Source organism: Zeugodacus cucurbitae, chromosome 2 (genome assembly GCF_028554725.1).
Source record: "Zeugodacus cucurbitae isolate PBARC_wt_2022May chromosome 2, idZeuCucr1.2, whole genome shotgun sequence".
Taxonomy (NCBI): domain Eukaryota; kingdom Metazoa; phylum Arthropoda; class Insecta; order Diptera; family Tephritidae; genus Zeugodacus; species Zeugodacus cucurbitae.
The window spans coordinates 76073097-76145185 of NC_071667.1; the positions used below are offsets into that span (position 1 = coordinate 76073097).

Here is a 72089-nt window from a genome sequence, read left to right on the forward strand (position 1 = left end):
TTTTTGAGGCATTTCTATGGAATCAAAAAATATATTTTTTATTTATTTTAAAGATAAATAATATCTCCATATGTTATAGTTATAGTTACATACAATCGAACACTTTAGTGAATGCTGAACTCTACTTATGACCAGGGATGACCTACGACTTTGAAGAATGGAAAAATAAAAAGGTTTCTTAGGTTCATTTATCACTTTAATCAAATATTCCTGTGGCGCAATTTTCACCACGATCCACCACTATTTCCACCCCAAACAAGTTGAATAACACATTTTGTTTTTTGACACATGTCAATTGCATTTTATTTCAATTCTCGAAATGTTACAATTCCTTTGCAATAAATAAATAAATAATTATTTTTAAATATTATTATTCGTTTTTTTTTTGTTTTTTCTTTTAATAAATAAATAAATTATGGTATAAATAATTGTTTGTTCGGCAATAAATAAATAAATAAATATATATATATATGTATATAAATAAGTTAAGTAAGCAACAATTCGTTGTACGCTTCTTATGTTTTTTTTGTTTTGTTTGAGTTTGTTTTGAGTACACACATTTAATTTCCCATTGAGTTATTGTAAACAGTATACAGAAATATTTGGCAACTCTGCTCACATAAAACTATGTTGGAACAGCTTGTGTTTGCTACTATGCATTTTCTGAAAAGCTTATAGCTAAAGCTTAAATATTGGTCACGGCGACCATTGTTGGTCAATAAATAAATAAATAAATAATTAATTAAATAAATTAAATATTTAAGTAAATAAATAAATTATTTAATAAATAAATAAATTAGCACATTAGTTTATTGCATAAATTAAATAGGCACAAATTGACGTTTAATGTCTTAGGTGAATTATTACAAAACACTGGTTCATCACTTAATGCTAAAATAAATAAATAAATAATTAAATATTTTTTTCCAACTTTCTTCTTCTTCTTCTTCTTCTTTCAAATGGCATTTGTTTAAGTGAAAATTGTTTAAATAAAACACTTTTGTTAGCAAGTGCTTTTTTTCTTTATATAAAATCAATAAATAAATAAATATTTTATTTAATAAATAAATAATTTATACACCCTTGTGAAAATTTTCTTTCACTACATTTTAAGCAATAAATAAATAAATAAATAATTGTGTATAAAAAATATTTTTTTTTGTTTTTTCTTTTTTTTTTCTTTGCACAAATGGCAAACATTTTGCTGCATTTGTCAATAAATATGTATATAAATAAATAAATAAATAAATAAATAGTGATACGCTGCTTTGTCTTCGTCATTTCGAAATTGCATTTAACCCTAAAGCTACCATAAATAACCCACACCCGAAAAAACATATCCATTTACAATGCAAATCACTTAACAAACTACATTCGCATAACTTCAACATTAATAAATAACTCGCTTTGCGTATAAATATATAAATATTTTAATAAATCAATATTTAACAGCGCCATGAAATGAGCTAAGCAGAAAATCTGGATGTTCATCGAAAATTTTTTCTCTATTTTTCTATATTTTTTTATAATATTTTAGGGCTACGTTAAAGTTGTTTAGTAAAAAATTTTCAAGGCAGCATTTCTATTTCGATTCTGTATATACTAAATTGGAAATCGCTTTATCTACGCTTTTCTGCAAAGCACATTTTCAAGGCGGTTGTCTAACTTTCATTACTTTCAACATCTTTTCAATATGCTCTCAATATCGTTTCATTTTCTTAAAGCTAAATTCTTTTGTTCATAGAACTTAAAATGATATATCATAGATATATGGCTTTCCAGTGTTGCCAAGTTTCATTTTCCGTACGGTTTTGTCAGCGCAACTAGTGTTGGGAATGCATAAAGTGCTGTTGAACTTGTGGAACACTTTTCAGTATGCATAAATACTAAAGTGTGCGACAAATTTTACACTTTAAAACATTCTATAAAGTGTGCAGAGTTGCTACTTTGCATAATAAATATCAAATATGCCACAAAACCGTTATAACGTTGTTAAAATTCATACCAACAATACTAACTGTATTGTCGTAGTTCATTTATTGGTCACTGGACATTTCAGAGATTCAAGAATTATCAACAGCATAGCTGAGCAATGCTGTTGCCGCCAAAAAAACAACAACTTTCTTGATTGTTGTAAATTTTACAGGCACTTTTTCTTTCGTTTATAAATAAATAAATATTTCAATAAATAAATAATTTAATAAATAAATAAATTATTTAAATAATTTAATAAATAAATAAATTATTGAACTCCTTAGCATCCATCCACGAATAAATATGTGTTTTTCGCTTAATAATTTAAATAAATAAATAAATAAATATTTTGTATATATGTATATGCAATAAATAAATAAATAAATAAATAGCAATAAATTATTTGTTTTTTTTTTCTGTCATTTAGACCGCTATTTTGTTGACACACCTAACTTTCATTATATATTACTCAAATGTCATTTCAAACTTTGACGTATAACTTTCCACCAACTCCCTCTTCCACTTACAATTGATACGGATGACAGAACTGATAGACCAAACGCTGCGAACGCTCCGTCTTCTTCATGATACCCTTCTTGTAGTATTGCCTTATCGAACGCGATAATTTGTCATAATTCATTGCGGGACGATTCTTGCGTCCACCCCATAGTTTCGCGACACGCACCGAATCTTCGATTTTGAATATGCCACGATTGCGATCGATCCAACGTATGGCTGTGCCGTGTGCGTGCGGTTCGGCCAGAAGTTCCTTGAGGAACTGCCACAAATGTATGTGTGAGCCACCGCTGCGACCGGTGCGTTTGGTGTCTGCTGATTTTGTGGTTGTCGTGGTTGTTGTTGTGCCGGCAACAGCTAGGGCACTGGTGGTGGGCAGCATATCTTCGTCATCTGAAAGTGAAAGAATTCGATAATTAATTTGCTCTACTAGCGAGTCAAGTTTTGAATTTGAAGCTTACCATCGCTTTCTGCCGCATTGCTGTTGAAATGATAGCGCCACACCTCTAGCTGTGCGTACAAGTCGGAACCGCTCTGAAATGAAGGAAAATAATTTTTTAAAGATAAAATTTAGCATTTAACTATTACTACTAAACACCTAACTATTAAATCTATGCATTATCTTTAAATAATCAATTTTCCAGTAAAGCCATAATGAGCCCAAATGTCCAAAATATCAAAACCCATTAACGGTGTCAGCCAATAAAACAACAACAATGCTGCGCAGCCGCTGGCGACCAAGTTTCGATAAACGCGCTGTTATATATTTCCAGCATACATACAAATAAATACACACACACACTCAAACGCTCATATGCATTTCATTTTGTATCGTAATTCGGCCTTGTCGCGTCGACGAAAGTCAACAGCTCTCATTTGCATTTACGCTTAGTTTAATGCCAAAGTCAGTCGAAAAAACTTAGTCATTTAATGTTTATGCGGTGCCATCATTACGGTTTCTGTTTCTGTTTTTATCTTGTCTTTTCTAAGAATTATGTAAGCGCCCAGCAACTGTAGGTACATATGTACAAGTATGCAGGTGTGAGTGTGTGTGTGAAAAGAGAGCTGTTGCGGTTACACAATTCGATAACTGGTATTAGCGGCGATTTTTTTGGAAGTTTAACTAATTTTTAAGCATTTTTGTTTTGATTGCAACTATTATATAGATACATATTTACATATATAATGCGTTGCATGTATACATATGCATATGAGGCTGACCTTTGACCAAACTATCTTTCTTTGTTATCTTAACAGTGTGCTCTTTCTCTATATCGGAGGCTTAGTTTTTGGAAATTTTTTTTTTTGTTAACACATTTCTCCACAATTTGTTATTTAATTTGATTAATAGTGCAGAGATAATGATTATATGATTTTAACACTAATTTATTTATATATTTTACATATGTAAATAATAATTAATGACTTTGTTGTTGTTTGTATTATGTTTTCGTATAGCTTGTTTGATTTGTAAATATGTATTTAAAAAATATTTTATTTTATAAATTTTTAAAGCAAAATATAGGTTACGTTCAATAGCAGTGTCCCACCAGAGGAAACACATTTAAACTATTAAGGATAGCCCTATGTGATGCCAAAAATAGCAACTAAGAAACTGTCTTCTAGGGTTTTTATTTCTCTAGAGAGTATCGTTTTTCCTTCCGCTTTTTCCAATATTTTCTTAGAAGAAATCAAGTCAAATATTTTAACCGTTCAGATTTTATTCAAAAACCCAAATGCTTGCTGTGAAAGGTTCTATAGATCATACCTATGAGTCTTTGTAATCTGAGTAAGCTAGATTTTATATTCGATCAAAAACTTCAAGCTCGGCAGTACTCTTTAAATATATGTATCTAAAAAAGGTTTTAATGCTCTATAATTATACAACAATTTACATGACTCTTTGAAAAATACCTTTGCTCTCAATCCATTATGAGATTAGGAAAAATATAGTGTTTCCACAAGAATCGGGTTTATAAAACCGAAACTGATACATATCCAATGAGAACTGATCGTTCTGTAAAAACTATTTGAAAAAGTTGTATGCCGTTACAACAACAATAATAGTGTTTCAAGAAATTTATACATTTTTTGAAGTGGGTTCGCATCTTTGGATAAGTGTTCCCATCATATCAACGAGGTCGGGTTTATAAATTATTATGAAATCGAAACTGATACATATCCAATGAGAACTGATCGTTCTGTAAAAACTATTTGAAAAAGTTGTATGCCGTTACAACAACAATAATAGTGTTTCAAGAAATTTATACATTTTTTGAAGTGGATTCGCATCTTTGGATAAGTATTCCCATCATATCAACGAGGTCGGGTTTATAAATTATTATGAAATCGAAACTGATCCAGATCCAAACAACACTAACCACTTGGCAAAAATTATTTGAAAAAGTTGTAAGCCATTTCGAGAAAAAATATGGTGTTTCTAGAATTTAATACAGGCTTTTAAGTCGGTTTGTAACTTTGGAAAAGTGGTACCATAACTACCCATAACATGAAGTCGAGATAGATCAGAAGAATATCAAAGTAAAGGTGTTCGCTAATACTATTGGATCCCAATATCAGTTTTGAAAACAATGACTTCATAACTAAGATTTTTATAGGCTGTAGAATAGATTTGAGACAAATAGGAAGAGATTGTTATAGTTTTCTGCAAAAATTTTTCTTGTGATCTTCTCTTTCTACTTGAATGTTAGTCAAAAATGCAGATTTTAAAGTTTTTAAATAGAAGTGACTTTATGCTCTCTAACTTAGACGAAAAAATTTGCTATTTTGGTCAACTGGGTTGGGTTTGTGAGCTTGTTGATCTTGAAGACGAACTGAGTGAGATCTACAATTTCAATAATTTCATATAGTTTTTCTAGATCTAAAATCTCAAGTAAATTTAATGAAATTATTTATGAAGTCAAAAATGCTGAAAGTACCTTTCCTCTCACTAAAACATCTTTCCCGAACGCCTATAAACCTAATTAAAAAGAAGCAGCGCAATAATTGCAGCTTGTTATCGATATTTTCATGATTCCCTCATTTAGATCAATCAACGCTGATTTAACTGTTAACAAAATCAAAATACCAAACAAAAACAAAAAAATGCAACCACTCTAACAGTAACAACAACTACAAACACACAAACAACAGAAAACAACAAAAAGAAAAACAAAAAAATAAAGCCGAAATGCAACACACAATGCCGGCGCGATGCCAGTCAGCGGAGATTGCATTGATGGAATATTTTCATTTACAATTGACACGCTAACCAACAGCAAGCAAGCAGTACCAAAAAGTGCAACAGCAACAAGCAGACACAATGCGAGCGCGTGACGAGTAACAAAATCTCCGAAAAACAAAAAAACATTAATTTTGTGTTATTTATAGACAGTGGGCATAAGAGTGGGCCAGCAGTGATCAGACCCCCGACGCCACCGCGCCGAATCAGCAGTTGTGGTGAATGTTTTCGCCGAGGGGTGGAGAGCGGGTGTTGGTGGAGCGATTGAGAGTGGCCCAACAACGTGGTTTTGGCTACAAAGCGCCGAAAGACACGCAATCTACAATATTGTTGTACAACAAAACCATACAAATAACAACAACATATACGGTATATATAACTACAACAACCGACCGTAATGACAAAATCGGCTCACTTTCACCTTGCAATGTCGTTGCTGGTCGTTGGCTCAGTTACTTTATTTCCACATCGTCAGGCGAGCTGTATTGTTGTTGCTGTTGTTGGTTTTACTGTTTATAGTGTTGTTGTCCATTGCTGCATTGTTATTGTTGCTGTGACGCTTCCAACTTGCCACTCGACAACTCGTTCGTCTCTCTTACCAATCAACACAATTTATGTTCTTGTTGTTGTTGTTGTCTCGATATTTGTTGCTCTTTCACATTATGCACATCGCATAAGCTTTGGCTAAATTATCACAATTCGGCGCATAATAATTTTCCAGCTGGTCGCGACGAACGAACGGCCTTTCTGTCCCCCGCCATTCCGCCGTCATTGCAAGCCGTCGCCACCGCGAGTCATAGTAGCACCGTAGCTGAGGTGATGGCTGAGCGGGGCCGCCGTCTCCATGATAGCGGCGACAGCTACAATTTCACTAAACAACCTTCACACTCGCATTCTTTTTCACCTTCGTCCATGACCACGGTTACTGATTTTTTCCATTTCGCTTTTTCATTTCATCGATTGCATTTCTTCAGCGCCGTACGTTCGTCCGTCCCGCGCCGTCTGCTTGCGATTGTGTCTGGCGGCTTTGACGTGATCACGGTCAATCTGTCGCCGTCACCGACGCTACAGACGCTCTTCCTCCGCTTTGCACTTAGCAAAAGCTTGTGTCGTCGATATGAAGTCGTTCTGGTTACGATTTTTGTTTTGATTGCTGCCAAGCGTGTCATTGTTGGTATTGTTGTTGCAATTGCCGGTTTTGTTGTGAGTTTTGACTTTTTGCGTTTTTTGTGTTTTGCGGAATTTTTTTCGCGTTTCCGATTTTGTTGATTTGACTTGTATGGCTGTGTGTTTGGCTAACAGTGTTGCCGGTCTGCGTGAAAAGGCACTAGTACGAAGTTAACTGATATAAGGACTTCGATAGCTTTTTGGATTTACTCTTAATTTGGACATCTTGGTTTTTGAGAGTTCGACTAGAAACGCTTTTGAGGTCATTTAGTGAGGACAGTTCTTGGGCAAGTGATTTTAATGGAAGAAGAATATATTTAGCAGTTGTTCCATGTTCCAAAAGCATGGTACCAAAACCTCAAGTTAGGATAAGTTAGGTTAAAGGGCAGATCTCGCATGCAGAAAATCTCACTTGGATAAGAGCGCTATCCATTGTGGTACCGAAAACAACTCCTAAAGGATCTGAAAGACCCTCAAGATTTGACAAAGCATTTAGAAACTATTACTTAAGATTCTTTGCGATTTTTCATTTTAGAAGTACCCTGATATTTGAGAAATGCTATTGAGAACCTTTACAATGTTTGAGAACCTCAGAAAACTTTGAGATCTTCCGGTTTTATGTACATTGGAGGTCTGTGGAACCCAATCTCAAAACCAAAGTTACAAAGGTTTTTCGGAGAACATTATGAAGATTAGTAGCGAAGCTTTTAAAACCTCATCTACCCTGGGAACATTTGACGTTTTCAAGTTTCACTCATAAAAGTTGGATTAGTTTAGGTTAGACTAAGACTAGCGAGGTTGCCTCGGCTCTTAAAATAATTTCGTGATTAATATTATCCGCATTTTACTAATTCTTTTCGAACTTATATACGAAAATGTTCGGAGTAACATAACCGTTGGTAATACTGTCCGCCACTTTGCGCAAGTGCAATACGTTTTAATATTAATTTTATTGTTTTTATTGCACTTGTTTTCCATATCAGCTTGGTGCTAGTCATTTACTTTCGTTTGCATACCCGTTTATAGAACAAAAACAACAAGAAACAACAGTAAAAATTCAACTACTACAACAAAGCTCACTTAATGTGCTTCTCTCACTCTGTCTCTCTATCTTTCACACTCTAGCTCGCGCTCCCTCTGCCGCTTTGATCGCCGCATTCCAACATTTCGACTCGTTTACTGTTGATACTTTTTCCACTCTATGTAGTCTTCCTCCTTTCTTGCTGATCTGCCATTTGGTGAGTCCAAAAATAAATTTAACACATTTTTGTTGTTGTTGCTGTTGTTATGACTTTTAACTAGTCACTCGATCACTTGGCGCACCGCTCACTTGCGTTAAAAGCTTACTAATCGTTGGTAAGTTTGTAGTTGTTGTTGTTGGCGTCTGCAGCACCTTACCGTTGCGCTGTCATTGTTGTTGTTTTAGTTTAATTATGGCTTTTAGGCGCGAGCGCTGCTTCTTCACTGCTTGTGTGTGTGTGTGTGTGTTTGTCTGTCCGGCGTTTATGAAAATGACGTCAACGCAGTTACGAAACATGTTTCTTCAATTCTCTCGCCTCCTCTTCGCTCGGGGTTTGTTGTTGCCAACACTATTTGTTATTTGTTTAATTTTAAACTGTCCATTTTTGTGCAAAATTAAATTTTTGGCCCCTTGATTTTGTAACCCATTCGTATTTGTTATATGAGTAGTATTTGGAATTTTTCGTGCGACCACTTCGGCAAGTCTTTCTTTCATTATTTTTATACATTTTTTTCTCAACTCTTTTGTTGCTGTTTGTGGGTCTCTTGGTGATAAGTAGTCGTCTTTCCTCTGCGTCTTTTGTCCACCGCACTAAGCATCATTGAATGTGTCTTCAACTGCCCGCCCGCCCGACTTGTGGTCCAACTCGCTGTAACTGTATTTTTGGGGCAAATGCATATTAAAGTTTACGGCATTTACGGTATCGCACACATGCGAGCGGTTATAATGGAAAAGCTACCTTGCATCTTTCTTTATTTTCTTGTGCTCTACTTAACACAAGGGACAGCTTAGTGAGCCAGTTGCGATTGCGCAATCAAAATTTGCTTTGAGTACAATGTGTGTTATCGAAAGTTATTATTGGCCCTAATAGCTTCATTTGCATTTATCGATAAATAAATAAAATATTTTTGTATTTATCGATAGATCGACTTTTCGTAATTTCTTTTTTCGTATTTAGTAGTTAATCGATAATGTTTTCGGTTTTAACTCACCTCTGGCACTCGTCGCTTGAATTCTTCCTCGCTGAGCAATATCAGTGCTGCACCAGTTTCCGGGAATTTCGCCTCCAAATCTTCGATTTCTGGCAATTTGAACTGTGCTACTGTGGAACGTAGCCAAGAGTGTGCTTGAGTTACCGACCAATCGCAGGGATCTGAAATGAAACCAGAACAGTTAGACACGATTCTTCCATAAAAGAGAGAGCACAAAATAGAGGCAGGCAGCTTTCGAGTAAACAGATCTTCAAAACTTTCGGAAAAGGACGAGATCTCATGATCTCCTCATTTTTCTATGATGATCTAATAAATATAAATCGACCTTATTAGGACCACATTATGTAAAGCCCAATAAATATAATCCAAATTGTTTGCTCATGGAATTATAGTTCACCTGGATATTTCGTTAAATTTATGGTTGATAGTTCTTAAGGACTTTTTCGTAAATTTCATATTTATAAAACTTTCTAATAATCTTAAAAAGCTTCGTGAATAAATATCGGGATATAAAGTCCATTGTTGACTGATGCAAAGGACCATTTCTTTATGAGATTTGATATTATCCCGACATATCTTGTAGACAACTAAACTTAAACTTCTGACTTACCTTGTGATATCTGCAGTTTGGCGCAGGTCTCCACGGCCAAGCTCTTCGTATCCTCGAGAGCCATTGAGATCACTTGTTCGATATTGTCACCAACTTCATGCATACTACAACCCATGGGGAAATGGTTTTCTTCAAAGAACTCACGTAGCATTTGTTGATCTTGACTTTTTTGCTGTTGTTGTTGTTGTTGCTGCTGCTGATGTTGTTGTACTGGCATCGCTGCAGCCGGCTTCAAATGACATTCGCTGTTGCTGTTATTGTAATCGGTATAAGCTGTGCTAGAGAATTCCTTCTTATCGAGCAACATATTCAGATCGATCAATGTCTCCACATCAGCATCGAGCGGTTCCGACTTGATATCGGGCCACGATGAATGCGGCGACGGTGCTTCACAATTGGATTCGGGCGGCGATGGTGGCAGGATATGCAACTCTTGTTTAATATTGCAGGCATCTAGCGAGGGATATGGCGATGTGGTGTGTAGAGATGAACGCGACGAGCTCAACGAGGAGCTCAGCGACTCGAAACAACCGGCAAATTGTGTTTGCGGAAAACCGTATTCCGATTGTGCGGGACTCGATTGCGGAGAGGGATAAATATGCGGATACGGTGGTGGTGGTATCAATTGATTGGCTGATTTCAGCATCGGTGACGCTTGTGGCTCACGCTTGAACTCCTCCGGCAGGGAGATAGTGGAACCGAACGACCAAGCTTGCTCGACTTTAATCTGTGGTGGCGTTAATAAGTTATGGAACGGCACGGAAGCTGGGGATAATGTTGTTGGTGTTGTGGGTTGTGTATTGCAACCAAATTGATAAACAATAGTGGGTATATTCCCGTTTGTTTGTTGAGCACAATCCTGAGGTAGTAGTGATAGATCGAAGTTATCGGCATAGGCGGCGAAAGGATCGTTGTAGGTGGACGCGCACGGCGCAGAGGACGTGGACGCGGATGAGTTGGATGGCGGTTCGAGAAATGCGTTGGCGGAAACTGCTGGTTCCACTTTGAGTGAAAGCGAGAGTTGAGCGGATGATTGCATCGGCGTTGTTGTGTGTGTACCAGTAGTTGGTGACAGCTGTAGATGGGGCACTGTGTTGGGTGGCGCCAAGCAATTGCTTTGAGTTAACTGCAATGAGGCGAGCGGAAGAAAGAATTTATTGTAGAAGATCGCTTAGCAAAAGCACAGTTAATGTATTTTTCTAAATTTAAGCTTATAAAATCTTAATCGTTCACTATAAAGTGCCATTCAAATTTCAATCAAGCACACTCACTTTTATTAAAACGCTATTTTTTCGTTTTGATTTTGAAAGCAAATCTATTTTTATCACAATATATCTAGCCACTTTAATTGAGTTGTATGAGCAAAATGTGCGCGATAACCACAGCCTTGACTTCCGCGTACGTTTCCATCGAAATCAGATCAATCATACAGTTTGGCCATTGGCGGAGCGAATGCCGCTGAGCATACCGTCAACAAAGCGCGTCATTCTAAAACTAGTCGCTACAGCTTCTAAGACAGCGCTAAATATTTCTGCGCCAAACTCCAAAGCGTACGCTTTACCTCACTGTTTAGCTGCCATTTTCCAAAACGCTTAGCAATGCAAATCGCGCCGTTAGCGTGTTGGCTGGTATGACGCCACAACGATCGGGTGCGATCTGTGTGCACGCGGCGACTCAGAGAAAATTCCCAAACGAAAATGCATTTGTGCAAGCTGTGGGCTTTCACACATTTTGATTTGCTCAAAAACACCCCCATCAAAGCGATAAAACCCTCAGAGGCGCTCGTGTGTTGGTTCGTGTGTGCATCGTTCCATCGTGAGTACTCGCATGCACTGAGCAGTTCTGTGCACTAAAGGGTGCAATGTGAGCGCAAATGCAAGCGCCGAAAGCTCGCAGTGTCAACTGAAGTCGAATTGCATTGCTAAGCGCTCAAAATGTGCTGCAATGAAGCTTGTATTTTTAGAATTTCCGCGCAACAGCAGAGCAAGGCGTAAGCAATAAAGCTTGGCGCTGCAAAAATTGCATTTCATGCTAGAACTAGTTTGTATCTTCTAGTCTGGCTTTCAAACTATTGACGCCGCTCAATGTTCTGTGCGCTTTGTTCTTAAGAGTTTCGTGGAAAAGCGCTCAATCACTGAGCAGCATAAGCTTGAACTGAAAGCTAGAAATCAAAACTAAGCGCTCACTATTGTTGTTATGGTTATTTTATTAATTCTATTTTGATTTAAGGAGCGGTGTGTGTGTTTACGTTTTATTCTATATTTTTTCATATCTATTTATAATATAATTGATTTTGTGTATTTTTTTTTGCGTTGCTAATGCGCGCCCTGAGAAGCATATCCAATGCGCCGCACAGTGGGCGGAGTTCACACAAATTAAAAAAAAAAAACATTTACAGGCTGAGTATCGAATTCAATTAAATAATAGTAATTCAATAATTAACATAATTACAATTTACGTATTTAAATAATGGTCATCAAGAAAATTATCATTACGTTTAATTTCTGGTTTACAATTTCTGTAAAGGTAATAACGAAATTTAGATGAAGATTACTTAATTATAAATTTGGTAATGGTAATCATGAAAATTACGATTATAATTACTTCATTCTGATTAAATAACTATTGATTTATATTTTCAATAATCATAATCATAAATACTGCGATTAAGATTATGCAATTACAATTTCAGTAATGATAAAAGTGAAAATTACCATTATGATTACAGAAATGTAATTAAAACTCAAAAGTTTATAATTTCAGTAATGATAATCTTGACAGTTACGATTACGAATTATTGCTGGTTTACAATTTCAGTAATGGCAATCAATATTAAGACTACTAAATTAAAATTTCATTAAAATTACCATTATGATTACATACATGTAATTAAATAATTTTTGGTTTATATTCTCATTAATGATAATCGTGAGAATTACGATTACCTTTCTTTCCTGGTTTATAATTTCAGTAATGGTAATCAAAATTAATTACAATTTCAATAAAATTACCATTATGATTACATAAATGTAATTAAATAATATATGGTAGATAATCATGAGAATTACGATTACGTTTCATTTCTGGTTTATAATATAGTAATGGTAATCATAAATAGTACGATTACAATTGCATACATGTACTTAAATATTTAATGGTTCATATTTTCACTAATGAAAATAACGTTTAGATTACTTAATTACAATTTTAATTATGATAATCCTGAATAGTACGATTACCATTACATTACAGTAATGTATAATTAATTATGATAATTTCAATCTAGATTACATAATTACCACAATTCAGTAATGGTTATCATGAATTACATTACATAATTGTAATTAAGTTCTTTTTGGTTCTCAGTATAATTACCCAACACTGGTAATCCAGAGGCTAACGTTTTATAAATTTGTTCAACATTTTATAACCGTAACACACATACTCTACGCTATTAACACTACACTAGTGTTGTTGTTGTCGTTAGTGTTTGTTTAGCAGTTGCCAGCGGCCGATTTTTTAAAACTGATTCGGGGTTTTCCAACGCCAAGCCAGTTTGAGTTCGAGTTGACTAGGCGTGAGCAGCAAAAGCAAGCGAGCGAAGTTCTAAGTGTACATGAGAATGGACACAGTTACTCATATACATATATACATATATATACAGATATGTATGTAAGTAGCTACATGCAAACATGTATGTGGCATGCGAGTTAACGCCGACGGCGCTGGCAATTTTATACGAACATTGTTTGAAATTTATATGCGCGAATTCACTTCATATGCTATACATGCGATATATGTGTTCGTTTGTGTTGTTGTTGTTGTGCTGTGTATTAAAATGCAGACATAAATATGTAAATGCCGACAACTAGTCACGAAGTTATTACATTTTTTATTGTGGAAAAAATTGAAAATAAATAAAAATAAATTCGAAATCGAATTGAAACGCTTTAGAATTAGCAATGCAACAACAACAACTGCGCGAATATAGAATAACCCAAACGCTGGAAAATGTAAGCGCTGGGATTTTACAACAACACGTCAGACGCTGTTGGCTGCTGACTGCTGGCAGCTGGTAATTGGAGTAATGATTGTGGGCAGATAAGTTGGTTGGTTATGCCGTGAACTGTGGCCATACGTTGTTGTTTTTTGCCAACACATTCGTGTTGTTAAACAAATACCAACAACAACAACAACAAAATGTGTTACTACAACAACCAATAGTGGCAGTATGTGTCAATTGTGCGGGAAAATTAATTGATTTGAATTTCTAAAAATAACTTTGCGACACGACCGTCTCAGCAGCAGCAGCAGAGACTTACAGTCCCGCTTCATTCGTTCGTTCGTCCGTCCGTTCGTCCGCCTGTGCGTTTGCGCCTGTCAGTCGTCGCATAAATATTGTACACAATGAGAGGTATTGTGTGCGATCGCTTAAGAAAAAAATTCCTATTCGATTTATGACGTTTTCGAGTTGCGAATTGAGAATTTATTAGCTGCAACATTGACAGGTGTCGAGGCGCAAAAGCACCAGCAGCGGCCGTAGCAGAATGACAGTAGAGAAATATAGAAATTGCAAAACAACAATCACCAATGATTTGCTGTTTGCCTATTTACATAATGGTTGAGTTAAAGCTCACAACTGTTTATAACTTGATTGCCAGCCACAATTGTCGCTTGCCTCAATTCGTTACGTTAACTTTGCTTTAGACTAGCAGCAGAGATTTAGAACACGAAATATAAAGTGTTACTTTGCCCTGTCCCGTTGTGTGAACGCTTGGAAAACGTGCAGCGTTCTTCGGTTTTTCTGTTTCACACCAATAACAATCGCAGCGTTTGTTCGTCGCCAGCGTAATGGCAAAGCAGGAAGTTCTGTGGAATTTCCATAGTGATCTAATTTAGTGCGCAATATGGCGCAAACAGGACAAGGCGGGAGGTATGTTAAAAGCATAGTTTTAGCTACGTCAAATGGGTAGCGATAGAAAATGTAAACATTGTAAATTAATTTATGCTTGCTACAAGTGGTATGACATTGAAGCTTAATGGTTGTTTTATATTGTTATTTAATTGATTGAGGAAGCAAGTGTTTACGAATAGTTGATACAAAAAGCCATCTATATTTAGTCTTTGTAGTATTGTAAACAGATTTTTAGTGTAGTGTAGGCTTACCACTGAAACTGAGTCTTTAATTGAGTTCATTAACAAGTGTTAAGTATATTTGTAGGCATCTAATTTAATTTATTCAATGGCTGAATGGAGCAAATAACAAATAAGCATTGATAAACTATCAATATACTTATAGGCGTGTCACACTTTTTTTTAATAGAGTCAATTAATGAACGATTTAATTACGTCATTAGATCAGTGATCCATAAATATATTATACATACATATACTTGTAGATATTCTAAAAGGCTCTAAGGTTTAGTCAATTCCTTGATTGAAGATGTTTTAAAAACTCCTTAGTTTAGTCAATATGCTATTGCCTTATAGCTTTTTCTCACAGCCGCTTAATATATTCGATTAGGAAATGCATTAAAAGTATATATGTAGGTTTCTGATACTTTATATTATTTTGTCAGTAGGGAAATAAGCAAATGATCCATCGATGTAATTATAGACGTTTCACAGCCCTTTATTTCAGCCCTTTAACTAAGTCAAGTAGTAAGTAAATCTCTTGAAGCCTTTTAATGTAGTCGATTAGTAAATGAATTATAAGTATTTTTGTAGGCTTCTAGTTTAATTTAGTGAATGGCTTAATTGAGTACGCAAATAGTCTGCCAATCTACTTTAGAGCATTTTAACTGAGTCAATTATTGAATGATTTGTAATTGTTTTAAATAGCTTCACATGCCGTTTGAATTGAGTCTGGAAGAAAGTCGTCTATATCAATGTTGCTTTGTGGATATAGATTTTTAATTTAGAAAAAAGTTTAATTTACTTAATTACCAAGTGTTCTACGTCTATAGTTATTTGATACAATTTTTTAATTGAGTTGATGAGGAATTGAATTTAATTCGTAGGCCTATGAGTCTTCAGCCTTTATTGTAGGCATCTCTTAATGAAGTAAATTAGAAAATTACTAGCAGCTATTGTAAATATTTAGTCGATTGAATTAGTGAATGGTTTAATTATGTAAATTAGTAAGTAAGTTTGCTAATTGACTCCATTAGGTGCTGCCTAAAACTATTTCTATGGAAAAATTATTTAAATTTAAACAATTTAAAGAACTACTTTAATTATTTATGAATTATATAATTTATATATATTTTTTAGTATATTAGAATTTAAACAATAAAAGTTGAATATATTTAGTTCATTTTTATAATAATGTGATTTCAATGTAATTGGTGTTGATATTAGAATAAAACTAATACAGGGTGCTGATTATTTTTAACAATTTTTTTATATGGTTAGTTAAGGGTTTCAACTCAAAAGCAGAAGTGATTTTTTTATCTTAAAAAATATTTTATATTTACTAGCTGCTTTAGATATGATGTATTTTTAAATCGATCGTAATTTTTCTTTCACACTAATTTTTGGATTATAGACCCTGAAATATTTCAAATTTGAGTTTATGTTATTTTTTTTTAATTTCCCGTAACTGATTCGCAATAAATATCTTAAGAAGTAGTATTATTGGCTTAAGAAAAATATATTCGTTCTGACAGCTTTTTAGTGTTTATTTGTTTGCTGAGTTAAAAGACCACGCCCACTTTACCCAACACCAAAATATGTTTACGCTTTTCATAAATCATATAATCAGCACATAAATTCCTTTTACATTCCCCTTTCAAAACACATAGTACAACGTCAGCCAACCACCACACACACTCACTCACCCAGTCAAAGCCAAACAAGTTCGCTGCTTAAGTCTTTCGTTTGCGCTTCGCTCAACTCTGCGCTAATTTCATTGATTTTGGTTGAAATTGAAATATACGATTTTAATTTGAAATTCATTAATTCCAACAGCGCGCTCGATGGTCATTTGCGGCCGCAGAAACCAGACTGACAAATAGCATACTTAGTAATTGAAAATGGCGAAAAAGCAGAAAAACTGCGTGATTTTAATACATTTTGTTAGTTGAAGTTGGAAATATACATATATGAAGACCTGAGATAGTGGAAAAAATTATTATGCACATTCTTGAGCGTTGCGTTGTGCTATTGTTTTTCTTTTTGCCATTTAATGCCAGTTTTCTATTTTGCCTTTAAGCGTGTGGTTTTTGTTTGTTGTTTTCTGAAGGTCTTTGGATGACGAGTGGTGTCTTTGGCTCCTTCGCACGTGAATCATCGCTACGCCTTTGATAGTGGCAATTTCAAATGAAATATGCGCAAAGCATTGCACAACAAACGCAAAGCCACGCATAGTGTCTTAAAAGAAAAACAACAACAACAACAACAATAACAATAGCACCAACTAGCTTGCTTAGCCCTAAGCGAAGGCCGCGGGGTAAATGGTAAGCAGTAGTAAAGCAAAAAAAGTCTTTATACATAGTAATAAAATAAAGAACAAACAGCTCACAAATGTCCAAGTAATTTATGTGCACGTCACCGGCCGCAGGAAAACACACCATTTCATACTCGGACAGAGATATGCCTGGGCAGTGGCTGATAGCAAGCAAACATAAGTATTTGCCTTAAGTACCAGCAGGCATTGCCCGGCTGCCTGGTGAAGGGTTGTGCCTTTCTCGTCGCGTCTATTGACAGCCCAGTGCAGCGCAGCTCCGGCCGTCACGTGCGCATGCGTGTTGACAGTGCCAGTCGCCGTGCGCTCGGCCACACGACCGCTTGCTGCGCATTTGAATGCGTTCTAAGCGCTGAATGCCTCTATGCTGCTTCTGCTCCTTCTCTTGCTTGTTTTTGGATTTTTGTATATTCGCAAACACTGGCTTGCGTTCGCTTCTAATTCTGTAGGCGTTTGCCTGGCTGTGACAACGCGCGCTTTTATGCCACTTTTTTTTGCAGCGTTCATTATTTTGTAGCGCATTGCACTCATTTTGTATGCAAAACTTTATGCTCAATCATAAACTGACGCAAGTTAAGTACTCGCATTTAAGTATCTGTCCCTATCAGCGCATAAAATCAGCGCTGGCTACCATTATATGTTGGTTTGTGTGCAAGTGTTGTTGTTGTTGGCTTTGTTTTTGGTATGCGCTTTATTAAGTTAAATGTATTAAAAATGTTGTTGGTAACTTTATTCGAGAAATAATTGGTGATTACGAGCACATAGGTATTTATTTGTGTACATAAAATCTAAACAAAATTTTATGACCAATTAAAAAATAAAAAAAAATTATAAAAGTATAGAAAAACCTTTATTAATGAGTAAATATAGATGGTTTGTCTGCTTGATGATTTAAATTTATAAAATTAGTTTATATTTGAAACTGTTAGCAACCCTTTTTGAGAAAAAATTATTTATAGCACATAAATCTAATGAAATGTTATATTTTATACGAAAATATCTCAAATTTAATATAAATATTTAAATAAAATAATTAAATAATGAAAAATCCGTTTACCAAAAAAAAAATGTAATGAAATATTACTAATAAATATGTGGCAATCTTTCACAATTAAAGCCTTAAAACCTTTTTTTTATATATATTTTTTGAAAAAAAAAAATGCAATAACATTATTTTTATTAATTTAGCTCAAATAGTTCCAACCATAATCCATATTTAAAATTTTTGGTGTATTATTTTTTTGGAAAATTATTATAATATGTACTATAAATAAGCATTTTGAAAAATAGAAAAATTAAGTTTTGAAATTTTCATTTAAAAAGGATATGGCAACCCTAAAAAATCAATTTCTAGACAAGTTGGCCACTCGAATGTTTATTTTTAAAATTAACTTATTATGGCAATCCTAATAGCTAAAATTTTTGTTATATAAATGTTTTTGAAAGTAATTGTAAAATATACTATAAATTAGTATTTTGGAAAAAACGGTGTATGGAAACCCTAAAAAAAAATATTTTATGATTTATAAATTTTCTAAGTTTAATTAATAACATAAATATCCAGACTAGTTGGCAACTCTAATGTTTTTGTTTTCGAAACTATTCAGTTTTCACCAAAAATATTAATTTAATTGGATAAAACAAATTATGTACCAAATTAAAGCTACTTAAATTTTAGGTTTCATATTTCTCGGTAAATTTCCAAGGTTTCGAGTTATAGTAATTAAGAATTATAACTTATTGATGACATATTCAATAATATTGAAATGAAAAAACAAGTTTTGAAATTATTTTCAAAAATATAAGATTATCAGAATTATTGTTCCCTATTGCGAGTGTCGACTGGCAGTAGAAAAGACTCCAGCGATTGAGTCGATTATACATTATTTTGCTATTGTGTAACTTGAACGACAAATATCAAAATTTTCTAACGATTGAAAAAATTTTGTCTATAAATGAGCGATTGAAAAGCATTCACAGTCGATGGTTGAGCGCCTGATATACACTTACAACAGCACCTGTTGTCGACAATCACTCAGTAGTCGATTATCTACTAACAGTCGACACTCGCAATAGGGGTGATTAAAGATTAAAATTAACTCAATTTTATTTACAAGATAGTATATAATTTATATAGTGGAAATGAAGTCATAAATACAAAAACAATATGCAATACTGCCTCTAAATTATGAGCAACATGGAACCGAAAACAAATATGTAACTGAAAAATACATAAATTTATATACAAGTATATAAACTTGTGTGTATACAAATATCTGTTTAACTCCACAAAATCCCAAAATGTATTTGAATTGAAAAAATTCCCGTTTTAACTATGAGATATCGGTTTTTATCAAAAAGCCGCTGAGCGGAAAATCTATTTTTAACTTGATTATAAGATAAAAATACTACGGATTCCCTTTGTTGTGCTGTGTAACGCAGAATTCATTTTTCTGCTGGAAATCCCTTTACTTGAGTGCAAGCGAATCAATAGATTTATGCAATCAATTACTATAGTTAGTCATCTGTGTTGATGAGTTGCTCATCTATACAGAGGCAACTAATCGCAGTTTTTCGCACGAGTGTGTGTGTGTAGGTATGAGAGGCTGGAATATATTAAGAATGCAACCATAATTGAGAGCAAAAATCCGAACAATGCAGTCGAAGAAAATAGGGAGCGCAACTCGGCTAATTAAAATTGAATGACGCTTATTATTTATGGGATTTTCCGAGTTTTGCAAATAGAGAAATTTATGAAGAAATAATTGTTGCGATTTAAATTGCAAATTGTTTGAATTCGAAATGAAAATTAGTTGTTTGTTATAAACTTATTGTTGAGGTGATTACTGGAATGAATGGAATAGAAAATGTAAATGATATAAAATTTGTGGATAAGGAGATGTTGAGTATAAAATTATTGCAATTTTGTAATTTTTTTTAAATTCTGTGTAAAATGTACTCTATTTGCTTAATACGTAGGTTGCCAACTGTTTCAAAATTTAAAACAACAAATTTTTAAAAATAGAAAAGCATTAAAAGCATCTGTAAAGGTTGAAAAAAGCTGACAATTTAACATATTTTTGATGATGGTTGCACTTCTTTTAATTTTTTACTTCAACAAAATATGTATAAAAATATATATGTATGTATATATAAATAATAAAATCTACGAATTATAATAATACAAAATTTTCAAAGTAAAAATGTTCAGTTGGGAATAAGTTGTGGGGCGCTTTGTCACTTAAAAAAGTTTATACGTGAAAGAATCAATACGGAAAACAAATATACTAATATTTAATCTAATGAGTTATTAGAATATGGATATTAAACCAAAGGAGTTACAAAATTCTTATAACTGAAAATATTTTTCCGAGGAGAGTTGCCACTTAAAAAAATTTTCAAACTAAAATATATATAAGAAAGAAAGAGAAACATAGATCTAAATAGATAGAAGGTTTAAATTTAAAAAAATATTTTAGCAGTGTTGCTACTTATTAAGAACAAATGTACTTACGGGGCTATACCAGTGTGACATTTTCAAAATATATATTTTTTTTTTATTTTATCGGTAAGATCGTAGCTTGAATAGTTTTTGAATGGTAGCGTTCTAAAGAGCGACCGCCCGCAGGTATAAGCAGCTATAGCGAAATTTTTTTCAGAACTACGCCATTTTGTCAATTTTTGATATTTTTCAAATTTCATAACTCAGCTATAATACTCTTTTTGAATGTTATTGTTTCAACTACTCATTCGGCCGGAATCATGTCAGCAGTTGGGAAACTTTTTTTTTTTGGTACCTTTTAAGACTGCACATAACTCCGTTATTTTTCAATATTTTTGTAAAAAAAAAATGTTAAAATATTGCAGAAAATATACCTTATATGTCCAAAAACTTTCGAAACATTCGATCGATTACTTTCTTTAAAAAAAAATTCACGAAAATTGCCAAATTTTTTATAGGTTCACTGGTATAGCCAAAAACGAGCTAATAAAATAGAAATATTGATCCAACGAGTTATTAGAATGTGGATATTAATCCAAACAGTTTACAGAAGCTTATAATTGAAAATAGTTTTCCGTGGAGTGTTGCCATTTAAAAAACATTCCTCAACAATATTTGTAAGAAAGATGAGTTATTACAGGGTTTAGAAGTTATACTATTGAACTGATTTTTAAACAGCGTTGCCACTTATTAAAAAATAATGCACTTAAAAACATTTTACAAGAAAATTGATGCGAAATCCGAAATACGAGTTAATAATATATGAGTGGAAATCCAAATAGGTTTAGAAATGTGTAAAATTGAAGATTTTTTGAGAAGCGAAGAGATCCACCACCAACCAATTATAACTTTACCAGAATATGTTACTCGACTTTTTAAAACTCCAGACATAGAAGAGACAATAGAAGAGAGATTAAAGTGATTTTTGTATAAAATTTTATTTCTATTTTCAATTTTATTATTAAATTATTTAATTTTTTTGTGATGCATCTAGCTCAGTAACAACTTTATTTGTCGGAGCACAGCTGTACGTACTTAAGCTCGTAAAGTAAAATATGTATTGTGGTTTAGAAGTGTAAACTCAGAACATAGCTATTATGAAATCCAGTTTGTTGAGACACCCACCAGCAACAACAACAACACACAACAGCAATAAGTGAAAATAGAAATAAGACAAAATATAAAAGTACGAGCATAATAAAATCAAGCGCTTGCGCACGATCAAATAAATGGGTTTGTACGCGTTAACAAGCGATCTCTACGAATATTAAATCAATACAAAAGACAAGAGATAAATAAATACAAAGAAAACAAAAAATTATAATAAAGAACAGAAAATGAAAAAAATATAAATATGAAAAAAGGTAAAAAAAAAATAAATAAAATAGTATAAAAAACAACAAATCAAGCCAACACCATTTTGTCAAGTAAGAACACACAAGTGTTTATTTACACATGTAGTTGTGTAGGTGTGTATGAGCGCCAACTTGTTTTCGTTCTTAACACAGCTCAGAACGTTCGTTCGTTTGTCAGTGATCCACATACATAAAATATAAATGAAAGATTATTTTGCATTTATTCTGCTTACATAAATATTTATATGGTACCAGTGCTATTTTGGTTGTTGTTGCTGCTGCTAGTTGTTGTACGTACGTAAAAGCAATTTGTTATAATTTCAATGCTTTTATTTATTACTTTGTGTGTTGTGTTCTGGAATTGGTTTTTTCTACGTTCTGCGCAATAGCAACTGACCCAGCCCAACCCAGCGACCGCGGCGCGCCAAAGTAACGCCGAGCGATTAGCAGCGTTTGCCATTTGGCGTTTGACGTTTGAACAAAGAATTATTAGACTCGGCTTGTATTTATAATTCAACCTTGAACAGCTACAAGCAATTGAAACCGTAGAAGCAGCGCGGCATTGCAGAGAGAACCAGTATAAAGTTACAATATTTGTTGTTCTTTTTTATGTACTTTATTGTACATTTTAATGCCTTTGGTAATGGAAATTGTGGCGTGAAGTAATAAAACCGGCCCGAAGTGTTCAATTAGTATTGATTTCCAAACCTTTTATTATAATATATCGCGTCGAGTTAACAGTTAGTCTGTTAATGCTGAGTACATTGAGTGCATCGTACGCCGCTCCCTTTGGCAAATGCTGAAACGCTCCTGCAACGCGCTCTACCAATCTAACATTTCAGTGTCAGCGGTGAACGCTTTTATCAACATATTCAAATAGACTCGTTTATTTATGCAATTATATATCAATATTGAAAATTTGAATTGCATATTAGAATGGAGTGGGCCAGAGAATATGTACGACTTGAATGTATAGGGTGGTTCAGTGTTTACTATAGTAATATAATACAATTTTTTTTACTCTAGATGGTTTAAATATTACAACAAACAATAAAAATACTGAATGAATATAAACGGGGTGGTCCAAAGGTTTGAATTCGGTTTCAGAATACGTGTACCACTACCTTTTCTAATTCTAAGTCATCCTGTACTACAGATGTCAGAACCTCGATCAATTTAACAGCAGTTCGTGTAGATTTTGAGTCAAAATAGTTATAATTAATAAGAGATCTGGAATCCAAAATGGATTACTTTAATCATATTATAGCTATAAAAGCAAGGAGCAAGCGTCTTCGATTTGCCATTTTTCTGCTCGCTACTCTTGAGCGCTGATCTCTTATCTAACATTTTGCATGTAAAAGCAACAACAAAGTTGGAGAGTTGAATTCGATATTAGAGAGTATGCGGACTTACTTCGTTTACCTTACTAAAGTGGTATAATCGCTCTCTTAAATGCTACCAGGCTTCATTGAACAGATTTTAGACCAGTTTTACTTTAAAAACGCTAAATGAGGTTTCACTATTACTCAATATGAGTGAGTAGTTCGATTGGAAAAGTATCGAATAATGTCGTAGGAACATACGGCAAAAAATAAGGGACCGCTTGTCACAGTTTATTTGTGAGCAATATGGACGAAATCGGACTGCATCAGTATTCAGATCGAATCGAAAGTCTTCCTGGTTCAATTTTCAGTTGGTATGGTTATAAATTGTTCGACCATGAGCAATTGTAATCTGAAAAAGGACAAAAGAGCTTGACACAACCTCTTCCGGTAATTATTTTTGCCTTATAATTCCGATTTCCCTACCCTGGCTATGTTTTCTAAATCCTAAGTTTATAATAATCTTCTTTTTTAACAACCATGGAAATTATTAAAAAAAATATACTTTGTATACAGATTTTTGCAGTTTACAAGCTCTAGGGATTTTCATAATAAATTTTTTCAAACTAATTAGTTAGAATAGATTTCTATATATTTCAATAATTTTGTTTTTATTTTTTTGCAATTTATTTTATTTTTTGTTGTACCAACTTACATTTTCTTAAAAGAAATAGTCATTACATTCGAACCACCCCATACACACATTTTTGCATTTAGATTAGTTGCAAATCGCACGAGCGGCACACAAGTTGGCGATTGCCATCAGGTAGCGCTCGGCTTGCAACTAGTTGGCCTTGGCTGCTGTAGTGGCGGCCACTTGTTGTTGCTGGCTATGACTGCTGCCGCTGTGACAGCGCGCTGGTAGCAAACAAAGAATGCTTGCATTTAAATAAAAATTAAAATTATATTAATTTGTAGTCGCATTGCTTTGACAGCGATTGCTGCTTGTGGATGCACGAGTAGCCATGCAGTTTTCTTGTGGCAGGTGTGCAACAGTCCGCGCCAAAAGTCAAGCGACAAATTGAAATACCCATGGCTTGCCATTAAATTTCAATTTGCTCAACAGAAGATCATTTGAAAGCCAACTTTATGCTGTGGCTCAGCAGCGCGTGTGTATTAGTGTCGCCAACTTTGTGCGGCACGTTTCGGCAATAATCTGAAATAATCGCATTACAAGAAACGCTACGGGCATCGGGCATGCCGCAGCTAACTTACATAGTAGCCGCAAGCGGCTTAATTAATTTAAAGGCACGGCGGACATGGTGTTGGAGTGTCACTGCCGTGGCGGCGCATGCGTGGGTTGTGCCGTTGGAAAAGTCACAAAAAATAAATAAGAACCTTATATAAATATTCTGTATGGAATTATGCAAACAGTTTAGAATCAAAGCACTTCAGTCATTTAACTCACAAACAACAACAATAAGAGCAACAAAGCAGTCCTAAGGTAATAATAATGTCAGCGATTTATGCTCGTGTGGCGGTTAGCAACGCGCAATCGTGACTTGAAACTTGATAAAATATTAATCTCAATTAGACGACGACCTTTCGCGTTGGCAAAATCAAGACAAGACAGCTTTTGTAGCTAGGTTCAGCAGCACTTATGTGTGTTTGTCTGCTTGTTGTTGCTGTGTATATAGAATTGTGTCGCACGAACTACAAAATGCAGTTGCAGTTTACTACATTGTTGCATGCTACATGTTGTCACACTTTTTTGTTGTTTGATGAATTTGCAATCTTTGAAATTTTATAAAAAAAAAACGAAACAACAATGAACAACATTATACCAAATTTATATCGTAAAAGCAATACAAATTTATATAAGAATTTATGTAGAAAATTAAATTTCGGTCAATTGTACGAAAAATTATGAATTTTTTAACAAAAGTTTACACCTCTGGTTCATTTGAACTTCTAATAAAAATTTTTTGGTAATTTTGAGGTTGTCTAAGATTTGAAAGTGTGTTAAACCTAGCTTATATTGTAGAATGGGTTCTAGTTCTAACTTATACTAAAATAATAAAATGTTGGGGTATTGAAGACCAAAGTGGTCTAGGGTCAAGAAAGTTCTCACTCTTCTTCTATTGTTTAAAAATTGATAATTTCTGTCCTATTTATCGAGGACACAATAGACTATAGGCCGAATCGACGAAACTGCGCCACTTCTCTCTCTCCTTCGCAGTTCGGCGCCAGTTGGAGATCCCAAGTGTAACCAGGTCGCACTCCACTTGGTCCCTCCAACGGAGTGGAGGCCTTCCCCTTCCTTTGCTTCCTCCGGCGGGTACTGCATCGAACACTTTTACAGCTGGAGTGTTTTCGTCCATTGAGACAACATGACATAGCCATCGTGGCCGCTGTTTTTTTATTCGCTGAACTATGTGAATGTCATCGTATAACTCGTACAGCTCATCGTTCCGAGGCCGCACAGCATACTTCAATAATTATACTACTCCAATCTATCGTATTAGTCATGGTTTCTTATTAGATACAGAAACGGATTCCGTGACTGACTCACTCTGACTCCTTGGAAAGTTTGTGATTTCCAAACAACCCAAGTAGGAAAGGCCTTATTTGTTTATGCCAAACCGAGTGCATATAGTGTTTAGAGCTCCGTCTATATATCGTTCCTATAATAGATAAAAAATATTTGGAATTGTGGATATATGACCTGTGTAGAAGAAAAGAAGAGAAATCATATCTGAAAAAATTAAATTCTAAACAATTTGAAAAGCCGTATATGGCTATTTGGGAACGGCAACGTATTATATTTAAGATCTCGCAAGAGCCACTTGATGTTAAAATATTGGTCAATTCATAAAAGTCAATGGATCTTGAATGTCTACCAAGATCTAGATTTGGTTTTAACCTACTTTAGATATATAGAATCTCTCCCATTTTTGGAACAGCTCGTGAATTAGTGAATAAATTTTGCTGAGACCTAACTGCCACAGTTCTGACACATACTCTCAAATTAGTGTTGTGAAAATTCTCAGAGTACGCAGAGAGCAAATTACTTTCATAGGTATGGAAACAGTGATGATAATGAAACAATTTTTGGATTAGGACATTTTCTTGAAAAATAAATAAGAATTTTAAATGAAAATGGGACTTAATCGATAGCATAGATAAATTTATTAGAAATAGTTGGCAATACTTTATGAAGGGTATGGGCATTAGATAAAATATTTCCATGTTCTGTGGTACAAATTTGAGAGCATGAAAAAAGTGCATAAGAGATCATGAGAAACCCCGGATGCTAAGTTAAAAATGACTGAGTGTTCTTGGTAGTAGATAATTCCTCAAAAAAAGTAAACTTTTTGTGAAAATGAATATTATTAAAAAATTATAAATATGTTTTATTCCAACTAAAGAACATTCTCTCGCTACATAATTTCCATCAAATCAAAATGAGTACACCACACACAAATTATAGCCATACTAAATAGGTGGACGCGCATGCGAAGATCGCTTTGAAGACTGTAAAAGTAAGCAGTTAAAACTGCAATAGTGAAAAACATTATAAATAAATAGTTGTTGCTGTTGTTGTTGTTTTGCAAACATTAATGTCGCCACCTAAGAACAGCTAAGTATTTATGTCATTGATTTTCCATGTGGTTTTTGTTATTTTTGCCATGCATTCCATAACATTTCTCCGCATTGATGGCAGAAAACATGCCTGCGTTCACACACACACACACACATTCATAATTACTGACAGTATTTATTTTATTACCACCATAATGAGCGATTTTCACCCCATAATACAGACTCGCTGCCCGCCGCGGTTGCCGCCCGCTGAACGCTGCGTCTTCGAGACACTGCTGAGAGGAGGCCAATAGGCCTTTAGCTGCGGCGAGCCTGGACTGCCTACATGCATAGTTGCTGCACGGTTGGACGACATAGTTGACACCAGCGGCTTGTAGCCGGCGACAGCAGCAGCAGCAGCAGCAGCAGCGGCGCGACGGCACAGCATAGAATTAGAAAAGTAACACAAGCAATAAAATGAAAATAAATAAATAAGATGTGGAAAAATGGCAAAATGAAAAGCAAAACTGTTGCTGAGGGTCCAGCGAATGCATTTTATGTGCCGCTTTGTTGTTTGTTGTATTGTTGTTGCAAATGTAGGTACGAGTTGCTAGTTAGATCGGCAAACGATGCGATCGCACTGACATTGACGGCCAAGTGTCAGACCGTTTAGGCATTTGCGCGCCAACACCGAACAACACAGAAGACAGGGGAGTGGAGTGGAGTGGAGAGGAGCGTTAGCTAGTTACAGAAATAGCTACAGCCTCCAGCTGTCACTTACCAGCTAGCTGCCAACGGAGCGGTGCGCAGTGCGGCGCGCTAAATCAGCAAATCATGCTGATGATCATCGGCAAATCAATCACAAATGGCCAATTCAAGTTTTTGTCGCCTTTGTACTTTGTGAAACGAGAATAAGTCTAAGTAGGTCTGCAAAGTGTCGCCGCTGAGCGGCTTCAGCTGAGCAAAAAACAGCAAATGCATTATAAGAAGATGAGGAATGTAGCCGCTTTCTGTCGGCAGCGATGCTACAACACGCCACCACAAACACAGCTAACAGCCAACACTAGCTAGCTGCTAATAGCGCGTTGGCAACAATAGCAACAACAGTAAACAGCGCCAGCAGCGGCAGCAAAGTGAAAATGTCATTTCGCAGAATTTGCTAATTGTTAGAATCTTTCTTGCGTTGTTGTTGTTATTGCCCGTTTACTAATGCACTTGCTATTATTATGCTCCAATGCAGCTCGCACAACAACAATAACGACACACAGCTACTTGTCTATCTGTTTGTTTTGTTTTGTTGCTTTGCTTGTTTGTCGGCTGTTGCTTTGTGGTATTTAGTAGATTGAAAGTTGGCAATAATTAAAAATAGTTTTCCAACTGCCAAGCAATCGCAGTCGCCGTCATTCAACCATTCCGGTAGCACTCTAGCAAACAACAAAAAAAAAACGCTCATCTCTAAGCTTGAATAACTAAATGCATAAATATCATGTTGTTGCACATGCATGCTTGAGTGTGTATGTGTGTGTCTATGCGCCCGGGTTAAAAATAAATAAATTTCTATTTTCCACCAATCACCTTTTTTGTCATTAACAGAATTTTCGCTGTTGCACTACATTCGAGGCATTCACTAACTTTTGATTCACTTACTTACTCACTTACTAGCTTACTTAGTTGCTGATTGCTGTTAGCTGTTGACTGTTTGTTGTTTGTTATTGCTGTTCTTTTTCATTGCTGTTGTTGTTGCTTTCTGCGTAATGAATGCCATGCATTTTGCTTTCTAATACTAGTGCTCTATATACATATGTATGTAGCCACCTGTGTGGACTCTCCCTTGCTCAATAAAATGCAGCATAAAATTATGGCGTAAAAACTTTGCCATTGCAAGAATCACACACAGCACATACATACGTACATACATTCGCTTGAAGTTGTAATTGCTGAATTAGAACACTAAAATGCGATTGTAACGACAGCGCGCTTAATAAGACATAATTTTGTATACAATAGAGATCCATATGTACATATATTTTTGTATGGAAACATTCTCATTCAAAGATGGCGTTGTAGTAGTCTTTTCTTCAAAAAATCAGTTTTACTAACCCAATTTGTTCAAAAGTACGTAGAACATATTTTTCTATTGTTTATGAGTCTTTGCTCTTGTAAAGGGTGTTTTTATCACTTAATTGGAAATTATATAAGTGTGGCAACCCTTTGCATATAAAAATTAAACTTATAAAAAGCCTAAATGTATCTAAATCTAATAGTAGCTTCCAATTCTCATATTTTTTATTTCTAAACAATTTATATTTAAATTCATCCGACAACTCTGTAGGATGTTCATATCATGGGTTCCAAAATTTGAAAAAAAGAATATATGTGTCTTATGTTTAACATAATATCCAAAAATTTTAAATCGTTCCGAGTAATATTCTAAGAAATAGACCCTTTAGTAGTTCCGTCCATTCTGGTGGACACGATTTTCGAAAAGTTATGTAGCGATTTTGTTCAAATTTTGCAATAATAAAATGTAGTTAATGTACTAAAGATTTTTATACTCTAGCAACTAAGTTGCTAGCAACAAAGCTGCTAAAGAGAATATTATAGTTTTATTCTCATAACGGTTGTTTGTAACAACCAAAACTAAACGAGTTAGATATAGTTATATATACCAAAGTGATCAGGGTGAAGAGTGGAGTTCAAATCCGAATGTCTGCCTGTCCGTCGGTCTATCTGTGCAAGCTGTAACTTGAGTAAAAATTAAGATATCTTGATGAAACTTGGCACAATAGGAAGGTTGCTTTCGAAAATGAGCAAAATCGGATCACTGCCACGCCCACAAAATGGCGAAAACCGAAAACACATGCCATAACTAAGCCATAAATAAAGCTAACATTTGGTATGAAAGATCGCACTATGAAGGGGCATATTTGAATGTAATTTTTTTGGGGAAGTGGGGGAAGCTAGAGTTAGGTTGAAAATTACTAAACGAAAAACGTCAGAAACACTAAATTTCACATAAGAAATGGCAGATGGGAGCTGCACTCAGATTTTTTTACAAAATGGAAAATGGGCGTGGCGTCGCCCACTTATGGGTCAAAAACCATATCTCAGGAACTACTCGACCGATTTCAATGAAACTTGGTTTGTAATAGTTTCCTTATATCCTAATGATATGTTGTCGCTTCACAACCACGCCTACTTCCTATATACCAGAACTTTGAAGACGATATGAATCGTTTACTTTACAATATATAAAGTAAGTACTAGTGAAGATATCGGTGCAGAACTTTGCACAAATACTATGTTTATAGTGTGGCAGCCCCATTCTAAAAATCGCCGAAATCGGACCATATGTTTTTAAGGCATTTTTTGGTCAAAGTCTGTAAATCTCGTTATTGAAAATTTGAGTTTTTATTGTTCAATAACGAGATTTATCCATGTAATATCAAAATATATTAAATTTTCTTTAATTGAAAATATTTTAGTTTTACATTTGAGATGAACACAGCAAGAGCTTTTTTTTGGACACGTCATGGGAGATGAGGTAACAACGGCTGAGTTTTCGGAATTTGTAAATAAAAATTTCACAAAGACTGTTGAAATATGTTTCTGTGATATGCTGATTAAATGAAATTAATTTTCTTTGGTATCATAAAACAGGGCTTTCAAATACCGTTAGTAGTGAAAACTGAACTCATATGTCTATATGAAAAATCTCAAAATTGAAAATGATTGGTAGATTGGTAGAGTGGAGCTTAATATTGATTAGCGATAATTTCTCTTTATCCCAAGTCTTCATTAATTTTGGTTAAAATATATATTCTTTGCGAAATCTATATTTGCAATGTAATTCATGAAAACGACCTACTGACAATAAACACATGGGACAGTATGAAAATTTAACTCAGATGCTTTTAGAATGATAGTCTTGGGTTATAGTGTGAAATGTATTTGAGAACGATCAGAAATCCATACTTCTCCAATTTGTTTTTTGGGTAGTGTCTAGCCGGTGTCAACGTCTAGTAATGTTTATAGAACGGAGATAACCCGAAAAAGTAAGATAAAGATCATCAAAAGTCTCTATTGAGTTATAAATGGTGTAACAACTAATCCGATTTTGTTTTAGGAATATGACCACAATATTAGGTAAGATCGGATCAGAATTGTATAGAACAATATTTTCATGTTTTTCCTTATATCTGTCATATATAACATGGTGTGTATTCAATTAATAAATTCCCGCTTGGCTTCTTGATTTATTTGAGAGGCTTGGTATTAAACATCTCTAAAAAACATTTCGACAATTTCAATTTATGAAACCATATACGACTTGAACCCACGACCCACCTAATAGTTGTGACGCAATTCAAGTACTCGGCTTCAGCTGATTTCAACATGTTCCCTAAATCTATAAAATATTTTATTAGTGCCTTTGATGTACTTATGTGAAACATAAACCATTACACATGTGACTGACTATACTGTTAATATGTATGTACATATTTTTGTTGAAGAAAGGTCAACATTTGACATCCAGACAAGTGATAAGGCATAGGCATACCTAACAGGCGGGGGTTATCAGCACTAGCGCAAGATCTGTTTTGTTATTCAAATCATAAGCGCACACATACAAAAATATTTCCTATATATGTAAATATATAGAATTTTAATTTGTTTTTGAACTGAATTTGAACGCTCGTGTTTACTAAATCTAATTGTTAACAAATTGAAATTTGTTGTATGCTATATATATAATAAAAAAAAATAAAAAAATTCTGTTAACTAAGTACAAATGAGCGCATTAGTTGAGTATTTCAGCTCTCAAAAACTAACACTTTATCTTCTAGACTCACCTTAGTTGAACTCGAATAGAACGTGGACATTTTCTCGCCTTCCATATTCGCAGTGTCTTTTCGCGTTTCTTTTGGAGAAAAAAATATTTTTTTTTTTTGTTGTTATTTTGGTATCAATTTCGTCGTTGGCTTACTAGCCGCGGCAGTTTGTGTATCGTAGTGCTATGCACTGAATGACCTTGCATTCGCCCACTATTAAACGAGCGCTGAACTGCGAAGTGCAGCTGCTAGCGGGTGGCTCCAAATCGGTAGCGACTGTTGGCTGAATTTCATGTGACCGTTGTCAATATATTTCTTTCTTTCACTAATTACTCGCGGAATGACAGTGCATTTATGCTTATCGTTGTTGTTGTTGGCAGGCGTAATCTGCGTTTGGCTGCTTTATGTGACTAGGCGCATGCGTTGGAAGCTGCGAGCGCTCGCTGGCTGGTTCGCTTGCTATCTCAGTGGCGGCAGTGTGCGTGCGTAGTGTTTGCTCGCTGGCAGTTCGTTTTCATTATACTTTTGAGTTACAAAAACAATAAAAAATTTGTTTGATAATATTTCAATATAATTTTAATATTTCGTGTGTCTCCTCCTCTGATTGCTGTTGCGCATATTCTGCGCTGATAAAGATTTTAAGCTCAGCTTTGGCAATGTAATTTTCGAAAATTATTTATTTATTTGCTTCAGTGTGTGTGTGTGTAAAAATCCAACGCGTTGTTGCTAGCTGATAGCGAAATACAAAATATGATTATTTGTTGCTTTGTATTTTTGCTTATTCCTCAGCTCATTGCTATGGCGATCACTTGTTGTTTTTGTTTTTGTTGTTATTTTTATTTATTTATTTTTATATGTTTTTTTATGTTTTATTTTATTTTATTTAGTTGCTCAATTATCACTTGCGCAACTCGCTCTAGTTAATCGCATTATTGTTGTTGTTGTTGTAGTGATAGCTTATTTGGGCGCGTTACGATTGGCGTTCGTAATAATGGCACACATGCACACACACATACACCGCACACGCACACTGGCTCTCGTGCAAAACAACGCCGATTTGGTAGTAGATTTGCTTATCTGCTTTTTGTCGCTTCTTCAGTTGGCTTCTTCTTTTTTTTTTTAATTTAAATTTTTAAATTTTTTTGTTTTAATAATTTTTGATTATCGAAATTTTTTAAACAATTTGCTGCTTTTGATTTCGCACGCATAATTCACTGTTAAATTTTGAAATTTTTTGCAAAAACAAAATTCGAAAAAAAGTCTATTTACTTTTCGCACACACTGTGCCTCGTTCACTTGTCGCTCGCTGTCTTTAATTTTCATAAAAAAATCTATAAACTTTTTAATTTAAATTTCCAGTTTCATTTCAAACATAATAACAATTAAATTTTTGTTTTTGTTTTTTATATTTTTATAATTTTGCTTTTGCTATTTTTCGTTGTTCGTGTCTTCACTTAGCGCCGAAATATGCAAATTAATATTTTTTTTATTTTTTTCTTTCTCGCTTCGTTGTATAAATAATATTTTGTTGTATTTTTTTTTTTACTTTTAATTTTCTTTAATTAATTAATTTGTACACCGCTCAGTTTCGCGAAGCCCAACCGTTCGCCTTGCCTTTTCGCTCAAATGTGTTCGCTGAGATTTGTAAGATCGCCAGTCTTACCTCATTCCAATTGAAAGTGGAAGCTTTTATTGCCAAACTGGTTTTTCTGTGTGCGAAGAGTGTGTTGAGTGCGTTTTGTAAATAAAGTTGGCGGTTGGCGTTGCGCGTGTTAACAACACTATGCTATATACTATATCCATGCGTACATAGTCAGGCCTTGTGGCTAATCAAGTGTGTAGTTAGCACGACAGCGCTTTCAACAACTGTTAGTTGGCTTAGGTTTTACAGCAACAAGCACTACAGCGCGCGCAGCTTTTGATCGCCATTCACTCTTGTAGTCATATAAACCTAACTGTGTGTGCGCTTAGTAGTAACTGAGAGAGTCCAGCGTTTGATCTAGCGGCGCTTAAAGCTGCGCTTTTGAAAGCTTATTGTGTGTGCTTTGTGTTGAGCTTTTACCAATCATTGTCACAAAAATATGCTTACAAAAGCTCTGTAATATTATATAATAACTGCCCTATACATTCGATCAAACGAAAGCTGTACACTGAAAAAAATTATCACGATTGATTCTAAAGAATTTTTGTTCGTGAAAATTTGGGAATAAAATTTTATATTCTAAACTCAACCAAAGGTTTATTTATTCACCCACTAGCAGTATATAGTAAATCTACAAATAAATATCTCTTAACCGTTCTGACATAACTAAATCCGATTTGTTATCAGCTGACCAACAGTACTCAAACAAATCATCCGAAAATCTCGTAGCTTTTTCGGGGTATAAATTTCTAGACGTCTTCTAGTAAAGCTCAAGGGAACTATACTCAATTTCGAAAGATATTATTATAAACATTTTTGGATAATCCTTAAATTCCAAGCTTTCTTTTCAAGTTGAGTTATTTAAACGACAATAATTCGTGAAATGTAGGAATTTCAGAAGGTTTACCATATAATGTAGATATTTGCACATTTTTTATGAATTCTACGAGCTAATGAGACCCATAGATTATATCGCTGAAAATATAAGCCGAAATTTAATTTAATTTATTGTAGAATTGGTTTAAGACAACCCTATTGGAATCGAAAACGTAGAACTTTGTAATTGAACATGACAGATTATTACAGATTTATTATGCAGGTATTTGACTGAAAATTCATTAACTCCATCTGATAAATATAAAAAAAACAATATGATCCTTCAATGAAAAAAAAAGTTTAATGAACTTCTCTAACCCGAATCACCATAATCCACAAAAAAACTTCGAGTTAGAGCGACTTCGAGTATACACAGTTTTACTTATTTACTTCTCATAAAGTTTTATGAACATACATACGTTAAAACGTATGTATATTCTGTGATTTTGTTTGATGCAGTTTGCTATTTTTTGGCTCTTGACCTCTGTATCCCATGCCTTGTGTTAGATGATTTATGCAATCCATAAGTGTAATATCATATTTTTTGTTCGCCTCCATACGATATAGAGGGACTCTTTTACAATTCTGCCTCGATAATTAAATTTTAAAATTTGTATTATGTCCTGGTCGAGAAGTTCGATTTATGGAAGGAAATTTGTATGAAATGTTACTTCTATTGCCAATTCAAGAATTTGAGTTATGGAGAACTTCGAGTTAAGGAAGTTTGAGTTATGAAAGTCCCACTGTAACTATATTGATTACATTGACCAAATTAATTTTAGCCAAAATACTGCGCAAATATTCTACAAAAATTGTTTAAGATATTTCACATAATAACCAATATATACGCCAAATGAAAAAATGTAGCAAACTTGTTCGTGACGTGATTCGTCAAAAAAATCTGTCCAAATATCATTGAAATCAACCAAAACGCGGGCCATTGGTTGAGGTCATTGACCTTTGACAAGGGTTTGTTTACAATTTTTACCGAGGGCATTGACCTTTGGCCTGAGTTTGTTTAAATATTGGCTAAGGTCAATGACCTTTGACAGGGGTTTGTTTACATTTTGGGTCGAAGTCATTGACTTTTGGTCAGGGTTTGTTTACATTTTTATTGAGGTCAATGACCTCTGACAGAGGTTTGTTTACAATTTTGACGGATGTCATTAACCTTTGGCCTGAGATTGTTTACATGTCAATGACCTTTGACAGGGGTTTGTTTACATTGTTGGTCGAGGTCATTGATCAATGTCCTGTGTTATTGGCTGAGGGTAATGACCTTTGTCCAGGTTTGGTTACATTTTGGTTGAAGTCAACGATCTTTGGCAAGGATTTGTTTACGTTTCTAAGCGTCATGTAAGAACATCTTTGTTAAATTTTGAGTTGTCAAGTAGTCATGTGTTCGTTTAGAATTTATGGAGTCAGGCTTGTATATATTATGAAGCGTCATGTAACTTCAGGTTGAGTTTGAATCACGTGACGTCAGAATTGTTTATATGGAGTCACATGAATTCAGGCTTGCTTATGTTTTATGGGTTCATTTAAAATACGGGGTTTGTTTTAGGAGCTAACATGATGTTAATATGATATTAGGTTTGAACATTGGTTACAATTTAAGGGGTTAGGTGGGGTCAGTTTTGCATAGATCAGATTCGTTTAGAATTTAGAAAGTCAGGTGAGAATGTGCCACTTTTTAGTTCGAAGATTTGCGTAGAGTTAGCTTATTCCAAATTTTAAACTGATTTGACGTCAGGTTTGTAAAAATTTTAAGGAGTCACGTGAGATCTGGTTTGCTTATGATTAATGAGGTTGCGTGAGGTGTGGTTTACGTATATTTTATAGATTAATGTAATATTAGAAACGCATGAGTAAGGTTTGTTTATCTTTAGAGAAGTCACGTAGGATCAAATTTGATTAAATTATGGGTTCGAGTGTTTTTATGGGATGATGATTGGGGATTTCATCAGAAACATAATATTCATTGCATTCAGTCCCACCATTCTTCTATCCTCTCAGTTCTCTCTATCTCTTAAGAAATTCACAATCGCACAGCGACAAAGCTCATGTAACCAAGCGGCCAAAGTTCGTTGCCACCGAGCTTAGCAATTGCACGCGTCCTTCCACCGCCGCACAGAAAGTATCTAATACATGCATTTCAATGTTCGTATTACTTCAATGTGCTCTGCGCGATGACAATGTTATTTTGCTGCTGGTGGTGTTATCGATATGGTTGCTTGAAAGCTAAACCTTCCATTTCACTGCACCCGACTACCGTTCGCTGATTCTTCTAATAACACAAGACATGCCACACTCGATTTATGGCAGAATTTATTGAAACGCATAAAATACGCACACAAATCACACGCATCTACATACCACCCAGCATCAGCTACCAGCCCGTGGGATATGAGATGCGAGTGGATGACATCTTGATATGGTCGACGTATTGTAACGGTGTAGCAGCCATTGCAAGCATCAGCTCACAATTGTTGTTGTTGCTTTTGTGTTGTATGATTGTATGTGTGTTGTGAAAGTAGTTGTTGCCGTGTTGCGCTGTCATACTGATTGAATTGTTGAATGATGCTCACTTATTTATGTGTAATAAAAATCGCTTTGGCGATCCCCCGCCACAAACCTTGCCACAGCGCAACGGACCACAGCGAGAGAGTGTTATATCCTGCGGCTGTCACTCAATCGCTTGCTAACACCATGGTGTGCAACGTAACGTTTTGCAACTCGCATCTTTCGTCAGCTCTCTCTTCGCTCTTCTGGCGTCCGCACATTGCATTACAAGCCGCAATCAAGTGGCAGCAACAACCACATCAAATTGCAAATGTCATTGTGACATTTATGTTTCATTGCACACAATGACATCGATGCAATTTTTTGACAAGTCATAAAGAGGGTGATAACACATTAGGTGAGTTCTTAATGGTAATATTATACTTAGAAAATATTTATACTCGCATGTGCGCATAAGAGCGCGGTCAAATATCGAGTCAAACCAAGATATACCAAGAGTAGTACCAAGTTCCAAGTACCAACATCTAAATTATTCTAGGTTAGAAATGATGACTTTATGTTTTTTAGAGTTTAAAACATGGGCTTCATGTCAAGATATCTTTATCATTCATCTTATTAACTTCGACTCGGCCTTACGTGTTCCACAACCTTAACTTTACTGTTTATCAATACTTTTTTGATTGTATGAGCAATTCTTATCACAGACCCTATGATTGTCTTGCTATGATTTACTTCGTCCATATCCATCAGTGACCTTATTCTTATACTTATCTCTCAATACTTGCAAGTTGACCATATATAGGAAGAGATAGGGTTTATGAGGAACGATCCGTAATAATTTTAGAGAGAGGAAGAAAGAAACATTGAGCTCAGGAGATGAAGAGCATATTTCTGAAGGAAAGAGATATATAGTGAGAAGGAGAGAAATTGCTTCTAACGGAGAGAATGCTCTTTAAATGTATCCATAGATTATAACCACAGAGTATGAAAGAGAGAGAGAGCAAAAAAGAGAGAGACAGAGAACGAGAGAGAGGTGAAAGAGTCGCCTGTTCTTGAATTTTCTGGTGCTACAGTTGCTTTAATGTGAGATTCAACTGACAATGGTGAACCTATGTTGAGATTAGCTGTCCGGGGTTCTGTACTCCCGACATAGTTGTCTGCCAACCCTCTTGGTGAAATCGGAGAATCTGTTCAATATTGTATTTATTCTTATTTATATTATATTCACTCTCTTTTCGAAGTATTTCTTTCTAAAAAAACTCCGTACACCTTAGGACATCCCTTCTATGAAATCATGCAGCAATTTAACTGACTCCTATCATAGCATTTGCCGAGTCTGAGTGTGTGAGGAAATGAAAGAAAGTTGTATATAACAGCAGGAGACGGCGACGACGACGACACTCGTTGATATGATACAACATAATGCACTCGAGCAATTTCCAGTTATGTAATTTTAACACCAACGCTCCGCACCGCATTTTTTTCCATTTTTGACATGTGCAACATGCCCGTAATATTTATTATGGAAGCGAACGCACAATTGCAATAAGCTCCGCGCGCTCCCCACCCCTCCCACACACGCCCCTTTTGTGCTGCGATAGCACAGCGGCCAATACACTTCGGAAGCGTGCATTGACTTGACAGCAAATGAACTAAGCAAGCATTCCAAGGTGGTGTGTGGGTGGGTAAGGTGGCCCAATCAAATATCAAATAAGCGCTGCGGGGTTAGGGGAGCGTTGCTTGCTGCGTGAAATGCGCCAAATTAAAAAATACCAGCAACACATTTTCAAAAGACGTGTGGGAATTCTGCTTTATGGAATATTTCTATTTTCAAATCATTACAATGCTTTACATTGGGGGAACCTGCGAATGGCTTTTGTGCACCACTTTTAATTTAGCACTTTGTGCGCAAAACATGCATTCCGTGTGTAAAAGCGCTCAATCTCTTTTAGCTTTGTCCCCGAAGACGCGATGACGCAGGCACTTCAGCACAGCAGCGAAGAGAACAATCAGCAACAGGAGACCCAGAGCAAAGAAGCTTAGAACATCCAGTGAGTGGTAAGTGAAGAAGCTGAAGGAGGAGAGAGAGAAGAGTGGCATGGAGTTATTGCTAATATTTAAAAAAGAGTTAGAGGAAGACTACTTCAAGTTGCGCGCAGGTGCCTGCAAGTGTTGTGCGCCCCGATGGCGTAGAATGTATTCAGTCCAGTAGATTGCAGTCTCTAGCGGTGCCAGCGGCTGATCAAGTAGCAGCGCGCGTCTGGCTCTGTGAGTAGATAAGCTTTGAATATGCTGGAATACAGGGAAATCCTAATCAATACTCACCTAACAGCGCGCTTATATTTACCGTTACGTATAATATTGTGTACCGCATGCTCCAACCTCGCGGCAGTCAATTGCGCGTCGAGTGTTAACTGTATGGCATAGCCATCGGCGACTGCTTTGGCTGCATTCACATCATGATCACAGAATACCGGCAACATTATCACGGGCACCGCATGATAAATTGCTTCGTACATGCTCAGTAGGCCCCCGTGTGTGATGAAGGCCTTGAGCCGCCGATGGCCGAGTATGTCTTGTTGCGGTAACCAAGCGCTCAGTCGCACATTAGACGGCAGGTCACTGATTTGTGTCGCATTGCCCTCCCACTTCCACAGTACATGGTACTCCGGGAGTTTGGCGAATGTGCGTATCAAGATTTGGCGAAAGGCTTCGGGCATATTAGCAGCGCGAACCGATGAGCCCATCGAACAGTAGATGACACCTGCTGGCGCTGACGACATAAATTGCTCTAGCTCGTGTGGCAGTGCGTGGGCTGGGCGGCAATGAATGCAGGCGATTTCGGCAACATGAGGATAGTAGGGACGTGGGTAGGTCACACTGGCATGCCCGTTCTGTAGTATAAATGAAACGTTGCGTCCCAGTGTGTAGGGATGTGGTACATCACGGCCTAAGTGCGTTTGCAGCAGAGCGTGTATTTGTGCGGTGCAATACTGAGGATGGGAGAGAATAAGATATGCTGTTATAATAAGTGCTGTAGAGAATGCAGTTCAGAGAAAGGACTGTCTGATATTAGAGACCATAAAACACACAAACACCTGTCTCTCCCAGACGTCCTATTAGATGAGATATATTTATACTTTCTACATCAAAAATAATATTTTCTTTTGCAGGGGCGTTCAAACAACGATCTCGACTATCTTTTTCGTTCAGTATTCTCGATCTGATTTCTTGAGAAAACTAGTCCAGGTGGAGTATACATAGTCCCATACTGCTCAATCTACTAGACCAAAGCGTTTTGACGATTAATGCGACCTTTTACTTCCGGAGTAGCTAGGGGTTTCTAAAAGTATAAATATCTACGCACCTTGTGCAACAGTTCAGCCAAAATATGTGTAACAACATTTTGTAAGCGTTGAAAGAAGTCCATGGACTGTGTAAACGTGGTGAAGACATGTGGTGTCAGAGCATACACATTCGGATTACCAGCTAGAGACAAGCTGCCCGTATAGAAGCCAACCGTGTTGATATACATGAATGGCATGGTAAGCCGATGCACTAAACCGAGTGCACATTCGGGAAAAGCGCCGTCGAGTATGACCAAATCAAACTTTTTCGATAGCAGTGAGTTGATTGTTGCAGTGTCGCTGAGGAAGCTCTGACAGGCCTGTGGATGGGAGTATGAAATAATATATTCTAAGAAGTTTGAATAAAACATTTTCTCACCTCAGCCGGATAGCGTAGAGCATACCATGCATTTAGCGGTGGTTTTCTCTCATAACGCGCACCAACCAAATCCAAATCCATATATTCTTGTATGTAGCTGATAAGTGGCACTGGTGCCACCTCTTCTAAGCCTTTGTGTATTGCGTCCGATTTGAAGCCACTCACAAACGTAATTTGGTGTCCTCTGTGGAAAAGAAGCAAGCAGATATTTATTAATACATTGTGATGGTCAAATACTCTTCTATTACTTTCCAATTACTATTAAATTACTTATCAAATACTTTTAAATTATTCTTCCATTACTTAAATTAATTACTTTTCGATTCCTTTTCAATTACTTCGCAATTAATCTTAAATTACTTTTAAATTACTATTTAATTACTCTTCAATTACCTCTCAATTACTCTTCCATTACTTAATTCCTCTCCAATTACTCCCTACTAACCTGGGTATAAGTCCATTTGCTAGCGCCAAAAATGGTATCTTATGTGACTTAGTGCCTCCCATGGTTATCATTAAGATATTCGCTGCTTGTGTGTTGTTTAGATATAACGAGGATATCAGTACATATGAGAACAAGGTTGTTATACTCATTTCAATAGCTTTTGGCAGCCACAAAAACTTCGAACTGTTGCACTCCAAGCAAACTACAATCACTAAATGATAAACATATCTCATATTTGTTTGCTTCAACCGGTGTGTTTCTTTGGTTATGTAGAAAAGTGCTCGCACACGCGACACATTCAAAAATTCATCATACGCACTGGCACACGCAACAAATTTTCTATTTTTAATACAACGAGTTCGAAATTATAACTTCTATAAATACAGACATATATTTATTAGAAAATAGAACTGATTTTTTTTCCGGACCCATTTTTGTAGTTTTGATGTAGCAGGTAGGTCAGACGACGTGTCGCGGTACAAAGGCTCCCGTTGCCTCTGAGCTTAACGGACAAAAATAAAATTAGTTGGGATAGATAAATTAAAATTTGTTGGTGTAATGGCTTAATTTCATTTAATTGCTACGTCATAGAAGCATTGTAGATGACATGCTTTTTGAGTGGGTGGATTTATAATTACACGCAATAGTTCTTATGGAACTTAATCCATAAAGACTCAGCTAACAGATATTTCTTCTCAATAAGATATGAGCAAAGCAGCCACGATAACGATCATCAATTTGTGTAGTATATTGCTCGGGGTTAATGGATCGATTCTCCTCATCGATTTCCTTCAACATCTAATATTCTCAGACATTATCTGACCTCATACCAGGAGTATCAAAGGTCATTGACCTCGACCAAAATGTAAAAAAAACTGTGGACCAAACTCCAGAACCAAAACGTCGATGTCCGTTTACATTGTGTTGTCGGATCTGACGAGCTTTGGTGAGGTCAATGTCTTTTAACAGATCGTTTACAGTTAGGTTAGGTATGTTCATAATTTTGTTGTCAACAGAGGTCGGGTTTTTGAGTGCTGAGGTAAGATTAGGCTTGAAGTCAAAATTATACGTTTCGTGAGTTGTTCCTTTCTTTGCCTTTATGTTAGATTTGTTTATAATTTGTGGGTTCAGTTGATACGAGTATTAGATTTGTTATCATTTTGAGGGGTTTTTTGGGCTTGTTTATATTTTCCGAGGTTACATGTGACCAGGTTTGTCTAAGTTTTGCGGGGTCAGGATCAGATTAGGATTGTTTAATTCTGAAAGATTTACCGACATTTTAGGTAGAGAGTCCGTCATAAGTACTGAGGTCCTCGTATTCGGCAACTAAGACCTTGAGAACTTAAGACCTCTGTAAAATGATTTTGTAAGATTATAAAAGTAAAATAAAAACTAAAAAAACATCTCCAAACAAATTGTTTCCTCCGCTTTCATGCGCACAAATATCAGCACATGTAATACACCAGCAATCATAAACATATGTACACATTATAACTTAATTTCTTTGATGAGGGTCGGCATTGTGTGTGTGTGCTGCTCTCTTGTTTATGGTAATACATAATAAATGAACTGTGCGAAGAACTATTAACTGGACTGGTCGACCGGTCAACTTTTGTTTCAATGGGGCCACAGCCAGCCCCTCCTCCACACTACACACTCACGCGCCGTCGTGCGCCGTGGCCAATTAACCGGCACTTGGCTTTTGTGCTGACTTTTAGAGACGTCCAGCGGTTGCTCTTTCAATGCCACAAAATGTCAATTTTAATTATTTATATTCACTTTTCATATGCAAATACCAAACATTGTAAATTTCGAAATTAATTTCCTTGTCCATATTTTACACTCGATTAATTTGTTCGACCATTATTATTTACTTAATTATGAGGGGCGATGTGCAAACAAGCTGAAATAATGCAAATAGCCCGCTGCTCTGCTCTAGCGGACAAGCGTACAGCAAGCGGGCGGGCAAATAAAGGCTCACATTTACATATACAAATGCATACATATTTACATGTAAAGAAGGTCAGTAGTTGTTGTTATGAAAATATATGTATTACACTCTCATTCATGTATAGTTTTAAAGAAAATGTGAATATGAAATGCTGAATTTCCACCAGACGCCAACAATTGCATATTGAAATATTAAATAAAAGCATTCTGACATGTGTGATTATGCGAAATTCCCGATGTTCGGGCACAATTATGTCTGATGAAAAGTTACAAAAGCGTCGCTTGAAAGGGTTAGTGAATCAGATTTTGCACTAAATGAATTCTATTGACCTGAATGGACAAAGCACTGATTGCACACACACTGAAGTGTATAAATGAACAAATGAAGTGTGTGGAAAATGTTTAGATTGGAAATACAAAGCTTCGACTTTGAAATTTTAATAAACAGAGAACATATGTATATACACACACACATACATCTTTATATATTTCCAGGATAAATTAAGAAATAAGAACTGTTTGGATAATTTGGAAGCGAAAGTTCTTTGGAGTGTAGAAAAATATATTTGTGGGTTGCCACATATTTTTCAATTTAAATTACAGACACTTTTAAAGTAAGAATGTTGGGGAGGGTTGCCAACTGTTTTAATATTTTACTTTTTAGTTAAACGAATTATTACAAAAAAATGGACATAACAACACTTTGAAAAAAATTTTCTTCCAAGTTAAAGTTTAAAAATAATTTTTAATAAAATTCCTATTTCCATATATATTCCATATTTTGAGCATATTTTTTATTAACAAATCATTTAAACCCTGTCTTAGAAGAATTCAACTGGTGATAGGTTTTTTTATCGGAAAGTGAAGACATGAACTTTTTATTTTTAACATGTTGGAAGGAAGCCCTGAATATTAAACAATCAGCAACGAAGATAGGGCTTTAAATATTTGGAAGATCTTGAAGAACTATGTAAAGAGGATACCGCTGGTAAGTTCTGTCCCCGCATCCGCAATACGTTGTGTATTTTTCAAGAAAGATGGCTGTTAATTGACGCCTCACTTGTTTCTCCATTTGTGTTTCTAGAGAGATTCTAGTTTCTCGACCAGACATGTGATAGAGCTATCTTCTTTTAAGCCTTAGTTGTATAAATGAAACAATCGTGTCAGAGATTCTCAGGTCAACAGCAGTTCACGTACGATTATTAGAGAAATGTTTTATACCGCTACAACATCAACAATGAACACTCGGTCCTTCCAACCAAATAGCTCTTTCCAAATAGTTCTGATTGCAGAGTGAATATTCCGAAACAGCATCATACCTCTAATACCATATGTTCACATCGTATTATGTGTTAACGCCATAAATTTTCATAATTTCCTTTATTTATTTAAAAATATATATTTTATTCTAAAATTACACAAAAGAAAAGTAAATGAAGAAAGCAGAATAATAAATTACTTATTGCAAAAAACAATACGAAAAACAATTCTATTAAAGTTATTTATTGGTAAAGAGTAGACGCCAGCTGCTTATTGGCAAGCAGAATTCCGCAAACTTTGTTATTACCTGTCTACTCGGGTGTCAGCAAGGAAATAGGAATATGATAAAAGTGCAGGACAAGTAATGATGCATAAATAAATAATAATATATAACAAGTTGGATGCGCACTGTTGGCTGCAGACAAGTCACGACGCACGCTGACTCTGCATGCAGGTTGCTGGTAAGACACTTGAAGAAATGCTGGGTAGCGGCGCTTTTGTACATGTATATTGTCCATTTACACTTATCTGTAAAAAATTAGCTTAGGTGAAAAATATAACGCATATGGACCATACCTCTCTATAGCCAATGGAGGAATCCAACTTTGTTAATAAAAGGATTTGTCAGACTCTAAATTTGTGTACGAGCATCGGAAGTAGTTTCGGGAAATTAAAATCGTTTCGCGTCTCAAAGGTACGCTCATAAGGTTTTAAATCGTTAAGAGATAGGAAAGGAATCTTCCATTTGTGTGGGATCCATTAATACAAAAAGGAAGGAATTTGGATAAGAGTTTATTGCAGATATGTGAGCCCTGTACTCGATTATCACTCTAACTTCTTGATTTAAATTGCGATGCTTGGTTAGGTTAGGTTAATTCCTGTGACGGAGATCATGAGGATTCCAGCTTCATCGGGCTCTTGTAATTTCAATAATTCCTTTTGCATTGAAGCAGCGACAATATAACTTTTGGGTTCTACTTTGGTCTAAAATAGTCTCAGACCCGTTCAAGTGGTGGTGGTCGGTCAGCCACTTAACGAGCTCACAAGGACTTTAGAAATGCATGAAAGACACTGCAGTAGTCTGGAAGCATAACACTAGAGTTAATGGAGAGCTTCAAGCAGAAGAAAACCCGTAACTATCATGTGACCCATGCTTGGAAGAGGTCACTCACTGCCAATCTTCTTCAGCGACTCAAGGAAAAAAGATGGAAGATGTTGAAAATTTGATGCGATAAGCCCTAAATCCATTAATCCCCAAATAAGATGACTCCGTGTTCCCTGCTGGGTCTCCCTTCGAATGCAAGCCAATGAACGGGCATTCGAATTTGTCATGCTTGTCCAAGCTCTGATTTCCGTGTTTGATGTTCCTATGAGTATGTGTGTATATGAGAAATACAATGGACCTGCTGGCTTGCTGCTGCCGCTGGTGACTGGCAATTGTAACCGGCTTAAGACATCTTCTACATCTTCATCTCCAGAGCTGCACGCCTATTTATTTTGCATTTCTATGCGCACTAAATGACTTTGATTGTGTTCGTCGTATGCCGGCACGTGAGTACGTGTGTGTGTTTGCATGCTGTGTTTTATTACAGATAAATTATGAAATATGCTTGCGCTCGGCTCAGTCAAGATTATTCAAATAAGCAAGAATGAATTTCTCCTACCCTCCACGGCACCGCCCATTCCGCTGCTGTTGGAGCTGCTGGCGCTGCGGCGTCTAAGAAGAAATTATATGACAAAATCGCATTAGACGCCATCAAGTGTAAAATTTCTAAAAAGCTATAAATTCATCTTCATTGTCTTCGTTGTGGATTTTCTGAAAATGCGCCGCTGTCGCAATACGCTTTGTCTACTCTTTGAGAAATATCCTTGCACAAACACACTCATATGTAACAGATATGAATTCAGCTATTTACATAGCATTCGGCTGCCGCACAATCCGTTTGCTTTGACTTTGACTTCCATCCGGTAATCTGCAGTTATCCAAGTCGCCCAGTCGCTCAAGTCGTTACATTTAGCATAGGCCTGAGTGAATTGCTGCTGTTGAGTTGGGTGACTCATCCGCATTATCAAGCTACAAAGGCGAATATTTAATTGAATTGTTAGCACAACAAAAGAACGAGCCGAGTAGCCGTGGAACTGCAGTGGCGGTTTCGTGCGGTTCCTTTTGTCGGAGTTGGGATGGCTGGACTTGCGGGTGATTGTGCTATGCGGACCTTTGTCAATCACATCAATACAGGCGTGACGTAAGAATTTTAAGCGAGTCGTAATTGTACAAAATCGCTTGAATACAAGCAGAACATTGTTGTCGCAACAGTTGACGAAACGGTATTTTTGTTGAATTCATATATTCTTCTTTTGAACAAGGTTGTTTCAACTATTTCTTCAAATTTGGCAAACGTTGCCTTTTTAATTGCATCAAAGCAGTGTTATCGTCTGAGTAGAGCCAGACCAATTCATAGTACAAATGGCGGTTAAGTCATCCATCGCGTTCAGTGTTAAGGCCATTTTGGGTTCGATTACTTGTAATCATCCTTTTTGAACCAATGAAAGGAGCCCGTGAGCATGAGATATGTCAGTAAGACATCGGTTATTGATAAAGCTCTTCCAAAATATCGAATTCAGAATAGTCTCTCAGGCGCATTGTATCTGGCTCTCTCTAGAAATGTTTATCTTAAAGATTTAATATTTTCGGACGTAAATGTTTCCACAGACTAACTGAATAATTTCTTCTTATGAAACTTTTTCTCATATTTTAATGTTGGACTGATGTTGTTGTGATCTCCTTAAGGTTCCCATATCACATTTGCTAAATACTTTGTTAGATCTTATATAACAGCAAAGAGCCTTGAAGCCATCACAAATCTTATTAGGAGTTATATTTCTATCCCGCTAGTTGACCTAATTCTAGTAAGTTTCATGGTATGAAATAAAAGGTATTTATTCTTGATCTCGTAAATATCGGACTGCCAAGAATGAAGTGTCGAAAAGAGCCCACCTCGTCTTCTTCCAATCAGCTTCTATAAGTGGGATCCTAAATGATCTTTACCGTTTGGTTGACCAATTAGAACCCCTACAACAAGGAAAAGACGACTGCAGACTGCAGAAATCCCTAGAACAAGCTCAATTTTAACAAACTGCGCTAAAGCTTCAAGTGTGATGTTTTATTACTTTGCCATTGCTTTTATCTAAACCAATTTTTATTTTCCGAAAAAATATATATTTACTCCATTTAAAAACGTTTCCTGTTTACTGTTATTGGCGCTACATAGGCGAGTAATTGAACTAAACTGTTCTTAAAGCAAAGTTGAATTATTTTAAACGCCTTTAAAACCAATAAAAATCGCTTCACCAAATTACTATTGGCTTAGAACAACATGTACAAGGTATATAAAGCCCATTTCCGCTGCTACAGTCGAAAAGGAGCTTAACTTATTGTAAATACATACACACATTTACAGCGGTCAAAGCCCTTCAATGGCTCTAGTAACTAGTTTTACATACAAAAAATGCGCTGTACATATATTTTTTATATTATTGCTGTAATAAAAATCGTCATTTTATCACTGCTGACCTCAGGAAACAACAACCAGAAGAAAAAAATAAAAAAATAGGAAATAAAATTAGTGAGAGCGGTAGTGATAGAAAGAGTGATGTGAAATATACAAGAGATTTCAAATGCAATCAACTCGTTTTCTACGAATTATATATGTATATATATGTGTATTGATTCTTTCCAGTGCATACTTTATACGTTTTTTAAATCTAAATACTCCCAATGGAGAAGTGAGTTCTTGAGTTATAATACTCAGCTAGAAATTTCGTTCGATGATGTGAGGAAAAATATAGTATCGATTTGAATGACTCTCATTTCAATACTCTTAAATAATCTGAAGTCATTTCGATTTCGATGGCTTTACTTTATCTGCCACAGTTGTCTTAAAGAGAGGTTTAAAATATTAAATTCTTAAAAAATTTAATAAAAAATCTTATGAAGAATCAGTAACTTTCACTATATATCTTAAATAGATGAAAAATATTTTTCGGTGAAAATATGTATATACCAACCGAAAGTTTTCAAGAAAGAGCCCTATGTAAAATATATATATATATTTTTGAGAAACGCGAACCTATTCATACTTCCACTACTTTCGCAGGTATTCATTTGAGCGACTCTTTCTATTTCATTCCTTCAGTAAACCTATTTTGTAATTCTCATACGGTTTATAATTAATTTAAAAAATCGGTTTGGTTTCATTACTTTATACTTGACTTGGTCTTAAGCCATTAAATAATCTTCTCAGGATTACCTAATAGTCTCAAGTTTTATCAAACTCTCACTGATCTATGTATTTGTTGATCGACTTTGAGATCAAGGAATGTAAAAAACTATAGATAATTCGAGAGACACTTGTGAACATTGTTTCGTATAATTCGCAGAGTTTTTCCACAAGTACCCTAAAAGAAAGCAATCCAATAAGAAATGTTTGCCGACAGCCCGCCAGGGTTCTCCATTTACGGTCGAAGATTTATGAAGACGTAGTGCAATTCTCAGACTATTTTCTACTATTGCCTGACCGCATAGTTGATTTGATTGTGTAGTGGTGGTGTCTGTTGGTCCACCACTGGATTGCTGGCATTGCGGCTGTCCGATATTAGGCGGCGTTTGTCGACTTTCCGCTCGACTCCGCGCACTGCAGGTGTTGCTGAGATTGCAAACTTCAACTCTATTTCCAGTGAATGCCTGGCCGACTACTAACCTAAACGATGACCTGCCGCTGCTCGCTGCTCTCCACTAACTTCTTTAAATATTCCTCGTTGTATTGGTTGGTGTGTCTACAAAGTAGCTGTTGCTGTATCCACTCAATTTTTGTTACAATTTCTATCAATTTTTAAAATTGCCGCGTTATAAAAGCACTTTGTTGCTTTGCCCGGCGATTGGTGTAAATGCCGAGTGAAATCCTAACGGTACTTGTTACCTTTTTTTAATGCCTTCGCATAGTTCAGCCTTTTCACCGTACGCCAGAGCCTCGGCTCGTTGCCGGAGCCGCGGTGTTGTGCAGGTGCTTTAGTTAAATGAAAATTTTTCACCAACATTTCGCACGCCTCATCCACCCGACTACCTTCTGGCGCGCTCCATCAATACAAATTGAATTTTAAGTTTTATCCGGTTTTCAATTTGTGGCGTCGATGGAGGTATGTGTGTATGGGTGTGTGCATTCACTTTGGTCAGCTCCGTTGAGGCGTAACGGCAGCACGCAAAGGACTCCCACGGGCATTGCGGGTTGAGTGCGAAATTTCTATTTTTCCATAAACGCGCATAGTGCCGAGCCGAGCCGAGCTGCCCACGTGCAATTTATGACTTGAATTAGCCTAATGTATTGGCGTTGCCACTCCGCCACAGCCCGGGCCTCAGCCTCATCCGCGGCCCCGTTTGATTGTCGGAATCTGCGCGTGAATATCGCTCGCTCGCTCGCCACTTTTATTATTATTATTCACTGCAACAGTGAATTGATTTCGATGTTAAAATTAAATCGATAGGGAGCTGCAGTATAAAAGGTGGCGTCGTAATGTTGGAGAAATCCGCTGGGACGTACTGATTTGTAATTTGATGTCTGCATTGGAAGCATTTAAATTCGGAGGTGGTTTGCATAATTTATTTTAAATTGGATGTGAGTGGTGGTGGAAGGAGATATTCACGAAATTGACTTCAACTTAAATACACACGTAGTGTGCTGTTTAAACTGATTAATAATAAATAAGTTTAAATACCACAATTAAAAGCAATCGTTGAAAAACAGTGAATATGTAAGTGAAGAAATATTCAGTTAGAGTTTAATTTGGAACACGCAGAGTTATGGGTGGTAATCTATAATTTCGACTTTTTTCCAAGAATAATCGAAGTAAAAAGATTGCCAACTTCAAAACTTTAGTAATGAGATTGTTCACATTTGGTATATTAAATTGTGAAAACAAGTTCCCTCGCGTTCTACTGAAAATATCACTGAAATGCGAGGTGCTTTGCAAAGTCGGTCTCAAATCATCTCAACACTGAGGTCTCATCTCAAGGTCATCAAAAGTCTTTGATTTGGTCAATATGAGTCACCTTTGGTTATAATCTTTCTTTTTTTGATATATGAGACTGGATTACAAAAACCTTCTTGGCCCCATCACAGGGGTTCGCTATAGTTTGGTTCGATTGAAAGATCTCCCGCTTGGGGTTGCAAAAAAAGATTTAAATATGGATCTCAAAGAAAACCCCTATATATCACAAATTTTACTACGCGACTAATGTCCATTCCAAATTCGCTTGGTTATACTAGGTAATTGAGGAGGAAAATACTTTATGTTTTCATATCGCCTTCCTTCTTACAGATATGACAGTTCGTGACATGCAGGATTGCTCATTCCATCCCATGTATGCTTATTCCGCATTGAGTTCTCCTGCTATTGCGGCAAGATGAACCTTTTAAGAGCAAGTGTAATCGACAACAAAGCCACAGCTCGATCACAGCCTGGTGAAATAGGACTCCCTTCTTCAGAGCCCATCCGTTCTGCAGTTTTCAGCGGTTCCGCTTTCATCCGTCATAGAAACGAATCTGAGTCGATGAAATTGTTTGACACTATCGCCACCGATCTTAAACCCTATTTGTTTAGTATTGGGCATATATTCAGCGAGCTCAGGGCCATGTTTTCTATCTAACTATCAGAGTGGATACTCACCACCCTGTAGGAGTTCAGTTCATCTACCGCTAACTTAAATGTAGACATCTCTGCTTGAAATATACTACAGTAATCTACTATCCTGCAACTAAGCTCGATGGAAATCTCCTTGCAGAAGACGCCGCATCTAAATTTCCCTTCCCTCTTCGATCTGCATATCCGTTAAAATGCTTGCTGCGTCTCTTCTCCGGCAGTTTCGTCCTGACCTCATGTTCGTGATAGGAATCATAGTATAATACTAATTCAACATAACTTCAATTTTGTAACTATGTGCAACATGTTGCAAGAGTAAATGCTTTAGAATTAATAAAGCTGCTGAAAGTCCGAAGCAAATTTAACTCGTCAAATGCAAAAGCTCTCACTTCAGTTGTCTGCACGTTGATTCCCAGTCAATGTTTTGGGTGACCAACGGTGTTGATTTCTGCGCTTTGTGCCACACCCCTTCCTTCCGTTGCCACATACACCATACTGGTGAACAACAAATATAAAAAAATAACAACAAAATAATAAAAATAATACACCAACAGTTACCGTTAGGGGTGGTGCAAAGGCGTTTCGCGTTCACAGACACGCTCCCATTGAGACCCCATGCGTTCACCAAAAGTGAAAAGTTTGCTTGTCGTTGCTGTTGTTGTTGTTTCACATATTTTTTTCCACATTTTCGGCTCGTACGTGAATAAGTTAGCTTGCACTTTGCTAAATTTTTGTATGGTTTTTAGAAGCAGAATTTATGTTATTGCCAGCGGTCGGTTATTATACGTGTGCACATACCATACTCGTCCATAAGTTGCGGCCACTGCTGTTATAGAGCCTGCCGCGCGCCGGCCACTGGCCACTCGTACGCTTGGCGCATAGTTCTAAAAGTCGAATAAAGCGTTTTGCGGTGAGTGCCGGCGCACACGCTTGGCGCCGGAATTGCGGATTCCATGTTGCTGTTTTTATTTTTATGACCAATTTTATTTTATTTTTATTATTTTTAAGTGGAATCATTTAAAAAGGCAAATAAATGAACCGCCCGCTCAGGTGTATCTGTGTGTTTGGGTGCGTGTTTGCCACGCATTCAAAGCAAGCGGTTTGGTTTGGCCGAAAGAAGGTGGTTGGAAAAAAATTCTCTATAGTAGATGGGGATGTGTGTTAGTGTCTGCAGTTATGTTAATAAAAGATGGTTGCACACTTTCACTTTAATTTAATGGTGGTTCGCTGTTTTGTGCGCTTAATGATGAGCTCTGGAAAGATGTGCTGATGGTGGTTAACGGTAAGAGTATCAAATTTACTACATATTTAAATAAGGAAATACTGATTTCGAGATTATTAATTTAATTTAATTGTCCAATTTAATTAAGTGAAACAAAAAATACGGAAGGATTGTGGGTTATTTTACGAGGTGTGTTAAAAAATATCCGAATTTTCCTTTTTTTTTTTGAAAAAAAAAAAAAAAATATATTCATTAATCAACTTTAATGTGTTCGCCTTTAAAATAGTCCACATTGTATACTATGTATTATGTAAACGCTTCTTTCAATTGTCGAAACACTTCTCAAACTCAATTCTTGGGATAGTTTTTGGCTCTTTCAGCATTTCCCGTATGCTTGTAGAACGACGGCCCTTCAAGGTTCTCTTGGTTCTTGGAAATAAGAAAAAATCACACGAAGTCCTATCTGGTGAATAAGGAGGCAGATTTATCGTAACAGTATTTTGTTTGGCCAAGAATTCCTTATCAGTGTGGCTTTAGACCTGGAAAATCAACAACTGACCAGATATTCACCATGCGCCAAATCTTGGAGATCACCCGTGAAAAGAGGATCGACACACACCATCTATTTGGCGACTTTGAAGCTGCATTCGATAGCACGAAAAGGAGCTGCCTTTATGTCGCAATGTCTGAATTTGGTATCCCCTCAAAACTAATACGGCTGTGTACGCTGACGTTGAGCAACACCAAAAGCTCCATCAGGATCGGGAAGGACCTCTCCGAGCCGTTCGATACCAAACGAGGTTTCAGACAAGGTGACTCGCTATCGTGTGACTTCTTTAACCTGATGCTGGAAAAAATAGTTCGAGCCGCAGAGCTAAACAAAGAAGGTACAATTTTTTCTAAGAGTGTACAGCTACTGGCGTACGCCGATGATATCGATATCATTGGAAACAACACCCGCGCCGTTAGTTCTGCTTTTTGCCGCCTGGATAAGGAAGCGAAGCGAATGGGTTTGGTGGTGTACGAAGACAAGACGAAATATCTCCTGTCATCAAACAAACAGTCAGCGCATTCGCGTCTTGGCTCCCATGCCACTGTTGACAGTCATAACTTCGAAGTTGTAGATGATTTCGTATACCTGGGCACCAGCATCAACACCGATAATAATGTCAGCCTTGAAATCCAACGCAGAATCACTCTTGTCAACAGGTGCTACTATGGACTGAGTAGGCAATTGAAAAGTAAAGTCCTTACTCGACGAACACAGACTAAATTCTATAAGTCCCTTATCATTCCCGTCCTACTTTATGGTGCAGAAGCGTGGACGATGTCAACATCCGATGAGACGGCGAGTTTTCGAGAGAAAGTTTTGCGGAAGATTTATGGTCGCTTAAACATTGGCAACGGCGAATACCGCAGAAGATGGAATGATGAGCTGTATGTGTTGTTCGACGACATATGTAGATATAGTCCAGCGAATAAAAAGACAGCGGCTACGCTGGCTAGGTCATGTTGTTCGAATGGACGAAAGTGCCCCAGCTCTGAAAGTTTTCGATGCAGTACCCTCTGGTGGAAGCTGAGGAAGAGGGAGACCTCCACTCCGATGGAAGGACAAGGTGGAGAAGGACCTTGGTATTACCAATTGGCGCCAAACTGCCAAAAGGAGAGATGCGTGGCGCGCTGTTGTGGATTCGGCTATAATCGCGTCTACGCCATTCAAGAAGAAGAACAAGCAACGCTGTGTGAACTTGCCCACGAAAGTCGGGTCTACATAGCCGGAGCGTCCCTGTATATTATGCAATCTCGATTGCTGTGAATGCCACAGCGAAAATTTTTGAAAGGAATGTTATCTGCCACTACAACAACAACAATAACGTACATATACTATTCATGTATTAAATCGTTGCCTACATTTCAGCGAGAGGAAAAAAATTTAGTACCCATAAACTAACAATAAACAATTCGAAGTCTAAATATTTAAATAAGTAGAATAATAGGACATCTTTTAAATCTTTCTGCAAGGGAATAATCAAATCATAATTATATAAATCTTTGTTTTAATTAAAATAAAAATTATCAACAATATATTTAGTATAATGGAATGAACTCAATTTTGATCGCACATTTTCAAGTACAATCCCAAAGCAATTATGCAATTCCTGGAATACAAATCGACTGGAAAAAATTGGTTTGATAATTTGGAGCTTCTATATTATATTTTGTATTATTGCCTTAATTCTTCGTCTCATAATAGAATGTGTTGTCTTACTTACTTATGTAGGTTTATTTTCACAATATGAAAAATATTTATGTATGTACCCAAACACACATCCTTCTTTAATTACGAATATTACAAAAGCACACGATTACCTTAATATTCGTATCACGTGGCAACGTGCAGGAATTTTCATTTAAATGCCATCTTTTCTCCTTTTTCCTGAGGTTCACGTATATGCGCTAGGGGAAGAGCAGTTGATTGTAGAGCTTAACTATGTTATTATATAGTAGGTTTTGATAGAATATAGACATATTTGGTTTTTTGGTCGCTTTCGAACATGCCATATTACTGAAAATGTGTATATTTTGATTTTCTAATTACAAGTATATAAACGAATAGAGATTCACGCTGCCAAGTCTACAACCACCTTACATGCTTAATGCACTCAAGCCGTTCAGTTGTGAACGGCGGCAGTGTGACTGGAATGTTACGTATACGCCATGTGTTTCTATATATTTATAAACAGTCTAACCTTATATTGCGACATTGACTATTTTTGTTCTGGGTATTGTTCTGAGAAATTGAGTCATAAGTAAAAAAGTAATTTCACAAATTTCGAAGTTGTGTTAGTCTTCGAAATTCGAATTCTAGTACCATATTTATAAGACAATTTTCTTTAATTCTAAGAAATATTTAAACCTTGTCCTATCGTTAAATTGGATTTCGGCTTTTGGGTTGACTAATATAAATATTAAACAAAATTCATTTTAACTCATCGAAAATGAACTTTTTTATATTCAATCGAACTCGTATGGCGTGAGTACAATTTTTGACAGCTGCGTTGAAGGATATCATGCGAAAGAAATTAAATTAGAAATTTCTATTCTTGTTGCGTGCATTCCTTGCAACAAAAACACAAACACACGCACACAATTTCCCCATCATATATAATTGACTTATGTATGCAACTATTCCATACACACATATAGTCTACACGTGAGTGCTTGTATGTGTAATTGAACACAATTGCATTTATGCTCCTCCGCCCCTCCCCCTTTAGGGTTGCAGTGCGAAAGTCTTCATTGTCATCGCCGAAGGAAGCGCATTTCTTTTTAACCTGCCGTTATTCGCTGATTTCGAAATTGTGCGAATTGCGTTTGGTGAACCCGCAACACTGAAATATCTGGCAATTTTCACAGCTCAATGCTTCAAAATTATAAAAAAAGAAGAAATGAAGTAACAACAAACCTTCGCTTTTTGTCGCCAGCAGCTGTTCGCGTGCATTTTGGCTTAATATTTCGCATTCACCGGATATTTTCCTTTAGCAAACTAACTTAAGCCAAAGCGAAGACACTATCGCAAATATGTGTGTGTGTGTTTAACCGTTATATGCGATGCGTGCAACGACTCAAATGGGTGTATGCAATTTTTTGGAGGGAGAAAAATGAAATCACAATAAAATTTTTTACAGTTAGTTAAGTTTGCTTTGTTGCTTTTGTCGTCGCTTTCTTGTATGCGAAATTGCACGTTAGTGTACACATTCACACAAATACAAACATACAAAAAGCTTTAAAAATATATAAAACAATCAGGCGAAGGTATTAACGAGACTTGGGGATCTTAAATACGAATATGTCACAGAACTTTCTGCTAATTTCATTCCTTGCTTAATTCATTAGAGCTGGTGTTATTTCCTGAAAATTGCTACAAATTGGCTTACTTAGATTTCGTGTTTGCTGTATATGGAATTAGTCTGGCAGTTATTAGTATTTGATACATGATATGCATTAGTGACTGTTTCCATTTATTAAAAAAAAAAATATATTTAAAGTGATAATATGATACTTGCAATATTGTTTAATATTTGACAGAGGGCGTTCCCCAGCGGGCGTATTGTTCTCGAGTTATAAACATACATGGAATCTTGACATTACCTTACAAAACGTGTCGTCACTTCTATACACGGGTGTGAAGTTTACTTCATATCCTACTATCTAAAATTTTCCTAGTATTATTGCTATGTTAGATCATTTTAAATATTTCCCTTCCGATTTTTTGCTCTTTATTCAATGCTTTATAAAAAGTGTTACAGTAATCGGATTTAGTTCAAATATGCGTCGTTTCGTTCGATAATCTGTTTCCATCTAAATAGCAATTTCATAACGCCCCCTCCTCAATTGCGAAGAACTCGGACAGCCACTTTTCACAAGCCTCTTTTGAGTTCAACTTTACACCACCAAGGGCGGTGGTGGCGATAAAATCTCCCATCCGAGCCCCCGTAGCTTCTGACGACTCATCAACGAAACGTGTGGTCTGGCATTGTCCTGGTTGGACACTACACCCTTCCTGTTGGCCTGTAAGCGTCTGGCCATATCGGAGCATCTCATAGTGGATGATTCCCTTCCAATCCCATCAAAAACACAGCAAAACCTTCCCGGCCGTCAATCCCGGTTTGACCACCTTTTGGGACGATTCACCAGTCTTCGACCACGACCGTTTTCGCTTGATATTGTCGTATGTGATCCATTTTTCGTCGCCAGTCACCATCCACTTCAAAAATGGGTCGAATTCGTTCTGTTTCAGCAGCATATCGCGGGCGTTGATTCAGTCCAGAAGGTTTTTTTGCGTCAAATAATGCGGCACCCAAACATCAAACTTTTTTGTGTATCCAGCCATTTTTCCATTAATTGACCGGTATTCGTCTTCACAGGTCTTCCGCCGGCTGGCTTATCCATGGTGTCGTTTTCACCCGCGCTGAATCGTCCAAACCATTCCTCCGCAGTTCAAAGTGATATAGTACCATCCCCCAAAACACCATTAATCTCACGGAACGTTTCTCTAGTGGATTTGACTTTAAAGAAGAAAAACTTTAAAATAGCGAGAATTTCGGCGTTAGTGAACTTCATGTTTACACGACTATAACTGTTGAACGCAATATCCAGATATTTGAGACATAATATATAAGCTTAACGAAAATGTTGTGTATACCATTGAATTGAGACAAAAATTTAGATTTTATCTTTATTTTGAATTATTTAGGAATTAATAATAATTCTTTTTTCGAGCTGCACATCCAAATATTTCGATTTTTGAGGCTAACTTCGAAAATCGGAAATACAATTTTTTTACTTTTGACTCAATTTACTGGAAAAATTTAGTTTGGTATAATACCAAGAAAAAAAGTCGATTTTGCCGTATAATGTCATTAAAGTACTTTTAAAGTCTATTGATAAATATAAAAAATGAAGCAAAATTAAGGTAAGAATAATATTAATTTTATTTTCGAATTCTTTAGGAAGACTCGCCAAACAAATCGTTGCGTTTATCTTTAAATATTCTGAAATCTCATGTCGTTTGATTTGATAAATCTGCGTTGCTCTGTTCTCAGAAAACACAGTACGTTTAATAAAAATATAAATCAATTTAATTCCGCAGAGATTACAGAAAAAATTCTGAGAATACACGCTTCACGAGCGCATGAATAGGCAAAAGCTTTCGCTGACAATTTCACTGAGAAATCGAAAAAAGTTCCAACGGCTGATACGGATAATGAAATAAGAATTTAATTTTTGGTGGAATGAGTGGAGAAAAACATAACTTTTTAATAATTTATTTTCGGAAATGCAAACAGCAAGCAAAGAGCTGACATACACACACACAAACGCTCTGATGTGTTGCAGTTGAGGGTAATAACCCTCATCATGCTTTATTAAATTGAGTCAAAATTTGGAGAACGGAAAAAACACAAGCATTTCATTCATTTATATGTATGTATGTGTGTAAGTGTGCGTGTGACAGCGCATGAAAAAATGAAATAAAGATGACAGTTGCAAAATATGACAGCACGAAAAGGTGGAGGTTCGAATGAGCTGGGCTGTGATGTGAAAGACGTAGCTGCTTTACAGTTAGTTGAGGGTTACGCTTGCCGCACAGTAAGCAACGTAGTGCTGCCCGTTCGTCTGTCTGTCGTGTGCCGAACTTAGCAAATCAATTCACTAAAGTGGTGATAGTGACGTTGAGACAGCGGCGGGGTGGGGGAACAAACAAGATAATGCAATTCTTTCACATTCTTAGCCCATTTTTGTTGCGTTATTCAATGCTTTTTGCGGACCCCTGAGTATTTGCACGGTCGAGTGTTCATTTTGTTTTACGGCCCAATAATGTTGGGGTCATTATAGCTGAAAATATGAAATGAACAAAAAAAATACTATTAAAATGCATAATAAAAAAAATGCGCTGATGAAAAAGTTTATGTTTTCGACGAGTATCTGTTTGCTTCGGTTTCATTTTCATATCTTCCATTATGATTATTATTTTATTTTTGTATTTTCTTTGCAGTGCGCTGCAAACTTTTTTATTACCAAACACAAAACTTATAAGTGGGTTTAGTGAGTGAGTGCCAAAGATGCCTGCCAGCGGAGAACTGTTGAGCCTAATGGGGTCAGTTGTGCCCTTTTAATGGAACAGGTTAATAAAATTTCGCAACCTTCACCATTTTGGCAGTTGGAAATTTGAATTTATGCCTTTACGAGCTTTGACAAGTGAAATTAATGTGCTGCAAGTAAATACCCACAAACACACATACCCAGAGAATACTCGAAACACACCCACACACACACTCACTAAGATTTCGAATTTCTTTTGTGTGGTCTTGCAGCACTCGAGTGCGCTCTCGAGCTGCTTGACTGCGGTTCATTTATGCAAACTTTCGTTCGTGACAAATCAGCGGCGTGCGGAGTGCAAAATGGTGTGTCTTGAAATCTCAAACCCAAGCGTAGAAAACGCAGTGCAGGAAAGAGTATGCTGGGTAAAGTTAAATAAAAACTTTATCATGCAAATTGGCAGAGCGTTGAAATTGACGGGCGAAACAGCAGAACGCAACATACGTATAGATATGTGGTGGTAGGCGGTGTAATACCCAGCCGGAAGTTGATTTTGGTTGTTGAAAAATTACTTTAATGACTACTCATATGAGTTAACTCCCCAGACGTGGAGTATTTTTAGGAAGATACTTTCGGGTTTGCTTTTGCTTGAATGTGTCTTGTTAATAGCCAATAACTGACATCAATTCATTTAAGTGAAAATCAAATCAGATCCTTTTTGGCTGGGGAGTGCATACTTCGTTTGAATTATTGTTTGAAAACTGTTCGAAAGAAAAGATTAAAGTGAAAATAGAACATAGAAACAGATAAAAATAAGAAAGTGATAAAGCTTCAAAAAGGGTTTGGAATATCTAGGATTCTTCTATGCATATTAAGAATTACCTTTGATCTGAGTAATACAGAGGTTTTTAAAATCTGTGTTTTATTACGAAACCTACTTTACGAAACCTAATAACGAACGAAGTTTAAAATATTTTTTAAGGGTCACTGTCTCAATGGAGAGTTGAGAAAGTAGATGAAATATAAAGTGAATATAAATATTGATATTATAGTGTATAGTGTATGTATACCAATTTTCTCTAAAGCTGTGTTAACTTGAAATATCGAGTAAGTACTACATTTCACATAAGAACCACAGTCAGTGAAAAAAAAGAAATGTCGCAAATGGTTCAATATCCTGAGCATAGAAATGGTTAAGAAAAAACTAAAACCACGAATAAAACTGAGTTCAAAACAAAATTTTAAAACAATTTTCAAAAGACCGGATGTAAAGAGAAACCCGATGTCTGAGTAACTTCTGTAAGCTGTGAGTCAATGAGATATTTACTTAAAGTAAAGACTCTGCCTATTAAATATTAATTAAAATAAAGTAACATTTTCAGTTGAGAATAAGTTGAAGATGCAAACAGATCTCTGCAAATATTTTGCTGGGTTAATCTTAACACAAATGTCAAAGATCTATATAAAACGATTTAATCGATTTAATCTACCAGTGCTTGACCTTAGAGACATCTATTGGAAAACGGCGGAAGCAAAGTTGTAGACCTAATAATCTCTTAAATGGTATTTCAATAAGTTATATTTGAACCGTTTTGATAATAAGATTTATCGTGTGTTGGTAGAGTATATACAAAATCACTCTTGTTCTTTGGAACATTCTCATTCCATTTTAAGGAATATGGAAATCTGTTTACATTGTTGGATTACAACATTGCCTTCTAAGTGTACTAAGAGGGAAAAGGATGTTGTGGTATACTATCGATATTGGAAAACGTATTCATATATGGCAAGTACTACCTGTGGATGAGATTTTTATAAAATTTTCAGTTTCACTTTGATTGTGTTTTACCTTCAAATATTTTTGAGATTATTCAAATAAACTACTAGAACAATAGGCGAGTTATTCAACTCTTATTATTCCTAAATTTGGATACATCTCACTTCTTCTTTGTTCCCAGAATTGAGATGTGGAATACATATTGAGTCCGCCTGTATAAAAAATATAGTTGAGTTAGTAGTAGAAGAAAAGATGCGTGGAATAAGTATTCTTATAGTCCGATTCGACTGTGAAAGGATGTAGCAAAAGCACCAAGGCACCTCTACCGCTGTATTTGAATTTCTTAGCGTAGCCATTTCTTTATTACAAGTTCTTCTAATATCTTCTCCATTGGTAACGAAGACACAACATTTGAACCCAGACTAACCCCCACTGCTGCAGAAAATTGAAGAAATTGCAATGCAAAATACGGGGAAAACAAAGCTTATGAAAAATAAATGAAATTGTGTATGCAAGCGTTGTGTAAACAATTCAAACGGAAGAGCCGACAGCACATCATTTTACAGCGCGCGCAGCTTCAGCGGCGGCTGTGACAACTAAATCAACGCTGACAGGCAACGCGACACAAAATCTCATTTTCTGCCTTTGCAGTTGCGGCGACATTCGAGCTCGAGAAATTGGAAAGTGGATGGCATTTGATTTGGAGAGCGACCTGAGCGATCCCTGGCTTGTTGCCCGCGGCTGCTTGCAACAACGGTTGCATTACAGCACGCCTGTGCTGTGTTGTTGTTGCTGCAGCTGCCAAGAGCTGACGCGGCGAACTGTCGTGCGCGTTCTGTTTGACTTTTATAAACTTTTAACGACTTCTGCTGCCTGCTTGTGGATCTGCGAGCTGAGCGGCGCATTGCCAACTTTATTTGTTTCAGCGTCCATTTTCTATTTATTCGTCTAACCAGGTTTTTTGTTTTGTGATTTAAGCATGATTTTTGTGACGTTTTTTTCTAATAAAATTTCTTTCTTCGCATTTCTTATTTGTCGGATTCTTCTGCACAATTTCATTGTTAGCTTATGTGTGTGTGTGCCGTTAGTCGTCATCTTTCGTCTTGACGTGCACTTTTTCTCATGCTCCATCTCGGAGCCCACCCTTCGAAGTCTCCGCTTGGCGTTGTTATCGGTCAGTGAGATTTTCTTGCTTCAGACTTTGGCCTCCGCCGTTCCAAAAACAATGTGTGTAGCAAAGGAGTTTGCAACTTGGCCTCGCAGCGGCGCGTTTCATCGATGATATTGCGACAAAGTTGTTTGCCTGTGGATGCCGTTAAGATTGGCGCTTGGCGGCGTTGGTGGCGGTGGCAGCTTAGCGCCGCCTTTGACTGCTAACATTTCACTTAAGCGATGTGCGGTGTATGGCGGCGTCGTCGTCTTGGATAAAGTTTTAATGTTCTCGTGTTTGATCAAGTTAATTTAGCAGGAAATTATAATTGTTTTAAGTTTTCATGTGATTTTTCCCCGGACGTCTGAAGTTTTGCTGATGACGGCAATAAGTCGAATCATCGTCGAAGTCACTATTTTTTTTTTGCTTGTCGCTCATCATAGTAATCGCTGTAATGGTTCGCAATTGAATAGTGGCACATTCACCCAACGACCGCTCACATATACTCCGTGGTTCGATGAGTTATGAGCAGCGTGAGTTTGGTCGTTTTCTTCAAGGCTGTTAGTTGGGAGAGCATCAAATGATCCGGAAACTTTCAAAACATTAAAGAGGCCAATCTCGTATTTATCGTCTCAGTTATTTTTTTTTTTTTGAGTCTACAAAAGCTTTGCGACCAAGCTGGTCGAGATGGAGTAGATAATTGGAAGGCAAGGCGAATATAAATTTACGTTGCTTCAAAGAGTAATATTTCATTACAGAAATTTTTTTAAGTTTATTATTTAGAAGAAAAGAACTACTTGTTTGATAAGCATGTTACCAAAGGGTCGTATGATCCATGTGAAAACCTTTGGAGATATCTCTCTTTTTAGCCTTTAGACTTACTTGTAGTACTTGCGTTGAGAAATACAATGTATTCTGGTCACATTTAGTCTTACCAATGCATCTTCTTTTCCTTTCTGTACTACCGAAGACGTCGATATATTGCGACACGTCTACACTGGCATATTTGAAATGCAAAAATCTTCTGATCTCTGATTATTTACATGTTAAATCCTTCCATCTTATGAAATCTATGTCTCTATCTACGAATTTGGAAGTCATCAGCAACTTTCGAAGATTGACGGCAACAGAAAACAATAATGAGAGGTTATGTTAATGGGCTGATCAAATGGATCTCACTTAGACAGCTAATATCGCCAGACCTTTGTGTTATATGAAACTCCAAAATGTGGATATCACAAACTTTCAATCGTCAAGAAAGGGCTTTGAGTTTGTCCCAAATTTGTTAAGACGTTTAATATCCAATTCTGGATAGTAAGAAGAAGGCACCAAGATGTTTCAATCTGTTCTTCCTTTATTCAGAATCGGCAACTTGCACCCTGGAAGATGTTTAACCTCACATGTAAGCTCATTGGACAGTGTCCAGTAAGGAATCCTACAATTGAATCGAGTTAAATTTTGCTAAGAGCAAGTAGTTCAGTGGACATCATACGATCCACGCTGGACTAAAATGATATCGCAGTCATTCATGATGATTAGGGTGGCCCTTATTTTCCAAAGTATTCCGATTCTCGATCGCACCCCCTAGAAATATGCGAATAGCCCAAAAACTAGTATATACAAAGTTTTGGGTCAATCAAAAAAGGTTTAGAGGTTGCGCAGGGAGCTTGAAATCCTGAAAAATTAAGAATTTTTGCCATTTTTATGTCTCCATATTTCAAAGCCACACTATCTGGTTTCCATACCGTAATAAGATCTGCATTTTATTGCCTTTCCAAAATTACCACAATCTTAAAAATCGGTCGATTGATGATAGAGTTACAGAAATACAAATATGAAAGTAAATTTAATGTGCATTCTCAAGCGTCGCATGCTCGCGATATACCGTTATAACGGTTCTAATGTTATTCTTATTATTATTTAGTATGGAAAACCAGTAAGGGATAGTGTGACTTTGAAATATGGAAGTCTGAGACATAAAAATGGCAAAAATTCTTATTTTTTCAGGATTTCAAGCTCCTTGCGCAACCTCTAAACCTTTTTTGATTGACCCAAAACTTTGTATATACTAGTTTTTGGGCTATTCGCATATTTCTGGGGGGTGCGATCGAGAATCCAGAAACTTTTTTTATCCTCCATACAACTAAGGGTCACCCTAATGATGATGTTCATTAACCATCGCCTGACAAGTTCGTGCGCAGTCTACAGATCCGCAGGAGGACAATGGGGCACCAGCTCGCTCCCAATGTGAGTAGAATTTGGCTGAAATGAGCCGACACCCAAATTAGTATAATACTAAAGTAGTCTGATGCTACTGATAGTGAGGTCTGGCACCTCTTGACCTCCCTAAAAGTGGCCACACTTCAGAGGAGTATGTGTGATGCAATGTCGTGGTCCAGTAACCTAAAACCGTCATTGACGACGAGCTTCTCACAGAAAACTCCTTTACCAACCTTCCCTCTGTACTTCGTTCCATCCGTAAAAAAATTCATTTAACCTCTTCACCATAGATTTCGCCCTGATAACAAATCCTTCGTAGGAATAGGAACCCATGATTTCAGTAATTCACTCGAAGCAGCCGAAGATATATGATATCAGACATCGGTTCCCCAAACGTTAACGAGTAGCGAATCGAACTAACTAAACATATGTTCATACCTTTGTGTTTATTTTTTTACGAGAACGTCGAAGGTCTATCATGAGTACATAGTGAAGAAGGAAGTATGTATTCATGATAATTAGATCAATGACCATGGATTGTGGTGGCGAACGAGGCTCTTTTCGAATATATCGAGACTTCAACCCGTCTCAGGGTAAGGGTTGGAAGGTGTAAGGGTTGTCCAAAGCTTACACTAATGCTGGCATTGGAACATTTTTTACTTTTTAAATCGGAATAACCAATTATATATTCTCATGTTAAACATTTCCTGATTATGGGTTACCAGAGTTTCATACTGACCCATCAACGCCTGTACAAGCTCAGTTTTTCAGTATCAACGGACAATCACCAAATAACACGCATTTTATCTCGTTGACAGCCTATACATATACATATGTATATTTGACCATTGGCATTATCTGCTGTGATTTTGCGTGCAAAAATTCGCCAAATGTTATAACGGAGTCTAAAAGTGCGAGCCGGCAAAACCAAATTGCCGATACTGTCACTGCAGTCGTCGTCCTTTGGCGATTGTCGGCGACACGCGCTGCTGAACTGTGGCCTTCGCATACGCTATGACAACTCCGATAATAAACAGTAACGCGCTGCTGTCTGCATGCCTGCATGCTTGCCCCAGTGGCATTACAAAATGACCCGAAATGTCAAATATTCTGCATTTGTCTGCTTTGAGCGGCGCGACATTGCGGCTGTTGGCAACCAATATAACGGCACAACAACGCTGATGCTTTAAATATTTGCCTTTCGCACTCTGCAACAATTGTCGGTCACACATAGACCTTGTACATACATATATGCATGTTTATTGATGCGCTAGCGACACTGCTGACCTGCATAACGGCGGCTGTGTAGAAGGCGCGGTCACGCGTTCAATTGGCCGGGACTTACTGTATCAATATTGGCAATCGCTTCGCGTTATACTGTGGTGTTGTTGTGACAATACGGAACGCTTAAATGCGTGCAGTTAAGTGCGTGTACGACACCGGACATGCCGTCAATGATCTACAAATTACACATGTCTACTAAATGTCAATACGAAGGTGTCGCTAGTGGTTGTTCGCTTGCGTATCTCGTGTTTTATTTGAAGAAATACATTCGTGTTAGCTGTTGGAATATATTCATGCAGTGGCATTATATACAGGTTTCAAATAAAATATTTTCTGTAGATTTAAATCCTAAAATCGAAGTGAGGTTATAAAATCTGATGCTCCTCGAGGATCTGAAATATTGAGCATACTAAAACTTCTTATTAAAATACAGTGAAGCTTGGGTACCGTGGAATGGCATGATAAACTCATTAAATAATAACTTAGTATCTGCTTGAGTCGTATGCCTCTCTTAGTAGGAATATCATTGCTTTGCTAAGTAACATATTTGTATTCTCGCAACATGTTGCAAGGGGAGTATAATAGTTCTGTTCACACTTCGGTTGTATGTAACATACACAAATAAACGATTTAGATATGGAGTTATAAATATATACCAAAATGAGCAGTGTAGATTTGAAATCCGGATATCTGTCTGTCCGTCCGTCCGTCCACTTGTGCACGCTATGGCGATAATCTAAAACATATTAATACCATAACTTAGCCATTAATAATTTTATGAAAGCCGAATTTGGAGAGAGGATCACACTAGTGAGGGGCATATTTGGAGGAAATTTGTTTAGGAAAGAGGACGTGGATCCGGTCCCTATGTTTTTTGTACATATCTCATAAACTACTAAAGCTATATCAACCAAACTCTCTAAGGTAGTTTCTAGGTTCCAAACTAGTCTAGGGTAGGAAGTGGCTAAATCCTTATACAGTGCGAAAATTAACAGAATCGGATTATAACCACGTCTATCTCCCATACAAATGTTGAAAATTACTAAAAATGCTTTTATACAGTAATACCTGAACAGACATGTAGTATGCATCAGAAACCATATGTGTATCACCGGTTTTCCGAATTTTGTTTGGAAGCAAATGGTGTTTCGTACTACAATAGAGTTCTAGAAACCATTGAAATTTTGTGGTGTTGTGAAATGTACTACAATGGATTGCATTGAACACACTAAAAGCTTTAAGCTCTTCTGCCACAATCATATGTTTTCTGACATTTTGACATACAGAAAATAAATTAAATTCCAAATTAATTGAAATCAAAAAACAAAATTTTAAAAAAATTATGTGAAAAATATGTAATATGTATGTAATAATATGTAATATGTAATAATTATATTGGACAATAATAATTTAAGATTGCTTGAAGTTATAACTAAGTCAGGATAAATTTTCCTGCCTGTTATTCATAATTATATTTTACTTGAATTTATTTGCATCAGCTGATGAATGTAAACATAGTACAATATACTACATGTGTGTCACTATGCTGGTTCACGGTTTCTAGTTTGAATATTAAAAGGATTAAAAAGACACGCCAAATCAGGGGCCACCGAACGCAGCATCGTTAGCAAATACTAATATTCATCTGTATATATGTATGTATGTAAATGCTCGAGTTGGCACGGAGGTGGTCGCCGCAGTGCGGCAGCCGGCGCGCGAATGTGGCAAGCAACGGCGTAAAATGATGCCATCGGGAGGAGCAGCAGCTGCGGCAGCTGTGGCAGTCGCTCCCCTGTGACCGATGAATGTGTAATCAGGACAGTGAAATGCGTGTGTGTGTGTAGCTGTGTGTGTACACATATTACCTTTGCGACAGCATCGTCAACAACGCCTGTGGCATCACTGCGTGCCTATAAGCTGGCGCGCAGATGTGTGAGTGTATGCGTGTGCGTGTTTGGGCATTGGAGAGTTGGCACGCGAAAATTATGTGAAATTGTCAGGCATGATTATTTCCGTTTAAATTGCGATTTACCAACGTTTATCACAACGATGCAGCATACAACAACAACAACACCAGCGCCAACGCAAATAAACACATGCGGCAGGGATAATTGTGGCGCAGTTGATAAACATACGCATAACTGTGGATTCATATTTACCCGCATGTTATAAGGTTATGTATAAATATGAATGGGTTGTGGCAGTAGTCAAAATGAGTGGGACTTTGTACAGTAATTAGTTACTTGGTGGTATGAGCACTTCATTTTTGTTTAAAATAATTACATAACCCGGATTTAATTAAATCATTTTTATATTTAGACGTTGTGGCAATCCCATTCATCATTCCCATTCGTCCTTTTAACTATATGTTCATTTATTCATCCGTCCGTCCATTTATCAGTATGTCCGTGCATCCATCCATCCGTCCGTATTTTCATCCATTTACCCTTCAGTTTATCCATTCATCCTTTATCCTTTAATTCATTCTCTGTCCATCCACCCCTTCGCTCGTCTGCTAATCGTTCCGTCCACTTCATATTCCACCATTCGTCATTTCGTTCATTCATCCTCTATTTCCTTATGCATCCGTCCATTCATCCATTCATTCGGCCTTTCGTCCATTTATCTAGCTGTTCGTACGTTTATTCATTCGTCATTCGTTAATTCTTCAATTTTCCAGTGCGTTCTTGCGACCGTTCATCCATCCTCCATCCAACTGTCCTCCGATATGATAATCCATCTATTACTCCATCCTTTCGTCTAACTTTCCGTTCGTTCATCCATACATTATTGGTTCCGCCAGACCAATTATTCATATATTAACCTATGCGTTTTAGTCCGTTCATACATTTGTTATCCCTTTGTCCAACCAACCGACCCTCAATTTCTCCAACCATCCATTCGTACAATCCTCTATCCGACCATCCATCGACTCTTCCAATCTATCCAACAATCTGTGCCTTTATCTCTCTGTTTGTTCATTCATCCATCCGGCCATCGGTCCATTCGTCCGTGAGCCCGTTTGTCTATCAATTGTTTATATATCTACCTGTCCGTTCATGTATTTGTCATCATTCGGATCAATTCATTCATTCCATCCATGTGTCCTGCCGTCCGTCCGTTCTACAAATCACTAAAATGAAATTTAAATATTTTTATGAAATCTGCTACATAACATTCTATGGAGGTCGGGATTCGGAGATCAGATAAAAAACTGCTCTATGTGCGAGACCTTGCTTATAAGATATGCTTAAGATAATCAAATGATTTGAGAATACCACTGGTGCATACCTCGCTTGTTCAGAGATAGTCCGATTTACAAAAGGGTTTTCCACATATAAGTACACATACGCTTTCTCAAACACTCAATTCTGCGCCTCTATTTACCAACGGGTGCGTAATTTCCCAAGGTGTACTATTTGCTTTGCTCGTGTTACGTATGTATGTATGTGTGTGAGTGGGTGTGCGTGCGGGCAGTGGTGTTGGTCCACTTTATGCAGTACCGCGTTGGTATAAATTATTATTTGGTCATTATAAATTTTGTATGAAACCGCAAAATGGCGTTGTTAATATTATCTATGCGGTCGCGTTGGTGGCATCATTCATATGGCCGCTGCTAACTGCCAAGTGCCGATGTGTCGGTTTCGCGGGCATCGCTGATGTTGGTTGGTTGTACGCGCCCAAACGCATATTTGCACACTCACGCGCATATTTTCACCCATAGCTATGCATGTATATGTTGGTGTGTGTGTGTATGGAAATGTTGTGGGTAGTGGCATGTGCAGCGGCTAGCCGCTGGCGGTGACAATGCGCGCTCCATTGGCTTATCAAACATTCGCTTGACACCAATTTCGCTTTTGGCGTACTTTTTGTCGCCTCGAAACACACGCAAGCGCACACAAATATAGGTTGCTATGTTCACATGCTGAATTTGTGCCAATTGTGGTTGCAGAGAATTAAATTTCCGGCGTGTGTTCAAGCAGCTTAAATGGTCTATTTGCGTTTTTCAAATATGCGTCATAATTAATATGCGGAAAAAATGGAAATTTCATATGCGAAAATGGTTCAAGGTCAAAATGTGAGGTTATTTTGAAAGAAAAAAAATGTTTTTTTTTTGTACGAGGGCTGCTATATATTTCTGGCCTAATAATGAAAATAAGAATATTTATCAACGAAAATGGTTTTATTGTTTTTCAAAATATTCTTCATCAAGATCTATACACTTTTGCATGCGCTCAAACCAATTTTCGAAGCACTTTTTTTGAGCCTTTTTTTGAGCGATTGTCAAATTGTGCGGAATCCAACGAGAACGAACCTTTTTTACGGCCAGGTGTTCATGCAATATCGAATGTATGCTGGTGTGAGAAATGCATAGGCATACCTCTATCTGAAGGTATGTTACATGACGGTCTTGCATTATCAGTTCACGTACGGCATCGATGTTTTCTGGCACAACGGCTGTTTTTGGACGACCTTCACGGAATACGTTTTTGAGCGAGCGATTAAATGACAAAACGTTCTGAGTGATGTTATGCTAAAAAATGTCAAACTTTCCAATGGAAATGTCAGATTGCACCTGGCAACACTTAGTGTTGCCTAGCCCAGAAATATATATAGCAGTCCTCGTATGTATAACAGTGTCCTTTGAACAGATTATTATGTCAATAGCAGAAATGGATCATAGCTTCATTCATCTCTCTCCATAATCGCTAAACATCGTCTCCTACTTTTGTTGTTAAAATGAGTCTGTAACTTCAGGCAGAAATCATTTCATACTGACTTTCTTATTAAAGGGTATCCTAAGTCGAGCTACGTGAGTAATTTTCGTCTAATATTTTTTGTCTCAAATAAATTACCAAAAAATTTTCATTAAATTGTTCAATTTTTTCACGGATGGACGAAGCTAAGGGAGCTCGGATGAAAAGTGGAAGAGGAAGTCTTTTTTCGAGAGCTGTCCAACAACTCTAACTTCAGTAGATTTCAGGCTGAGATATGTAGCTGCTCTCAAATGTACGAAACCACTAGAAACTTTAAAGCCGATCATCTTGCAAGAAAGCGCAGCCTTGTGCTATACCTGTTCGACTGGAGATGAGCCGGCACTTCGCCATCTGTTGTTGTTGTAACAGCATAAAACATTCCCCAAAAAACTCTTAGAAATACTGCCGATTTGATGTCCTTGGTCGGATGAGAATCTGAATCCGTTCCAGTTACGTTGAACCGACTGACTTGGAGACCTCTTGTAATCTAGCCAACTATGTATGCACCGCCCTTGAGGTCAGTTAACGTTGATAAGCATCCAGTACTTCCGGAGATCCTTCCGGCCTAAAGTGGAATATAAGGAGTCCATTGAATGACTTGCTTTTTTGCACAGTTAATCTCCCTGAAATTATGGGAGTTCTAATAAGAGTATAAATGTGGTAGCTTATCGAACACAAACGACGAACCAAGTGAATTTGCTGGACCTGATATTCTCTCTATTTTCGGCATCAAAAAAGACCGACCTAACCGGCCCAAGAGGCATACTTCCTGACCCTTGAGGAGCAACTATATAATCGAATCCAACCTAACGACTTTTTAGAAACTTTTCGAACTTTAAAACTGGAAATAGGACTATTTTCTATGAATTTCTTTTTCGGAACATTGTTGAGTTATTTTGATTTTTCCAAAATTAGAAATTGCTGATAATAAACAAAACTAAAATTACTACAATGACATAATAAATTGAAGCTAACAAGAAAAATTACTAACTCAACAAGTTACCAATTTAGAAACTGAAACTTTTTACATGCTGTCTGTCAGCGGGTTAATAACAAAATGCAACGCTGAGTGGATTTTACCGTAATCAAATAGGTCGGCGATGACAACTAAACTCTCTATTAGTTGTAGTTGTGCAAATGCCAACAAATTGACTGGGCGAGTGGCTGCGGCGGCGGCAGCGATTGCTCAGCCAAATTGGACGCTACATAACCACAAATTTGACACGAGTGTTGTAGTTGTTAATTTGTTTGATTTTCATTGAAAGCCAACAAATTTGCAGGTCATCCACGACAGGCCGCATGCTCGATAAAGCTACAAAAGGAAACAATATATTGGAAATAAATCGAAAAATTCGGAAATAAATAGAAATCGAAATAAATAAGAAAATTGAGATTTGTTTAAGCGCCAGTAAAGGTGGAGGAATGAATTGAAAGACGAAAGTAGACGAAATGTTTATTTTAGTCTGGACTTGAGTGTATATGCGGATTTGAAAGAAGAATAACAAGCAATTGTTGCTTCGCAATGTATTGTTGTAGCCTCTGTGGTGCTTGGAGACAGGCTACGCCACGAATCTTAAGCCTATTTGTGCCCACTCATTTAATGCACTTTGGTTTGGATAAAAAATACGAAAGTAATTTAAAAACACACACACACACATACGAAATGAAAACAATCAAGGCAACAGCGATAACAACAACAACAACAACGGCAACAGGCAAATTGGGCAGTTTATACGAAATTTTCTAGGCCAAAAACTAGAGCAAGTGCCACTGCATTGTAATGAGGTATGGAGGACAAGCGAGGGACAGGGGTAAGCGCATGTTTGTGTAAACCAAAGCAAAAACAAAAACAACATTTTACATTTAACTGCAATACAAAAAAAAAAAACAACAACACGCTTAATGCTGCGCCAGTCAACAGCCACTTGGATGAGGGGCAACTGGTACGAGTGGGGGATATGAGAAATCGAGGACGAACAGATTTACAAGGATACAGAACGGAATCTGATTGCTCAGCAAATAAAATAAATTTAAACAGAAACAACGAGCAAAAAAACGAGATAAATAAATAGCAGAAAACAACAATAACAACACTAAGAAAATAAAAATGTTACAGCAAATAAAAACGAACTTTCGGCTATAGCAGAGGGGTGTGCAACGTAC

At 36.6% G+C, this 72089-nt stretch overlaps 2 protein-coding genes across 3 annotated transcripts; both read right to left on the reverse strand.

The window, feature by feature from the left end:
- Positions 1–2049: 2049 nt before the first annotated feature.
- LOC105211323 (DNA-binding protein D-ETS-4) lies at positions 2050–33666 on the reverse strand. 2 transcript variants are annotated; one of them, XM_011182676.3, is made up of 5 exons: positions 31820–33666; positions 9741–10866; positions 9131–9291; positions 2952–3024; positions 2050–2883 (listed from the first exon to the last, which is right to left on the reverse strand). In XM_011182676.3, the coding sequence occupies exons 1-5, from the start codon at positions 31862–31864 to the stop codon at positions 2498–2500; spliced, it is 1791 nt and encodes a 596-aa protein (XP_011180978.2). In that variant the 5' UTR covers positions 31865–33666; the 3' UTR covers positions 2050–2497. The 2 variants fall into 2 exon arrangements, with proteins under 2 accessions (XP_011180978.2, XP_028895486.2); XM_029039653.2 differs by lacking the exon at positions 31820–33666 and adding an exon at positions 11012–12103.
- A 5312-nt stretch (positions 33667–38978) lies between these two features.
- Positions 38979–41159, reverse strand: LOC105211389 (UDP-glucosyltransferase 2-like). The gene is made up of 5 exons (XM_054232880.1): positions 41011–41159; positions 40566–40749; positions 40207–40506; positions 39165–39832; positions 38979–39105 (listed from the first exon to the last, which is right to left on the reverse strand). The coding sequence occupies exons 1-5, from the start codon at positions 41157–41159 to the stop codon at positions 38979–38981; spliced, it is 1428 nt and encodes a 475-aa protein (XP_054088855.1).
- Between the last annotated feature and the right edge of the window lie 30930 nt (positions 41160–72089).

Bases quoted from the DNA above. Each gene is read 5' to 3' on its own strand.
- LOC105211323 (XM_011182676.3), bottom strand. From the start codon at position 31,864: ATGGAAGGCGAGAAAATGTCCACGTTCTATTCGAGTTCAACTAAG. The intron at 10,867-31,819 runs GTGAGTCTAGAA...GCCTCATTGCAG, and splicing joins TCTATTCGAGTTCAACTAAG to TTAACTCAAAGCAATTGCTT. The intron at 9,292-9,740 runs GTAAGTCAGAAG...GTTTCATTTCAG, and splicing joins CAAACTGCAGATATCACAAG to ATCCCTGCGATTGGTCGGTA.
- LOC105211389 (XM_054232880.1), bottom strand. From the start codon at position 41,159: ATGAGTATAACAACCTTGTTCTCATATGTACTGATATCCTCGTTATAT. The intron at 40,750-41,010 runs GTTAGTAGGGAG...TCTTTTCCACAG, and splicing joins GCAAATGGACTTATACCCAG to AGGACACCAAATTACGTTTG. The intron at 39,106-39,164 runs GTGAGTATTGAT...ATCTACTCACAG, and splicing joins AAATATAAGCGCGCTGTTAG to AGCCAGACGCGCGCTGCTAC.